The following is a 72,089-nucleotide window of genomic DNA, read 5'->3' on the forward strand; positions in this document are numbered from 1 at the left end:
GCCCGGGCCTCTGATGGCACGAGATCCTCCTTTTCCTCGCAGGCCTTTTCTCCCAGTCGCGAGATGCTGTTATGTTTAACAGGCTCCCACCGCGGACTTGTTGCAGACCTCCAGTGGGTAAAGAAGTTGGACTGGTCTCCTAAAAGTTCGTCCGTCCGGCAGTCGTACTTCACACGAGCGAATGATAATGTCTCGTCCAGGGTGCACTTCTGTTATTCGTCCCACCTTCCACGTTGCTCTTGGTCGTCTCGCATCGTGAATAATTACCACGTCCCCGACAGCAATAGGCGTTGTGTTCTTGGGCGGAGTGTGGTGGGCAGAGCGAAGTTGCAAAAGATACTCCTTCATCCACCTCTTCCGAAACTGCTATGAAATTAGTTCTCGGTAGTTCCATCGCCGTCTTAGTTCACGCGATGTCTGCGGGTTGGAGCTCATTTGCTTCATTGTCGGCCACGACAGAAGTCGTTTTCCTACTAGGAAATGTGCAGGTGTTAAAATTGTTGGTTCCCGTTGATCTGAGTAAAGAAATGTTAAAGGACACGAGTTCACGGCGGCTTCTACTTCCTGTAACATCGTCGATAACTCTTCAAAATTAAGATAGCTTCGTGCTAGAACCTTCCTGAGGGAGGTCTTCACTGTTCGTATCATTCTCTCCCAGAAACCTCCCCACCATGCGGCTCTTTCGGTGCTAAATTTCCAGGTGATGTGATGGTGGGCGACATAGTCTTGTACATCCTGATGTCTGAGCAGTTCCCAGACAGCTGATATATCTCTTGTAATTGTCTTAAACGCCAAAGCGTTGTCTGAATAAAGTATGTTTGGCAGTCCTCTTCTGGAAACGAACCGACGTAAAGCCATCAAGAAGGATTGAGCAGATGTGCTCGTTGTGAGCTCGAGGTGAACTGCTCGTGTGACTGCGCATGTGAAGATGGCGATATACGACTTCTCGTTCTTTTGTTCCTTTGTGTAAAGTGGACCAGCAAAATCAATACCCACGACGTTGAATGGGTGCGTCGCCTCAATGCGTTCTTTTGGCAGTTGTGCCGTAGGAGCTGATGCGGCCCTCAAGTGTGTCCTTGCACACTTGGTGCAGTTTCGCAGAGACTTCTTGTTGTGTGTCCGCCGACAAGGAGAGACTTTGGTACGGAACGTGTCTTTATTCCGCAACCAACATGGGGAGCGACTTGCTCCGTAGCGTCCAGCTCAAGCGGCCAATGAGACAGACTACTCGCCGCCCGGGTGCCCCATCCCAGAGTTCCCCGCGGCGTTGTACCCAGGGTGACCCGACCCGAACCTCACTCTGCCAAACACCACATTCTTCCGCACTTGATTGAGAAAGTCCCCCTTAGGTCAGTCCCCCGGTGAATAACGATCAGGAGGGCAGCGCACTCTTGTTGGATAGCGCTGAGTCGGCGTTCGAGGCCTTGAAATACTGGTCGACCCCGGGTCCGTTGAGGCACTTGTAGGTGGGCTGGCAGGGGGAGGCTGCGCTTGGCTTGCTGTACTTAAAGCTTGCGGTATGAAGCTAGCTCCATCTTCCTCCCGCGACGCCGGCGTTCCAACTTCCTGGTCCCCCTCCTGCCGAATGTGATCCTGATGGCGTCGCCAGATGACTGTGTCATGGTCCCGGTACACACGCAGCTTGTACGAGACAGGACCGCTCCTTGACAGTATAGTTGCCTTTAGCCACTTGTCTCCCCAATGGGGGTTCCACACACGTACCCGGTCCTTTATTTTAAACTCTCGGGTACGGCAGCTTCTTTGCAACATCTGGCGGAACTGATGCCTGGCCACTCTGTTTTCTACAGATGGCTTGAGAACATCCAGTCTAGTGCGAAGGCGTCTTCCCAAAAACAAAACTGCTGGCGCCTCCCCCGTTGTTGCATGTGAAATGTTTCGGTAGGTTTGCAAAAACTTTCCTAAGGTCTGCTGCAGTGGCTCCGAGGCAACTCCCTTGCGCAGCGCCGATTTTAAGGTTTGCACAAATCTCCCCGCCAGGCCGTTGCTACTGGGGTGATACGGTGCGGTTAACACATGACGTGTTCCGATCCGTTTTAGAAAGTCCTTGAACTCGTTTGACGTAAACTGTGTACCGTTGTCAGAAACCAACGTCTCGGGCATTCCAAAACGCGCAAACACCTCCTGTAGCTTTTCAATAGTCTTTGCCGAGGTTGTCGCTTGCATAATAAACACCTCTGGCCATTTTGAGTGGGCATCCACAATTACCAAAAACATAGCTCCTCGAAATGGTCCAGCGTAGTCTACATGTACCCGCTGCCATGGTTTGGTGGGCCACGACCAAGGATGCAAAGGCGCTTGCGTAGGCAGATTACGCTGTTGCTGACACTGCTCACACGCCTTCACATGGTTTTCCACATCCTGGTCCACTGAGGGCCACCAAAAATAACTCCTAGCTAGCTCCTTGGCTCGCACTACTCCTGGATGCCCTTCATGGATTTCGTCCAGCAGCACGCGCCGTAGCTTTTCCGGCACTACCACTCGCAGTCCTAACATAAGGCAGCCCTGTTGTGCCGACAGCTCCGTGTTACGTTGAAACCAAGGTTTCAGCGCTTGGTCTCCCACGTAAGGAGGCCACCCCTTCAAGACGTAGTCGTACACCCGCCTCAGCAACGGGTCTCGTGCGGTTTCTCTTGCGATGTCCCGACTGTCCACCGGCAAGGACAGTAATCTTAAGGAACAAAAAGACTCCACTTTTTCGTCACTCTCTTGCCGCCCTTCCACTGGAAGTCTGGAGAAACAGTCCGCTTCAACATTCTCAGTCGACCGCTTGAACACAAAGGAATACTGTAGGCAGACAGGGTCACTGCCCACCTTTGCAGACGTGCAGCCGCCATTGCCGGGATCCCAGTCTTTGGTCCAAAAATAGTCTGCAAGGGCTTATGGTCCGTCACAAGCTTAAACGTGCGTCCATAAAGGTAAAAGTGAAACTTCTTCACTCCAAACAGCAACGCCAGCGCTTCCTTTTCCAACTGGCTGTACCCTTTTCTGCAGACGTCAGTGTCCGTGACGCGTATGCGACTGGCCGCGCAGTTCCATCTTCCAATATGTGAGACAATACAGCTCCGACACCGTAAGATGATGCGTCACACGCCAGTTGTAAGGGTGCTGTTGGGTCGTAGTGTACAAGCACTTCTGAGGACATCAGCAACTTTTTGACTCGTTGGAAAGCCTCTTGGCATGTACGGTCCCAGTGCCACTTCACATCTTGATGCAGTAGCTTGTAGAGTGGAGCCACTATGGTTGCCAGTTGAGGAACAAACTTGCCGTAGTAGTTCACGGCTCCCAGAAGCGATCTCAGCTGCGACACGTCTGCTGGTGCTGGTGCCTTTACGATAGCAGCCACCTTCTCCTCCGACGTCCTTATTCCTTCAGGACTTATCACATGTCCCAGGTACTGCAACTGATCCTGGAAGAAGGCACACTTTTCTCGCTTGATGCGAACGCCTCGTTCCGCAAAACGCTTGAACACCTCCTCCAGACTTCTTAGATGCTCCTCCAGGGATTTTCCGGTAATTAGCACGTCATCCAAATAACATGCCACCCCTGGGATTCCTTTCAGCATGTTATCCATTACCCTCTGGAAAATTGCCGGGGCCGACGCTATTCCAAAAGGTAGGCGGTTCATGAGGTATAGGCCTTTGTGTGTCGTGATGGTCAGTAATCGTCGGGACTCCTCACTCATGACAACCTGCTGATATGCTCTGTTGAGGTCGATTTTTGAAAAACTCTGACCTCCCGCCAACACTGGGAAGAGCTCATCTACTCTCGGCAAGGGATAACGCTCAACATCCAACATCGGATTCAATGTCATCTTGTAATCGCAGCACAATCGTATGGTGCCATCCTTCTTGGGAACAGGCACTAATGGTGTCGCAAACTCGCTACTGGTTGTCGGTGTGATGACACCAAGGGCTTCTAGGTTCGACAGTTCCTTTTCTACAGCTGGAACCAATGCAAAGGGTACACTCCTGGCCTTCAAAAACTTGTGATGACTTCCTTCTTTAAGGAACAGCCTCGCCTCCTCTCCAGAGATCTTCCCCAGTTCGTCCTTGAAGATGGCCTGATACCTGTCTAGTAATACTTGCAACTTGTCCACTGGCATCGGACTTGCCCCTTGTGTGCTCCTCTGAAGATTGTTGAAGCCCGTCACTTGCTTCCAGTTCAACCGCAGCCTCTGTAGCCACTCCCGGCCAAGAAGTGGTGGCCCTGACTGGTTCAGGACATACAATGGCAGGACTCTTGTTTCCTCTTGATGCGAAACTTTAACTTCCAGAACTCCACAGGGCTTGACAGTTTCCCCGGTGTACGTCTTCAACCGCAGCGCCGTCGGCTTCAAGTTCAGTGCCGCAAACCTCTCACGGTACTGCTGCTTTGAGATGACTGATACCGCCGCTCCGGTATCGATTTCCATTGTCACCGGCGAATTCTCAACCAGCACTTCTACCGTCAATGGCTGGTCTTTTGGAGCTGTAATGCGGTTGACATGGGCGTCCTTAGTCACCGCTAAAGTTTTCAGCGACTTCTTCCTTCCTTGCGGCTTCCTCTCCTGAAATGAGCGGCATGCTCGCTGAATATGCCCCACTTTCTGGCATTTGTAACAGGTCGCTTCGCTGTGTATGCACGTGCGTGCGAGATGCTTGCTTGACCCGCAACGGTAACAATTGCCACCCCTCGCTTCTTAGTATCTTCACCTTTCAACTTGTGGACGCTGGCGCTTTCCACTTGGTCGCTGTTGCCACCAGACCCGTGCACCTCGGATGTGCTTTTTATCGCTGTCTCCAAAGCCACGGCCCGGTCAACCGCTTTCTGGAAGGTCAACGTCTTATCTTCGGCGAAAAGTGCTCGCTGAATATCCACGCGGCGCATTCCGCAAACGAACCGGTCACGCAATGACTCATCCAAAAACGTGCCAAAGTCGCACGTTCGTGCGAGCGTCCTTAGCGCGGCGACGAACTGCGCAATAGTCTCGCCCTCCTCTTGAATTCGGCGATGAAATCTGGCTCGCTCTGCAATAACAGACGGCTTGGGTTCTAGATGGTCTCGTAGTAGCTGCGTTAGCTCGTCGAAGGACTTCGTTACTGGTAGCTGAGGAGCTGTTAGCGACTTGAGTAAGTTGTACGTCGTAGGCCCAATTAGGCTTAAAAAGGCGTCAACCTGGTCGGTTTCCGGCACATGGTTCCCTCTCAAAAACGACGCTTGTCTTTCTTCGTATGACGACCATGAGCACAATGAAGCGTCAAAATGTTCGACTTGCCCGAACTTGGCCATGGCTCTGCACCATTCCGCTGCGTCGCTTGCTCCTCCGTACCCGCCGCAGTTGCTGTCTTCTCAGGCCTACACGGCGTCCACCAGTTGCTGCTCGAGTTCTGTTCGCATGGGTGGTCGGTCGAAAGTCCTCGTCGCCACTTTATGTTGTGTGTCCGCCGACAAGGAGAGACTTTGGTACGGAACGTGTCTTTATTCCGCAACCAACATGGGGAGCGACTTGCTCCGTAGCGTCCAGCTCAAGCGGCCAATGAAACAGACTACTCGCCGCCCGGGTGCCCCATCCCAGAGTTCCCCGCGGCGTTGTACCCAGGGTGACCCGACCCAAACCTCACTCCGCCAAACACCACACTTCTTTACGGCTTGTCTTCCGCGTACAATCCAATACTGTTCGCGCAATTCAGTTAAAGTATCTGCTACTCCTCCGTGAAGCACCCGCTGATGTGCGCTGCATATAAGTAACTCGGTGAAGCGATGTGCGTTGGGGAGTATGATGGGGTGTTTAAGGTCTTCTGATGCATTTAGTTGTTGGAGACGACCGCCTACGCGTAAAACTCCGATGTCATCTATGAAAGGTGTCAAATATTTTAGTATCGATGACTTGCTCAGCGGCCTTCCATTTCGTATGCTCTGAAGTTCTCCCGAGAATTCATTTTTTTGTGTGACCTTTATCCAGTATTGTTCCGCTCTTTTGAGTTCTGCCGTTAAAAGGTAGTTAGACAATTCCTTCAATGCGCCAGTGTTTTCTTGAAAACGGTAAATCCAAGCAGTGACGCGTAGGACCCTTGAGAGCTCGCTGTAGCGTTGCAAGACAAGTACAGGATTGTCTACGGCAGTTGTTACTTGCAGTACATTGGTTTTGATGTCATTGTCTTCCATGTCGTCTAGGTCGTCTCGTTCGGGATGCGCCTGTGGCCATTCTGGTGACGGTTTCTTGAGCCAAGAAGGGCCAGTCCACCACAAGTTGTTTGACTCTAGGTTTGACGCAGAGAGTCATCTTGTTAGGCAATCTGCCGGGTTTTCTTTACCCGGGCAGAATCTCCAGCGAGCTGTAGGCGTGTTGTTTTGGATTTCCCTCACTCTATTAGCAACAAATGTCTCCCACCGGTGACTTTGACCTTGTATCCACTTCCACGTTATGGTAGAGTCTGTCCACAAGTATACTTCGTGGTCTTGAAGCGACAACGTCTTTTCTACATAGCGCAGTAATCTAGAACCGATGAGAGCTCCCATCAGCTCTTAGCGAGGGAGTGTCAGCTTTTTAAGAGGTGCTACTCGCGCCTTTGCAAGTAGTAGATGTATTTCTACTGTGTTCTCGGAGTCAGATGTTCTTAGGTAGACAACTGCGCCGTACGCCTTCGGACTGGCGTCAGTGAAGACATGTAGTTCGTAAAACAGCGTAGTGCCTCGGAGTTCTTCGAACAAGAATCGAGATATGGATATGACTTGTAGCTGTGGAATCTCGTTGCACCACGTGTTCCACTCTTGTTGTATGTTCTCAGGAAGACTATTGTCCCAGCCTATCTTTAATTCCCACAGTGTTTGGAACATAATCTTGACTCGGATGGTGAAAGGTGATAGCAATCCCATGATGTCGTAGATTCTATTGGCAGCTTGAAGGACATATAGCTTTGTACTTAATTTCGTTTTCAAGAAGTTCAACGTCGAGGTCAACGACAACTTCAAAGTGTCCTCCTCTGTATTCCAATGCATTCCAAGCACCTTGGTGTCTGTCGTCATATCAGTTGGTTGGCGGACTTCTTTTTGGAACAATCTTTGCAGTGTCTTGCTGTTGGATGCCCATTTTTGAGGATTCATGCCAGCTTGTTGCATGATGTCTTGTGTTTCCTTAAACAGCTTGACTGCTGCTGCTTCACTCTGGGCGCCAGTCAAGAGATCGTCGACATAGAACGATTTCGCTAGAACCTGAGCTGTCTCCGGGTGGTTTTGAGCTGTTCGGAAATGATGCTGTAGGGTAGCTGTCAGCAAGAACGGACTGGATGTCGTCCCAAACGGAACGCGGGTCATCCAACACTCCTGTATTGGTGGTAACTGACCGGTTGTTGTGGGCCTCTCTCCAAACCACAAGAAGCGTAGCGAATCTCGGTCTCTTGCTTTTACTGATATTTGCAGAAATGCCTTCTGAACATCTGCTGTCATCGCTATTTTATTGACTCGGAACCTCAGGAGAACCTGTAATAGGTCGTCAGATGCCTTTGGTCCCGTTTCAAGAAATCCGTTGAGACTCTCACTTCCTTGTTGGTGAGATGAGGCGTCAAATACGATTCTAATCTTCGTTGTGAGCGCCTCCTCGCGTATTACCGCATGGTGCGGCGTGTAGTACTGCCGTCCTGTATTTTTCTTCGCATCTGGAACCACCTCTGCATGCTCATCCTTAAAATATTGACGGATCACACTGTCGTAAGTGTTCAGCAGGTTTTCATCTCTCCGGAGTTTTCGTATCAACCCGTTTAACCTTGCTGTCGCCAGCTCCTTGTTGTCCTGGAGCTCGGTTCTTTTGTTGGTCTTCCAGGGTAGTGAGACTTCATACCTGCCTTCAGTCCAACAAATCGACTCTTCAAATGTCTGTAACACCGTTTCCTGGGACCTATCTTCCTTGTCTGTGATTCCAAGATGTTCCAGGTCTCAAAACGCTGGCAATTTGTTCGTTTCGTCTTCGGTGGTGACTCCTACATTAAGAATACAGGCCATGACATGGTTTTGTGTTGTCAATGAATAATTTTTGTCCGTTGGTCCTTGCACCGTTCAACCAAGTCGAGTGCTTAGCGCTGTCAGCTGCTGACTCTCACTGCGGATGTTGTCACCCTTCATGATTTTCCATACTTGGTCAGCACCGATTAATAGGCTGATTCTGAGTGCCCCTTTCGTTTCATCGAAAAGGCAAAGGTCAGCCAAATCCTTTCCTTGACTTTGAAGCTCTCCTATGAAAGGGTGGTCCAAAGGAAGCTGCATCATTTGGCTGCAAATCTTCGGGACTTCTACCGCTTCGAAGATGTACTCTCCTTGGTGGTACTGGCTCTTTAGTCTAACCTCCACAAGCTTTCGTCTTTGTTCTTTTGCAGCTTCGGATCCAAAGGTGTTGATGCAAATATTTATGTCGCCGAGAATACGTAGTTGGTACCTTTTGGACACATCTTCTCGGATGAAAGTTCGCTGGCTTCCTCCGTCTATCATTCCTCTTATGTATCTGTACCCACTTTTGCCAGCGATCCAGCCCCGAAACGTTTGAAGTAGGATATGGGGCTCCTTTTGTGTTGTTGATGGAGCGTAAGGATGGAGTGCCTTCGTTTTGCTATTTTGTTCCGTCTCCTTAGTTCGTTGCCAGCGTGGGTCGCACATCGATGTAGCATGTCTGCCTTTGCAAGTATTGCAGACGATTCTCCTTCTGCAATCTCGCGCTCTGTGCCCCTTCATGGTGCATTTAAAACATCTCATGTCGTCGGAGAGTTTCTTCTTTTTCGCATCTATCGTTGCATCCGTGTTGCAATCTTCCGACGAGTGTTTTTTGGAAGAGCAGAAAAGGCAGTCTGCTGACTCTTTCGCCCGACTGTGTTGAACAGCTACGGATCTTCTTGTACCTTCTCTTCTGGAATCGTACTTCCTAGTGTCAGGTCGACTGTCTTGACTTGTCCTCCCTGTTGTCAGTCCACTTCGTTCTCGACATTCCACTTCAATCTGAAGAAATTTTAAGGTCATCTCCAGATCTCCTTCTGACGTCAGTGGCTCTGTAGCTCCGCTGAAGGATTTTCGTCGATGATATTCGATGACGACGTCGGTTGGTAGAACCTTCATTAGTATCTCGTTCAGCATTGCAGAGTAGGACATAGCGTGAACTCCGAGATCTTTTAAGCCACGAATGTGTAGCTGAACGGCGTCGAGAAGTCTTCTTAAGGCACCAACGTCGTTTGATGATGGGACCTTTTGGAGCGTTCGGAGTTTTGAAAGATGGTCTTGCTCGATGAGTTTCTTGTCTCCAAATCGCGCTCGGAGTATAGCCAACGCGTCTGTGTAGCTGGAGTTAGACCCATGAAGGCCAGCGATGGCTCTAAATGTGGGTCCGGTGAGAAGGGACCGGAGGTAGTGAAACTTGTCAGCCTGACACAGTTGAGGATGCTGGTCAATCGTGTTTTGGAACATATCCCAGAACGCTTGCCACTGAGAAGTGCTGCCGTCAAATTTCAACATCTCCAATTTCGGAAGTCTTGCTCTGGCGTTCTCGGTGGTGGTCGGAAGAATCGCCGGTGTTCTGTTTACTTCTACCACACGGGCTTCTTGATTCTTCAGAATCTCAATTCGATGACTCAGCATTGCAAATGCCTGCGTTGAGTTGTCCTGGTAGGTCATTACCGCTTCATACTCTTGCTCAAGGTGTTCGTCGCTTACGAAGGATTCGAACTCTCGATCTAAGATTTTCAGCTCTTCGATATTTGTCGTTAATCTCTGAAGAAGTGTTGTGAGCGAACTAAGATCGTGATCGTCATTTGCAAGAGTTGCCCTGACCTCGTGGATGAGCCGAGTGGTCTGGGCCCGACGAGAGGTTCGCTTGGCCCGTACTCGCTCCATGTGACTGTCTTCAGAAGCTCCTTGAGGTCTTGGTTGGCTTTCTGTAGCGTTGAAGTAGCCTTCCCGGGTTTCGGCACCATCAAGTTCCTGTAAAAACTTCCACCAACAGCCTCTGGTTTCACAAGCGATTTAATCTGAGCAGCTCGTCATAGCGGTTGCACAATCAGTCCAGAGAAAAAAAATTGTGCGTGCCCGGGCCTCTGATGGCACGAGATCCTCCTTTTCCTCGCAGGTCTTTTCTCCCAGTCGCGAGATGCTGTTATGTCTAACACGCCCAACAGCACAAGAAGGAGGTCAAGGAGCTGTTGGCAAGCCAGCACAACACAGTGGTGTACGTCGATGGAACGACAAAGGGGAAGGAGTATGACGCAGGAGCAGTCTTCTACAGAGGCGAGGGGGCAAGTTCCTTTGAAATTGCCTCATGGTCATGAGTTCCTTGCCATGGTTCCACATGTTGCTGACCATGCTGTGGATCAGGACAGGGAGCTAGCCATCAACGATGGTGTGCACCGCCTGAGATGCACAGTGCGTCATCAACCCCCCAAAAAGCCTTATTTCGGGAAGGTGGATTTTGTTTTAAAGGAGAGCGGTCTGACCGTGATTGAGGAGGATAAAGAGGGCGGCTTTGTTGTGATGCCTGAGTGACGTTTACAGGACAAAGCCATTACCGCTGTTGAAAAGAGTTTTAAGCCGGTGGAAGGATTTTGCTCCAAAACAGCACAAATCAGCAGAATTCAGGTTGATGAATGATTTGCAGTTAGAAAGGGTTAAAAAAGCAGCGAAAGAGGCGGAAAAAGTCCTCTTAGAGTTGTTTTTACTGAAAAGACGCACAAGCCTCAATGTCCTCTACGTGTAATTGCTTTAGAGGGTAGCACTTGACAAGTTCAAGTTAGCCGGCATTCATATCGGCCCTTAAAGGGGCACTGAAGACAATTTTTAGATCGTTCTTTTGTGGTGACGACTCAAACTAGACGCTCTAAGCATCCCAACAAACCTGAAACCACAACCGTGTGTAGCTTATTTAATCGTTAAATACGTGTTTAAAGATCGCGACACGCCCTTTTTGGGAAGAATTTTCTTCCGAATGAAGTAGTCGACGAAGAGCGCTTGTCGGCGAGTTGCAAGTGATGGCTTCGTCCGCGGAGAAAAAGAGGAGTCTTATCCGAATGTGTACTTATAAGACTCTCTTCGAAACAAGTTAAAGTAAAATCATTCGGAATCTGCGCTTATTCTAGGGCTTTCATTGGTCCACACAGTGTAGTCTGCGGAAAAAAACAGTCCATATATTTTTCTATTACCCTGATATGAATAGGGGTTTTTGCATTATAGGACTTGGTATATGTGGGAACTAACACATTTAAAAAATATAAGTTCAAAAACGACCTTTCTCAATATTGACTTCAGTGCCCTTTAAGTGGGATGGCTTGCGACAATCCGTGTTTAGTTCGGAGCTCTAGTGAAATCATGGAAGTGCTACAGACGGGACTGCCGAATGCGATTATAGCATTTTCTAAGAATGTGAAAGAACTATTATTTTCGGTTCCACACGAAGGTTTGTTTAATGCCGTTCGGGAGAGGATCAACTAATCAGGAGAATTCTTTTTTATTCTACGGGTGTCAATTCTGATTTATTTTCTACCGCTGCTATAACTCTACTTACGGTCGACTGCAGTCAATTTTAACGGCTAGCTTTATTGTCAAAAAGCGGCTATTTGTATGGCTCGTCGGTTGCCTCGGTTTTGTGCAGTATTTTCCCTGCATCCATGGATAGGCGCATCTCGGAATGCCTGATTGACTTGCGTGTTGTCCGAATTCTTACGTATGTAGACGATTTTCTGGTTTTTGTGAGCAGTCACCCGGAGATTAGCTTTGGCGTCTTGGTTACGAAGATTGTCAATTAGTTTTCCGCCTTTTCTGACGGACTAAAGTTCGCCTGGGAGCATCCCAGGGTGAAGTGCACCCAGTTTTGTGGATCTGTAGATTGCATTTTGTGAGTTACGAGCGTTGGTGGTGTAAACCGCGTTCGAGAAAAAGTATTTTGTCTTTTGAAAGTGAGCAATCGAAGTTGATAAAGAGGAGCATAACTTCTTCCAGCCCTCAGGCTGCCTTGTCAAAAAGTTGGTAACACGATGTAGCGACCAGTTTAAATCATCAGAAAGAACGCTTAAACAGTGCAGGTTACCCTGCCTGCTTAATTTGCAGTGTGTGTGAAAGCATCCTTTAAGGAATCAAGCGTAACGTCAGCACATATGTTGTTAAACCAAACAAAGTTAAGAAATCAAAGATTCAAATGATTCCTTATTTGCATAGGGTGTCATACACTCTGAAGACGATAGCTGTAAAACACGAAGTTAATGTTTTTCAGCGGCGTGCAAGCTGGCAGAAGTTTGTACTATGATGACAAGGGAGGAGCTTGTTGAGTGCTCAAAGAAGAACGTAACACAATTGACAGCCCGCACATCTTATGTTGCTGACGAGATACCGCCGACATGCGGGCGCATTTACATATTTATACACATATTCGGGGGGGGGGGGGGGGGGGGGCATCTTGCAGTTAACTGCATGCGTTGCGAGTAAGAAAACCGTTTAGAACTAAGAAGGTTTATTAAAAGAGCTCGTAACAAGACGGAAAGAGAGATAGTTTAGGCATGTTTTATTAGAGCATCGAGTGACAACTGCGTCAGCACGCCATTTTTTGTCCTTGGGGAGAGAGAGGTTTCTTTTTCTAGAACGTTTTGTGTAGATTGTATGACTCTTAAGATTTCAACACATGCCTATAATTGTGTAATTTGTAGTTTTTAATATTGGGTGAAGGCATGAGTGGCAACTTTGTTCGCGCATGTGCTCTGGTTTGACTGACTGGGATGAAATATCAGTTGCAAATTATCGCCTGTCGGTGTCGTGTGTGTTTCATTTTTCGCCCTTCTTGTTTAGAGCTTTTAATGTTTTAAATCATAATAATTAAGTGTCTCTGAAACCATCGAAAGTCTGGTCACTTGCCAAAGAATTCGTTATCACGCCCGAAGTGCACGAGCGAACCATGAGTTTTAGCTCTCTTAAGAAGTGTTCGAATAACTGACCATCAGTCTGGCGCGTCTTGCGAAAAGGTGTTCGAAGGACTCCTTGGCTTTCAGTGCAAAGTACTCTTGAAGCTTCCGGACTATCACAAGGTAATTTTCGTTTTTGTCTTCTATGAGGGTAAAGGTGGTGAAGACATTCACGATATCACGATCTGCCACATGCAGCAAGTTCATTATTTTCGGCTTGCCCTTGTTTGCCGTGGCAAGCGCTGTCGCTCTGAAGAACGACTTGATATGTTGTTTAAAACGAGACCAGTTATCCGCCAGGTTGCGTGGCAACGATAGTCATCCGGAGGCTTAAGCAGCTTCCTGTTTCACGTTAGACTTCTCCTATTACGAACGTCCGTCCGTTTTCGGCTCTATGAATCAAGCGTGAGTCTCATTGCGTGGAAGCCGGAAGAGTACTGGTCTTGTGCTTTTATTCCGTGAAGGCATGACCGCTGCGTAAGCGTTTCGAGGACACCGATGCAATGCCAAATCTGAATGTTCAGTAAGGTGGCTCGTGAACGCCTCTCTGTTTGAAGTTCCAGTGGTTTTCCTTAAATCTGACTTTCCAGGAATTTGCCATCTTACTCGAAAGGAGACAGGACCATTGTGATTATACAGTTCCTTGTTGATCTGAACTTGCCAAACAGACTATTGTTCCTTCACATCCCAGCAATCTGTCCTTCTGTTCCGAAGTTCGCCAATCTTCAAACTTGAAACTGCATCGGTCTTCGACGTCGACTGTGCTTCTGCAAGGGAAACATTTCATAGAAGACCTCTGCAGATCTTTTACCTGGCTAATTGCAATGAATGCTTCATTGGCGCTTCTCAATTGACGGGACTTTTCTTCCGATTAAAGAAGTTACCGGACAATTTGACTGCAATGTCGATCGTTATCTCTGTCTTGAACTAGACTTGATCTCAAGCGTTGATCACGAAGTCTGAATGAAAGCCGTGAGCGACTAAAATGCGCGAGCATCGGCTTCGTTCTCTCGCTGTTGGCAGTTGCAAAGAGCTGATCATAGTCGTGCTGGGAATTCGATCGGAGTTTCCCGTTCATTTTGGCGTATTGAAAACAACTTTGTTTGTTCAAACATTTTCAAGTGATTCGGAAAATAAATTAGTGCCAAGTGTTTTGCCGATTCGGCATACGGAACTTCACTGACCTGCCTCAGTTAAGCCAGAAAATGCAGTTACTTAAACGCTTCGTACCCCAATGATGCAACAAGAAAGTTCCGTTTCGTTGCATTATCTGTCGTCGCCGTAATGCCCAGAGATGCTTTAAAGCTCATTGTTTCAATCCTTCTTCGCGGGATCAAATTGTCCTGGTCTCCTAAAGCTGAAGACATTCGTTGTTGTCCTCTGCGGTGCCTCATCTGGTGAATTCATCGCCTTTAGCTGGTTTCCAGGAATCTTCCAAGAACCCTCGTAGTCAGTCTATTACGGATTCGGTACAGCCTCACGTGGTAGAAAAGAAGCCCTTTTATTTAGGTCCTTAGAGCTGAGCATTGAACGTCGTTTCTCTTTCGATCACTAGGATCCGAATTCCCCCTTCACATGCGTACCGTCGTCGTCTTCTACTCTACTACATTTACAATTATTTATTTGTATAGGAAAATCCGTTGAAGTTCCAGAAACGTGCAAATTATCAATCATTGTGCCAACCCTGAAGCCCGGAATGCATTATATAAGCTATGCTTTACAGACCCGTGGCCTTGCCGCCATGTCTTTCAAGACTTACGAAGCGCGTGATCCCATGTCGTTTGACATGGTTCCTTGAGAAACATAACTTGCTACCTAACGAGGTGACGGTTTACCGTTATGCTCTTCCTACGCGAAATAGTATTCATGATTAAATTAACAATGTAGAAAACGGAAGAGCCGGCAAAAAAAAAAAACACTCGCGATCTTTTTGGCACGGAGAAAGCTTTCGAAACTAAATATTCCGGGTAATTTTTTTAATACAAAGGTGCAGAAGAACTCTTCAAGAATGACGAAAATAATCCCTGGAGAAAGGGAGCTAGGGGGACAAAGGACAGACACAAATCTCCGAAGACAGCTAGGTGACTGACTGGTGTACGACCGGAAAAGGCCGCCTGGTCCTGGGACCTCCCTGTTTCCAGTGGAGCGCTCTACCGACTGAGCTAACCAGGTAGGCGTCCATAGAGCAAACAGGTTTTATCCGCTGCCACCAGTTTAACACTAACAAGCTAAATGGCCTTCATTAAAAGGTTGTCATGATAATGCAATTTATGCAAAGGTGCAAGCGAGCTCTAAAAGAATGGTAGAGCCCTCCTCTTGAAATGGAAAGGTCCCTAGTTCGATACCAGGTCCAGGCAGATTTTTTCAGTTGCACACCAGTCACCTAGCTGTGTTTGGAGATTTGTGTTTGCTCTTTCTCCCTCTTGTTCCCCCAGGGACTATTTTCGTCATTCTTGTACAGCTCGCTTGTACCTTTGCATTAATTGCATTATCATAATAACTTTAAAATACGGGACGTTTATCCTTGTTGGTGTTAGACGGGTGGCAGCTGATAATTCGTATACGTAGCGCATTCCTACAAGCTGCTCTCCGCTCTGAGCTCGGTCGTGCAGCCTCTCCGGAATGTGCCCGGGCGGGCTCTGCTGGTTCTGCGGCCGGCGGCTCCCTCTACCTGCGGCCGGGCCGCTGCGCCTTGGAAAGGACTTCTCTGTGGGGTGGCTTTCCTTTGAACTACGCTGCGCGCTGGCCAATGGGGTGGCTGCTACAGACTACAGCCTTCGCTCAATAGGACAAAGGAATTTAGTTGCCATTTGGCGCGGTTTCAAAAGCTGATAACGCCGGTTCGCTCTATGGGCAGTTAATGCTTTCGCAATTATACCGGTTTGCTTTACTGACGTCTAACTCCTGGCTATCTCAATTGGTAAAGTGCTTCACGATACCAGGACCAGGCGGATTTTTTCGGTCGCACACCAGTCACCTAGCTGCATTTGGAGATTTGTGTTTGTCCTTTGTCCCCCTTGTTCCCCTTCTCCAATATTTTCGTCATTCTTTAGGGGCTTACTGCCATAGGCATCACGGGCTGAGTTCAAATATTCTTGGCCAATTTATTTGGTTGGTCGACAGTTCCAGATTAGTCTTGGAAATTCGATGAGCAGCCTCATCGAAAATGCGGCGGCCTTCTCCAAGGTTGCATCCGTAGCCCGATAGTATTGCCATGGCTGGCCTACCAAAAGCAATACCACGTGGGTCGCCAGCGATCAACGCTCCTATCTATACTCGTATGCCCCTCAAGAACCATGGTACACGTTAGATATATGCTGAATCGTGTAAAACCGTAGTATACTCAATTAAAAAAAACCTTTATGTGCACCACCACGATTTCTGAGATGTTTTGGCGTACCCTTCAAAAATGTTTTAGGGGATTGAGATGTTCCTCGAAGTTTCCTAAGGGGCCTGCGTACACAATAATAATCCCTAAAGGGCGTTAGTGGCCCGTCATAGTGTCTTTAAGAGGCCTGTCGGGTATGTCTAGACCCTTTCCTTTAGACCACACCACCTACGAAAGCCGCTTTAACGGGTCTGTGAAACAGATCCCTTCACCCTTCAGGATACATGCGTCGGGCAATCCGCTTGGCCATTTTGTATCGGGCGGCCGCAACGAGTGTTGGAAATTAAGTAGACGTTCCTCTGTCTTTATCCTGTCGTGGCCTTGGTTAACGCGGCCCCATTGCTCTGGCTATGTGTGCTGTGTTTGTGTTTCCCTAGCTGGACTAGGAACGGCCAAGAACGTGTCCCCACGCATCCTCTCTCCCTTCCTCAAGAGGGAGAGACGGTGCGTGGGACAGTGGCAGGGCCGGTCTTTGGGGTTGGCGACCTGTGCAGCCGCACAGTTCGCCATTCATAGGGGGGCGCCGAAAGGGCCGCCAGGTCATGCAGGGCTCAAACCTCGAGGTGATAAATCAAAAACCAAAAAAAAACCACCGTATCGTGGAAAGCGCCCCCCTGGGCGAATTTTCATCGATTCGGCCGCTGTTCTTTGCGTTGACTTTGACCTTCAGGGTCTGTATCACGTAATCTGGTGCTACACCTACGGTACTGCGTACACAGGTGCCACGAGCTGCTCAAAAATATTGTGGGATTTACCGAGGTCACATAAGGAGTGTCTTCGGCTTTTTCTAGACGATAATTTTTGTGTTCCTGAGTCTCGGGTTTTTATTACTATGCATCACAACCAGCTAGCTTGTTTTTTTTAAGTACTGTTACAATACGCATTACGGGTCAGGATGGCTGGTGTAAAATTTATATTTAGTCTGTTGGTTACAATTTCAGTGATATGCCACTTCCTCGAAAGAAACCATGAGGAGCGCAGTACAGAAAATGAAAATTTGAACAAAATCCCGAATCCAGGAAAAGTGCAGATGCCCTAAAAAATGTGTGAAAGTACACGAGGGCCCCTCAAATTCACATGAACCAGCAGAGGAAGAAAAATTGCACGAAAAGAGTCCGGCAAGCGAAGATTATTCCCATACAAAGGAAAGCGAGACACCGCAGCAATATCCCGACGACGCCGAGTGCTCCACTGCCAGAGTAGTCTGTTACACTAAACAAGAGGCTGATGACACATCAAACCAGATAAAGGCCGCCAATGGCGAACTGTCTGATCCTGCATTATGGCCTAAGGTGACGCCACAAATCCGGGACGCCATAGTCAGTCAAGGGCCTGCGAATATAGAGAGTAGCGCGGAACTTCCTCTAGACGAGCACAACCGTCACTTCTCAACCAAGTTTCTGGACCGAAATGTTCGAAATAGCAAAGTACTAAAGTGGCGCTGGCTTTGGTACTCCAAGTCTTCAGACAGGGCTTTCTTTTTTTGTTGCAAGCTCTACGACATAAACCCAGAATCGTCTTTGGCGACTGCTGGATCGAGTGAATGGAGGCACATGTGGCAGATTCTCGCAAGCGACGAGAAGTTTCCCAGTCATTTTCTGTCCTATCAAACTTGAACAGAGGCAAGTTTGAGAATGAGGCGAGGTGAATGCATCGACAAGGAACATCAACCCATGATAACGCAAGAGAGGGAGCGCTGAAAGAGTGTCTTGAAGCGACTAATAAAAATAACACTGTTTCTTTCGAAGCAGTGCCTGGCTTTTCGCGGCTCAACTGATCGGCTTTTCAAAAAAAATCAATGGAAAATTTTTGAGTTTAGTCGAGCTACTTGGTGAATTTCACGATGTCATGAAGGAGCACCTGCGACGTGTGGTTCGCCGGGAGGCGGTCGACCACTACTGCGGAAAAAACATCTAAAATTAATTAATTGACATGAAAGCCACGAACGTGCTCAAGCAAATCCTCGAAAGGTTGAAGGCTGCGAAATGCTACTTTCTCAATTGGGCTGTATACCTGACATCAGCTATACCAAGATGTCATTTACTCTTCGCCTCTTGGACACGATCGATGGCAAAGTCATAATTCAAGAGTGTCTCATTTGTTTCAAGACAGTCTGTGAATCCGCAGGGGAGGGCCTCAGCAAGGCTATTATGTCGACACTGGAGGAAAGCGACATTATGATTGAAGACTGTCCCGACCAAGGCTATGACAACGGCGCAAACATGAAAGGGAAAAGAAAAAGGTGTCAGGCAAGAATTCTTGAGAAAAATCCCCGAGAATTTTTCGTTGCATGTGGATGCCACTCTCTCAATCTCGTGATGGGGGATGCAGCAGCATCTTCTACAGCATCTGTCACGCTCTTCGGCATACTCCAGAATATTTATGTTTTATTCTCTGCCTCTGTTCATCGCTGGAAGATCCTGACGTCAAGGGGCTTACCTTGAAGTGGCTTACAAGCTGGGAATGCAGAGTTAACGGCCTAATACCTGTCCGCCACATGACAGCTAAACTTCATGACGACGTTGTTGGTTTGGCCGAATCACAGCAGGCAGACCCTGGCGTCCCACATCAAGCTCGAACTCTTGCAGGGCAGCTCACGGACCTTAAGTTTCTCGTGTCGATTGTTGTGTTGTGCGACATTCTTTTTCAAGTTATGTTCTAAGCAATAACACGAAATGCAAAAGGAAGGACATCGTAGCAGCCACCCAGCTGGTGAAAGCATGCAGCGATTACATTCACAATTGTCGCAATGTCGGGTACGAAACTGCACTGGCAACTGCGAACGGTCTTGCCGAGAACATGGGTGTTGACAATGTGATGATACCGGCCCCTCGACTGCGGCGAAAAAAACTCCAATTTTGTTATGAGTGCCGAGACGAGGTTGAGGATGTCGAGACAAAATTCAAGCGAGAGTTCTTCTACGAAATGATTGACACCGTAAAGATGTCGATTGAAGAAAGCTTCACGCAGATGGAGCAACACGTGAGCCTTTGAGGGTTCATTTACGACCTCACCCGACTTCCCGACAAAGTAGAACTTTTTAAATTGTGCCAAGGCCTTGACCATTCACTAAGACAATTAGAAATTGCAGACATCGACGGTACAGATCTCTACGAAGAGCTGATCTACCTATTCAGCCTGCTGCCCACCGGTTGCAGTGCTCCCCAGGACGTCATCCAGTTCATTCTGGATAACCATCTACGTGACAACTTCCCTTATACGTGGGTTTCATTGAGGATCCTCCTCAATTTGCCAGTGTCAGTGGCAACCGCTGAGAGAAGTTTCTCAAAATTAAAGCTTATAAAGACATACCTAAGGTCAACCATGACAGATGACAGGCTATCGTCATTGGCAATTTTGTCCATTGAAAACAAGATAGCGTCTAACCTGGACATGTCGCAAGCCATAGCCCAATTTGCGATGTTGAAGGCTCGGAAGGTTGCCTTCTAGGGTGTCTGACCTGGTTAACTTGTGCTTTTGGTTTCTCTGTCCATCAGCCGTTAGCTTGTTATGGGAAACCGACAGCTGAATGTTGGTTAATCTGTGAAATAGATGTATTTTGAACCATTTGAACACGGTGCCGACAAAACTCGCAATGCTCGCGAACGTCGTTTGTTTTTAGGATGGTTCTCGACTGATAGCGACAAAATCGCAACCATTCGCGCTGGGTCACTCTGGCATGTTTACAAACAAGGTTATGTTGGATGCGAAAATAGGAGGGGGGGGGGGGGGGCGCCACTGCCGCAGTTTTCCCAGGGCACTTGCGGCTTTAAGGCCGGTTCTGGACAATGGGAGGGAGACTTTTTGTTGTTTATTTGAAGGAAACCTGTTTTTAAGTCAATCGAAATGCAGCCAACATCAGAAGCTGGTCGCCCTGTTTTTATCTGTCAACGAGTGCAAACTAAATGCTCAACGAGCGGGCGCTCAGTGTCGGCTTCATGGGACCTATTTTTTAGAGCAGCTAAGTGTGCGGATCAAGAAAGAGGTTTCTCGGGGCCTCGTTTTCTGCGCCCCTTGGTCCGACCGTGTCAGAAGCATCAAGCGAGCAAAAATATGCCGGAGACGCTGCCGCGATGACATCAGGGACGACACCGTGACTGTAGTCAGGACTTCTCAACGGAGGTGGATGTTCGTTGAGCGTCCGTGGTTTTCGTAAAACGTGCTACTGACCATGTGTATGTGTGCGTGTGGTGCACCTGCTAGGTTTTATTAGATGAACTACCATACATCTCAGGAATTTAGCCAGCGGTATTGCGTGTGCCTCGATACATAATTTTTGCGACTAAGAACTAAGTTATCTCAATTTGGTCTGATCGATTTTCTCTTCAGCTGCTTGCACACGGGTTTGAGTAAACACTGGTTCTTATCGTCTTTTTGAGCTACAACATGCACGCTTATTTATTTTTATTTGTTTTTATTTACAAGATACTGCAGGCCAGAAATCCGGCCCAAGCAGGAGTGGATGCGGTTTCTCTTCACATGATACCCACACCCAGAATTAATATATCAAAAGAAAACGAGGGGCGATTAATAACACATAAAACACAAATTGCACTTGAAAGAGGTGTTCAATTGATAGTAGAACATTGTCCGAAATAAAAATATGGGAGGCAAGGAATTCCAATCTATTGCACTTCTGGGGGAAAATTTGCATCTAAAAATGTTTGTACGAGCAAACACGAGAGTTATTTTTTTTGTATGGTCAAGTCTAGTTTGTCTTGTAGAGGATGGCAGAATGTAGGATGAAGACTCAAGGCGAAGTTTGTGATGCCAAAGCTGAAAGGTGAATTTTAATCTAGCTAGCTTTCTGCGGGATCCTAGAGGAATGATGTTGTTAGTACTAATTAATTCGGTAGCAGAGTCATGCCGGCGATAACGATTATATATAAAACGAACTGCTACTCTCTGGTACTGTTCAAGCCTGTTAATGTATTTCTTCGTAAAAGGATCCCATACAGCGGAATCGCACTCCAACCGAGACCTTATTAGTGTGTTATAAGCTAGAAGTTTGGCCTGAGAGGGTACGTATTTAAGCTTTTGCCTCACTAGGCCTAGTTTACGACATGCAGATACTCAGGCTTGTTTAGTCTGTGAGGACCAAGAGAGGTTTGTAGTAATCGTAACGCCAAGGTGCTTAAAACTGTCTGTTTCAGAAATAATTGTATTGCCAATAGAATAATCAAACACAGGGAGGCACTTTTTATTGGTGACACGCATAAACACAGATTTGTCAAGATTAAGGTTCATTTCCGAGAGATCGCACGAGTTACAAATGGCATTTAGACTCTCAATCAGCGCGACCTGGTCGCTAATGGAATTAATTGCCTTGAACAGTAAGCAGTCATCTGAAAATAAACAAATACTCACGCTCTTGGCGATGCATGAGGTTAAATCATTAATATAATTGAGAAAAGTAGCGGACGAAGAACACTTCCTTGCGAGACATCATAATTTACTGAAAGGGGATCTGATTGTTTGTGCATCTTTAGATATGAGGAAATCCATATTACAACCGTACTGGGAAAGCCAAGTTCGTTAAGTTTGAATGAGATACCGAAATGGGAGACCCTATTAAGTGTTTTACTGAAGTTTTGAAAGATTATGTCGACTTTCCGGGTTTATCGACTATTGAAGCGAAATAATAAATAGTAGAAATAAGTTCTGTGGTAGTGGAAAGGCCTTTATGAACGCCATCTGAAAAGGCGAGATGATGTCATGCTTGTTTAAGAATTCAGTCCTATAAATAGAAATTATGTTTTCTAAGAGCTTACATGGTGTGCTGGTGAGCGATATTGGACGGTAATAGTTAACATTGAAGAATAATTTTTTTAAACAGGTACAACCCGTGCAATACGCCAATCTGAGGAAACAACACCACATGAATTAAGGAACGAAAAATGGCAGGAAGAAACCTAGCAAGCGATTCAGCGCAACGACGAAGGAAAGCTTTGGGAATGTTATCAAGGCCACATGATGATTTTTCTGATATAAATTTTTGATATCTGATATAAATTTTCAATAGTGTCTCAAATTGCATTTTTGAGTCAATGTCTGATATAAAGACACAATGCCAGATATAAATTTCGATTAGTGTCTCAAACTACATTTTTGTTCTATGGTTTAGTAATTTGGGCGTCTAAAATGCTGAAGGGCTGAAGGGGTCTGAAAGGCTAAATTGGTTTTAAGGGCTGAAGGGGTTTGAAAGCCTAAGGAGTTTGATGGACTAAAGGGGTTTGAAGTTCTGAAAGGGTACCATAACACAACAGGGCTGAAGTGTTCTTTTCATAGGGTTGTATATGTAAGGTACATGCAGGTGCATCTTAGATTATCCTTATGATATTTTGTCAAGATGTACACGTTTCAAACAAAAAAAACATCGTTTCTTCATTCGAGAATCAAATTTTGTAAAGGCTACTTTGCGCAGCTCAAGAATAAGACGCAATACTTCCCCTTTTTCTTATGTGTCAACGTGTGTGACCTCTGCTTATGGGCCAGTCTTCTGAAACGCGATTTATTGTTTTTTTCCAGAGCCGGTCACGCCCTATGTTCAACTGCAGGCAACTACAGTTGTACAGATACCACAGTAGATACTGATTTAGTTTAATCTGTAAACTTTATTTAGAAGCTTGTCTCAATAAAACATGCGCGACTTTGATGTTGAATAAAATACTCGCGCATAGACGGCGTAAATAGTTTAGACTGATAATAATCCCTGGAGAAGGGGAACAAGGGGGACAAAGGACATACACAAATCCCCTTGTTCCCTTTCTCCCGGGATTATTATCTTTATTCTTGCTCAGCTTGCTTGCATCTTTGCATTAATTGCAATATCATCAGTTTAAACCACCCGCCTAGCGGTATTAGTTTTGGCCGTTTAGACGCGTATTTTAAAACTAATTCTAAGTGTTGTCTTGACGTCCGTTACGCCACTTCCTAAAGACGTAAATATATTCTTAAAAAATGTTTACGTACCCCGCCAAAATGTTGTTTTTTATTATTTTGACGTCTTTAACTTGGGGCTTTGGAGCTGCGGACTGCTAGATTACTGAAATGCATTAAGTGCAATCGCATTTCCTGTTGCGTTTAGAAATGCAAGACAAGAAAAACTTGAGAGGCCCTTTGAAAGGGAAAAAAATGAAACAAACCGTCTCGTGCTCACTTATCGTACCCCAAGCACACGGATCTGCTTTAGGGTGTTTATCTCCATAGGAAGGCTATACGTTTTTGTACCATGTTGTGCCATACGTGTAAAGTAGCGTCAACCCGACGGTTTGCTTCTGCTTTAATCCAAACAAAGGAATTAACGTTTTTTTTCTCTCGTATTTTTTGCCAGAAACTTAAACGCAGAAAATCGGAGTGTGATAAATGGCACACCTAAAATCACCCTTGTGCAACGTTTGAATGCACTGCGCTCATTGGCTTATTTATATTGCTTTTCTTACGAGCGTATACCACCTGGAAGCATCCTGTAGAAGCCCTTGAAATAAGCCAAGTAAATGGATGACACAGAAGACAGGTAGTAAAGGTGATGCAAAATGTGTTTATTTTCATTCCATTACTCCGAACGTGCCTAATATTCTTATATTGCCCTTAAAGCCTGTCTCGCACACTCGCGTGCGCGGAGCAGGCAGCTCTTCACACTGGCAGAGACATGGTTCCGGAGCGTATATATATTGTACCTCGTAAAAAAGATGTCTAGTATCGTAGCTATGCAGAGTTTTGCTTCGCAATATTCTATACACATCACAGTATCTCCTTTCACGCGGAATACAAAACGGGAAAAATGATTGCACACGACGCATTTAAAAACACACTGCAGGTATACATAAAATTACTAGAAAACAATGACCATTGCGCACAAAAGAATACAGTCAGTGTTCCCTCGTTGTTGCTTTCTCACACCAGTTCTATGTCGCGTCTCTTTGTAATCATATAAACACAAGCGGTCTACGTGAAAATAATATCGTACCAAACATGACCATCATGTGACACGTGGCAGCCAGCGTCCAATGAGCGGGTCATTGCGCAATGCTCACTCACTTCGATTGTAGTGGCTACCGTAAAAGGGCGTTGAGGATGAGCGACAGTGACAAGTCTGGATGAAAGTAGAATACTAACAGGGAAAAAAAATCTCGGTGGGTTTCTGCCAAGAATATCTGCATCATCGAGCCTGCCTCGGTTCGGGTTAGTCTATGAAAGAGCGCGGCTTGTGAAGGATGGTCTATATGCTCAACTCTAGACATGAACGTGGGAAGATAAATAGAACGATATTTGATGAGTGTGTGGGTGTTCGTGTATTTTCTCGGTACCTTTCCGTCCGGTGATAACGAAAAAACTATAATAAATGAAATTTGAAGAGAAATTAAAAACGCGAGGTGATGGCGAAAGTAAAGAATTTAAATGCGAGAGAGACGAAACCTAAGAACTAGACAAGCGTACGCGCAAGCGCGCACGACAAATGCAGTCGTCCGCGATGAATGGCTCCATGAGCACACGGGTATCGCATTGGATGATACTTCGCTTTCCTTCTCGTTCTGAGAGAAAGAGAGAGAGAGAGAGAGGCAAAGTCGAACGGTCATTAATATAACTAAAAAATCCTAGGCTATACAAAGACAGAACTCAGTGAACACATAGATGAACGACAGAGACGCATTTTGTGTTCGCATTTGTTGTATTTCGTCTTTCCTAATGCGAGCGAGATCAAAACTCCTCTCCTGTCGAGGAAGACAAATAAATATTTGATTGGACAGTTGGAAGGGAGCGTTAAAATCACGACTGACGTCACACAGATTCCTAAGCGTAAGCATTCTGAATGCGAGTATTTCTCGGCGGATCGCAGTGAGAGAAACAACAAGACTCGTTATCTGAAATTCGGTGCCAGCCGGTCTTTTTTTCTGCGTCGCGAAGCCTGTTTAACCGGAGTTGTTGTTCTTCACTAACCGGAGGGGGACTTCATCTCACTGAATGGCGTGCATGCTTGCAGTAGTGATCATAAGCGGGGAGCAAGTCGCCTACTTCTTGCGCAAACGTTGCGGTGACGTCAGAACGCTGCAGAGTTCTGATTGGCTCGATTGGAAGGATAGTGGGTAGACGTCAAGGCTGCTAGTATTGATGTCTACCCACTATCCTTCCGATAAAAAACAATCAGAACTCTGTGTTTTGACATCACCGCAAGCCCTGCGCAAGAGGCAGACGACATTGCGCTCCGCATGCATGCTCACGACTCTCTTTTTTTTTTTTCTCTCAGAAGCTACTGTTTTACATAGAATGATTGACCTACCGCATGTGAAGAGAAACAAGCCGAGCGAATGGCAGGTCCAGGTGTCGTTATTACCGGTCTTCTTGAACAACTGTACTACGCCGACACAATTTTCTGCGGCTTTCATCGTTTTTTCTTTTTTTCTTTTTTTATTGTTGCGCGGCGAGGGTTAACTAATCGGAGGCGACGTGAGATGGGTTGGGGGCGCACATCTCGTTAAATGTGTGTGAGAGAACGAAAAACTTGCTGACACTGAGAGAGATCCAAGGCAGATTCTTGTTGCTCCAACGTTATTAGTGAGGTCGTGAAGTGGGACTACACTTCGTCAAGGCGGCCACATCAGCGCGGGGGAGTAAACTATGGAGTTCGGCAGGGGGGAGGGACGCTATCGCAAGGCGCGAGAGGGCGGTAGGAGAGTTTAACTGTTTGGGGGGCATTTTGCATTGATAGGGTCCCATCTAGTACTCAAGAAAAGAATGTAGAGGGGAGACTAGTACTGCCACCTTTAAAGAAAACAAGTCCTAAAAAAGTGGAAAAACAATAATTGTCCGACCTGACGAGACAAACTATACATCGAGGAAAGCGGAACTTTCGAGCTCTCGTCCACAGAGTATAGAGTAAGTACCCAATCGCTCAAGCGACCAACTACTGACTTCATCAAATAATATGTTAACCTTTGTTCGTCTCAAATCGCAGGAAGTTACCGGCTACACACATGAGCGAGCTTGCCCGTGGTTGAGATGAGCACCGGGAACTTATGAGGTATGATGAGCTTTCCATTTTCCGTGGTTCGCCCCGCTTGCTGATTTCCTGAATCATCGAATGGAGCGTATACTCGGGGTCGTTTTTGTCCACGCTGTACCTATTTCATGTACCAATGCATTTCTGCTTGTGTCCTGTAGCCAAGTTCGCAGCGTCAAAGTATTGTAACTCCAGGAGCACCGTCCTACACAAGCTTGCACACTGAAGTAAGCGTGCACCATGTGGAGCGAAGCGGAGGAGTTTGAATGATGACCAGAGCCAAACCAACCGGTACCAAGATGATTAAGTATTCGCTTTCGGGAACGAACAGGCCCGTGTTATCCGGTACTTTCCGAATTAAAGTGTGGTAGTATTTCACTCCTAAGTGCCGTTAACCATGCATACCGCTAAGGTCTTGGACAAAAGCAAGCCAAGCACCAACGTCCAGGTGTAGTAACTCCAGCCCTTTGGAAATACATAACCTAAAAAACCGTCGTTATATTAAATGTACAGGTAAGGTGCAGATCACTTTCTGTTTTCTACAAAGCCTAAATACGGGGAGGAGCTTAATGGTCACCGCAGTCCAACCGGGTCCAAACAGAGACGGTTCCCTGTGGTCATCGAGTAAGCTTGAAGGCAACAGCCAAGTGTGGAGAGTCTTCTCCGCGAAGGGAGGCCTTCTTTCGCAAGTTCCGTCCAGCAGAAGTTGTAGGCTACGGTCTTGTGGGCCTTGGGCTGCACCCGATGCTCGGTCCAGGAGCGATGCGTCCGGTGCCAGAACGGCACGTCCATGCGCCGGCTGATGTTCGTGGGCCAAACGAGTGATGTGCGCTCCGAGGCGGTGCGCTCCGTCCCAAAGGAGTTCCTAGTGTCGTTGACCTCTCGTTCACACTGTGCCTTCCCGCGGGGTCAGCCGCAGGGAGACGGGTTCCTCCGGGGTGGTGATGAGTCTCATTTTTATAGGGATATCTCGGTCGGTGATGGGCGACAGGTGGAACTTCTGCACCGTCTGCAAGGACGACAGAAAATACAACCGTGGGAGGACATTACAAACACGGCAGATTCTTGCTGACAGTTGTAATAATCCAACGTAATCGGAATTGAAATGTTAAGTTATTTTTGTTTCAGAATAAAGATATCTGCAATTTACACCCAACTGCTGCTAGCTGTTGCAACAAACAACTGCGCTATTATAACGTACGGTGTCAACGGTAATTTTCTAGGAGCGTAACTAAACTCTGTATTCACAGCTTTTAGTTAGTAAACTCCAGGTTTAGAGTTTATTTAGTCTGGCGGTCAACCCGCATTCGCAATCAGGTTGTACATCAACCAAGCGGAAGACGCTGTTAATTCCAGGCGCTTTCAGGTACGACATTTTGTCGATCCACTTTACGGTTTTGATTCGACTTCCAGTATGAATGCACATTCATGCAAACAGCTGCAAGGCCGTCTCCCTCACTTTGGCCGACTGTCTCTGTAGTACGACTCCACGACAGTCTCGTTCTCCAGCTGCCATTAGACAGCCAGGGAAAGAACTTCAATGCGCGAGTAGTACGACATCTCGTACACTCACCCTGGCAATGAGGGACTGCATCTGCACCTCGGCGACCCTTCGTCCGATGCAGGACCGGGCGCCCAGCCCGAAAGGTAAGCACGCCCACGAGTTGCTGCTCTGACTCGCCCGGTCTCCGTGTCGGAGCCACCGCTCTGGCCGGAATTCGTTGGGCTCGGTGAACTGACGTTCGTCCCTCCCGGTGGTGTAGAGCGACATCAGGATGAGTTTCTGCAATTAGATGAACAGGGCATTGCTGTTGTGCTTCTCTGTTTTTTGTTTTGGCTTGCTATCTCTTGTTGTTTCTTTTTGTTAGAGGGCTAGATCAGCATTGCACGCTGTAAATGAGCGTACGGGATTCTCTTACACGTACTCGAATGGGCATGTAAGCACACATATGCGTAAAAGAACGCTTCAGCCTTAATTGAATTACGGTGCCCGAAACTGCTTGTGGATGCTGTTTTGAAATTGAACCTTGCCGGCAGTCATAACACGTTGCCTCATTAGGAAAACTATAATATATATATACTCGTGTTCTTTGGCTTAGACCTTCTCTTGCATAAGCTGAGGTCGTCCGCCGTGCAGATAAGGGTCACGTTGCATCTGAGCGTTTCCACCACTGGCGCGAACGCAGCCCTAGAGCCCAATGGTTAATGCACGAGAGAAAAACTAATCGTGAGAGTCAATTGTGACCGAGCAGCAGCTAGAATACAATTGGCGCACAGCTCTCACATTAAAAAAAAAAAAAAAACGAAAAAGCCCCTTGTTGTGGTTAACCGTGCTTTGTAATTGTTACAGTAGATCTGCGTCAGCCTGCTTTTTCTGTCGCGTTTACTTGCGAAATACGTATGCTTGCACCCACGCGCCTACATCGAGTTAGACAAAACTATATTTAGCCTAATTCAAATTATTTGACATGAACCAGAAGGCAAGGATGCACGTTTGGGGAACATTTGCCGTTGGTAACATCTTCCAGGACTTTATTTTGACAAGAAAGATGAGGACTGTCAGCCTATCCACCACTTAAAAATATTTAATAACCTATGCCTAGAGTTTATCCCATGTGTTCACATAACAAGGATAGCTTTTATAAATAGAAAGTAACAATTGAAGGAACCGGTTGCTTGTGCAATACACGATGCACGACGGGAAGCGCCGTTTGTCTGTAGTGCGCAGAAGCCACCTTGGCGATGTCGCACGCGCCGTGATGGAGGCTAGCACAGGGCTATCGAATGCCAGAATCGGTTTCCCCCAAAAGCCTCTGGCCAGTGAGCCACTTGCACCGGGAGTTTTCAAACGACACGTACCCCCGCAGGAACGGTGTAACCGTTGAGAACGATGTCTTCGGAGAGGATTCTCGTTAGGAACGGCGCTACTGGATATAACCTGCAACGGATGCAATTCTGGTGAGACTTTGTAGACAATGCAGGAAGAAAAAAAAACAGCATTCATTTAAGGTGTTCAGGGAATTTGGTTTCATGAAAAATTGCCCAACAAAGTGGGAATATTGCTAATAATCACATCATAGCGCCCGGACCAGCCGGAGCTTCAGAAAAATTAGCGCGCAGCCCATTTAGTTAGTCTCCTTCACAAAATGAAAGCTTCCGATATACTTGGGCTACGGTACAAGACTGTGCGTACCTTTTAATATCCTCCTGCTGAGTGCAATGCGAATCTATTCTTCGCAAACCCACTTCTAAGTGTGAACGCAAAAAAAAAAAAAAAAAAACTTTGCAGTAAAATTACAATGCGAAACACTCATGGCAACTTTATATCCAGCCAATTACACGGTTTCTAGTCGTGTTATTGCTGGGAGGATTATACACAAACGCTCGTAATTAACGCAACCCCTAATCCGTTACATGGTATATTGCTTCCTTCGCCACGATGTTCGAGGCCCACTGATGAAAAGCTTGAAATTGAAAGAAGCGAGCTTGTGAACCGTTTACATTTACCGCAACCAGCTTGGCGGCTGAACAATTTGAACAGTGCAGATTGCACAAGATGTAGGTTGTGCTCCCGGTGGAGTGAACGTACCGTAGAGCTTCCCGGATGACGGCCTTGACGTAGGGTAGCCGCGCGAGGCAGTCTTCGTCAACGTGTTGATTGTGAGGCACGACGCTCTGTACTTCTTCGAGCAGTCTTTCCTGGCGTTCGGGATTCTTGGCCAACAGGTAAAAGGCCCACTGTGTGGCGTGCGATGTCTGCATTGAACAGTGACTTGTTATGACTTAGTTCTATTAGCTTAACAAGCAGCAATGATTAGTAAAGAAATGGCGATGTAAGTTAAACTGCGTATGACGCAGAAAGCCCGACACTTCGTAATATTGCATAATAAAGTTGTCAACTTCTTCTGTTTATCCCCATGTTTGAAAGCGACGTTAAGATCTAATGAAACTGAATTGGCTAGTTATGATAAAAATAATCCTTGGAGAAGGGGAACAAGGGGGACAAAGGTGCAAGCAACCGTTGTCCAGCTCGCTTGCGCCTTCGCATTAATTGTATTATCATCATGGCTAGTTGTACCGAGTCTGTAGCTGTCCACTAAAGCAAAATTCAAAACCCTTTCTCGGATACCGAGTTAGGTTGAAAGCACAAAATGCTTTCATTAAAGACCTCACAGCCATGTGTCGGCATACGTTTTTTTTCCAAAACTGCGAACGACATAGTTAACGGGAGAGACATGGTTGCTAGTGGCAAAGAAGCGTGGCCTTGACAAGACGCCACGACGCAACTGGACTGACGTGCGAACTAAACTGAGCAGCTCTCCAACTTTGAGGCGAATGACGTTTTCAAAACGCTTTTGAAAACCAAAATTGGCGCCCACTGTTGAGGCAATTGCAGCGGTCTCAGCTAGTGACGTGACACCTACAAATCGTTGTTTCTCCTAGTCCAGCTACAGTAGATAATAAAAAAAGGAAATTAGAGCGCTCCGTACCGTGTCTGCCGCAGCCAGGAACAGATCCGTCACTATCCGGACGAGTTCCTCTTCGGAGATTCTCTCGCCGAGCAGGAGCTGACTAAGGATGCCTTGGTGACTTTGCCCCGCCGATGTTCCGCTGGCAATGTTCCTCACGTTCTCTTCTACGTAGTCCCTGGCTGAGAAGACGCAAAGACGTTCGCTGTAACATCCCTGCTTGTCGTCTGTCAGATATTGCCTGTAGCCACAAGTACATATATGTGCATCCGCCGTTCATAAAATAGTTCCTACTGTGAACGACAGTCAGAATCGCTGAAAATATCAGGCAGTTTTACCATGAGCCTATCTATAAAATCGGCCAGCATTTGAGTTACAAGAGACTTGGTAGAATTTCTTTTCTGCATTCGTATTTTTAGTAGAAAAAGACGGGGCTTTCTGTGTGCTAAGAAATTTCTGCCAACCAAATGAAGAAATAGGATGTAAAGCAACCAAAACGTATAACGGCAGCAAATTCGGTTAAGTGTTTCGCTATCTATCCTCATGTTAGTACTGCCATATCTGCCAGCGCCCTCCGATTAGAATATGATTATCTTCCAGATTATCGTCGTAATCTACCTTTCTTCTCCCCAGTGCAAGGTTAGATTTTGTCCCCTTTAGAGAGAGCACAGCCGAAGCAGGAAAGATCGTTCACGAAGTGACTCCAGGAGCAAGGACGTTGCGACGCTCCGTGTCTCACCGAGTTCTAGGGCACGTCCAGCGGCCTTGACGAAACGTTTCCAGACGGGGAGTCCGAGCTTGTAGGCGACTCGAGGGGACATCATGGACATCTTGGCGGACTCGTTGAAGATCTGTTGCACGCAGTGAACGAATTCGTGCACGTTCTCCATGCTCGACGAACTGGCGATGCACCCAAGCCGCCGACCGAAGATCATCGTCCCTAATGCTGAAATGGACGTACAAGGACTTGTTGCGGTCACGGGAAGACGGGCCGTGGGACTTGACTACCTCTCGACAATCCAGCAACGTCTTGTCATGGGGGCTGCCACGCAATGATTCTTTAAAGATGCATGTGTATACGTAGTATAAAATAACATGAACTAGAATACTCAACAGAGGTATGCACCATTAAGAGCTTGTTAAAGGCAGACGTCGAACGAAAGTAGTCAAACTGAATGAGCTATATTGCTATGTAGCACAAGCCAACGTTCTGTTGCCATTGATGTTGACAGTCCGGGAGAACAAACCAAGAAATGCGGAATTTGGGCACAGTTAAGAACGGGGGGAGAGGAGGGGGGGGGGGGGCGAAGTCGACTTACATTCTATGGACCAGTTGTAAAGTTCTCGCTCCAGGTTTTCTAGGACGCCGCTGTGGTCTCGCGTCTCCTGCCACCGGTCCAGGAGGTCAGCAATGACGTCGTTGAAGACGGGCACGTGGTCCGTCACTGTCTTGGGCTTGAGGAAGACGTTGTTTAGACTCCGGCGCCTCTCGATCCACTCCGGCCCATCCCTGTTTGTTTTCAAAGACAAAACATACCTTTTTCTTAGTTTGTTTTCAAACTTCTATAGGAGGGTTCGGCAAGATTTTACGTATATTTATACGCGTATGTAAAACTATATTTATAAGAAAGTGTCTTTGCAGCCGCTCTACGAGCGCACATTTGCTCCACGATGTGCACAAAACATTGATCATAAAATGTTAATGCATTATATTAGCTTTAACATTAACTTGTTTCAGTAGACGTCTTGGGTTCATTAGATACAGGTGACCATTTTATGATGGTTTATGTTTCTGCAGATTTTAATCGATTACCATTCTAGAACAGACTACCGCATGTCGCACATTAATTACCCCAGGGTCGTACTGCACCGTTTCCATCATGGCGGAGACGGGAACACTATTTCAAGGCAGAGAAACTTCCCGCGGACTGAACGTCCGCACAATATATTCTCACAATTTGAACAGGATCAATAAAAACAAAATTATACAGGGCTGATCCTGCTGACAAAGGAGCACAGAATGTGTCCCGCACATACCCTGTGTGCCCTTTGTGCAAGATTTTTTAATCTTTTTATTAGCTATTTGTTTAACTTTTAATTTTAAGGTATTTTTATTTTACCTTTATTTTATTTTTATATGATATTTCTAATTTGTTTGTTTTCTTTTATTGTGGAGTTTTTGTTGATTGTCTATTTATATTTATTTTTGCTTTATCATTATTACAATTTTTTGTTATATATATATATATATATATATATTTGTTTATTTTATTTTATCATATCGTTTTGCTTCTTTTTTTTAATAATTCATTTTATTATAGGCATTGAAAACTTGCTACTAGCACGCTTGCATAAATGAACTTTCTAACTTTAAGGTGGGCTCTCAGCGCGTCACCCGTTCATGACGCTCGCTGTAACGGTCGTTTATGACGCTCGTTCATGAGAATTTTCTCATAAAAAAGCACCCAAACAAAACCATTCTGTGTTTAAAAAAATGTGCTCAAATAACTGACAAAACACCGATGATGTGTGAACAAAATTGTTCTTGTGCGCTGTAAACTATAGGTAAAGAAAAATGATAATAAAGATTCATTCTAGATTGTTTGTTCTCGGGCAAATTTAAAGCTTATGCTAGTACCAAACGTTTCCATTCACGTGCGCAAGCTCCTCCGGCACCATCAAGCACGATTTCTCTATTGCCAACCACAATAAACAAACATTTTGACAGGGTTTTGAATAATGTAGCGTCTAATCCACAACGTATTTCAGTGGGTGCATCGTCTGCCTAGAAGCAATAGGAGTGAAGCCAGCAACCACGGATCCATGGAACGCGCAACCGCATGTAAAATGCGAGGAGCAGCGCCGAACGGTTACCGACATGGTAGAGCAGAGCCACCTCTCGGTTGGTCAGGGAGCCAGTGCCACGCCGCGGCCTGCGGCCTCTCCGCGAAACAGATCGGCGTTTGGATGTTTGCGTTACCTCCGAGATCATGGTCCAACCCCAGGCGCGGTCGGTCAGCCAGGTGCTCTAATCTAGAAACTGTGCGAAAAAGTCACCGAGGAATTCAGCGGCCATGATTGGACGGCGCTGCGCTTGACCTTGGCGCCGGCTATTCACGGCGGTCGAATTCTTTGACGACTTTTTTCGCCATGTGTTCAGATTAGAGCCCCAGGGCAGTACAGTAAGAGATGGAGAAAGAGAAAGGAGGGGATGAAAGCAGATCGCCGGCGCATGGAGAGACGAGAGTGTGGCGAAATAGTGGAGGGCCGACGCAAAATTGACTTCTTTCTTGAAAGAAACGAAGCAAAAAGGAGCACGTCCGTGTTTCCGTGTTTTACCACTGGGGCATTATTTGGCACTGCCTGACAGGCCACCTGCGCGCGCCCTTTCCCCTGACCTCCTTTTCCCTTTACAGCGTTTATGTTCTTCAGCGATTTGGTCAAATTTCTAGAATAAAAGAGGCTATGGAACGACATAGGAATCTTGAAAGCCGGTGTACTTGGGTGTAGCATGCAGCAAATCTACGTTGGCGATTAATAAGGAGTTTTACTATATAATTTTGCGCTACGATAAAGATACACGTGTGCTCCACTCCCGACTACATATTTGTACGCTTTGTAAATTGAGAGCTTCCTGTATAAGTAAAACTTTGAATATGGTTTGCCCTGTTTTAAGGAGCGGGGCGACGAGAAATAGTGCGGTCTCAAATATCAATTTCCTATAATTGTTCTTAGGTGATGAATAGTAGCTAGAACAGGCGTCTAACGGACCGTATCGCTGCATATGTTTAGGCCTTTTATCGTATGCCTAATGTGACCTTAAATTCCCATTCGTTTACCCATATCGTGAATGAAGGCCTCAGGGGAAACGTGGTGTATCCCTCAAAAGACTGACTTCAATGATAGATCATATGTATTTTCACGAATAAAAACAAGCGGATGAAAGTAAAATTTAAAATGAACCTTTAATGGGGCAAACGTGTGCTTACAAACTTTAAAAAAAAAAGAAAAGGTGTTTACACGTCATGCGTCTGTGACGGAAGGGCGGCATGCTATAGTGTTGCCGTCTGTTTCTTTTATAGAGCATTCTGTACAGGAAGAACCGATACGTTACGCGATTCTGCTATACTTCGTTTCAGCTTAAGCCCAGACGCAGCCGACGCTAATGACATAATGGAACCAATGAAGCAGCGTCAAAAGTGCAAGTCACTGGGCATTTTTGATTTTTGGTTTATGATTGGTTCAGCGATGATAGAACACGTAGAGGAACATGACGAACACCATGGTGGCCCGCTTTTGACGCTGTCTGATTCGTCTCATCACCTCATAGCATCGGTTGCATGTAGGCTTAAGGTGAAATAAACATAGAGCGCTCTAGAAGAGTCGCGAAATATAAAATAAAACGACTAGACTGATGGGGTTCGAACCTCGTGCCTTCGCGTGGGAGCCGCGAGCGATGCGAACTTGGCCATGCCAGCTGCAATATGACTATTCTGGAATAGATGAAACCCTCATTTATGCATCAATTTCGAAAAATCATAATATTGTTAGATGGTTTACGTTTTTAGGGGAGCTAGTAGGCATCGCACCTCAATCGAATCGTTCCCAAAGAGATATAGTTTTTTTTTTCGGTGTTTTCAAACTTATTAATGGGGTTTTATAAAGTACTGAAAAGCTTTGTTTTACTATATTTTGTTTACTATCTGAGGAATAGTACTAAAATTAGAATGTTATAATTATTCAGGTAGCTTTTGACGGATGTCCTTCGCGTTGAAACAAGAGTGTGAGATATCAAAATAGCCTTTTTAAGGTAACAATATTTCTTTAACCTGTCATGAATCTTGCAGCATTTGCTTTTTTTTTTTAATTTCTGCCGGGTGATATTCCGATAAAATGGCTTCAACATCTATGATGTTGGTGCTCGTTAAACTCTGGCAAAATGTCTCATCCACTGCGTGAGCCAGTCTCACCAGAACAAGAGCAAACCTACCTCGCTATATCGAGACACGTGTCGTCCAACTTTCTACGATCGTAACATTTTGATGAAAAATGTATGCAGTGGCATAGCAGACGGGCAACAACTTAGGACGGATAAAATTAAAAAAAAAAAAATTATCACGTGATGTGCGCACCTATGAGCGAATTGTCCTGTGCTCGCGAAACAAGCAAGCAAACAGCGTCTCGAAAATGGCGAAGAGGTCAAGTGCCGAAAAAACAAAAAGAAGCGATAAAAGTTCGTCTGCTGCCTGTTGGATCCGCGAAGCGCACCGTTGGCCTAAGTGGGACACCGCGGTGACTTCTGCACTCTTAACGGCTCTTTGCGGGACAGACATCAGATAGGCGAACCTTCGTCTATCGATTGCCACGCAGGCCATAATCGCGTATTCATGTTATTCGGGAAACAGTATCGGAGCTTGGCAGGCGGTCATTATTTCGCGTAATCGGCTTTCAACCTTTCTTCTTTTTTTTTTTTTATTCAATTTTGATCGGTTGTGAGAGCCGTGATTCGAAATGGAACAATGGAATCACCGACACTCCGCATCTCTGCAAACGGAATACAGATATGTCACACTGAATTCGTCACGAAGTTCTGATCATAGGAAACAATGGCTAAAAAAGAGCTAACCGCGGCGTACGTAGCGTGCCAGACTAAGGACAGAAAAAAGGCAAACACACAAAAAACAGCTGTTTTCTTTGTCTCCCACCTTCTGTCTTCCAATCGCGGAATTCTAGTTTTAGGGGCGAAGCTCCTTAGGGTCTGGCCTTGTCCATCCGTCCGGCGTCCGTGCTCACGTCGGTTGCACTGCCTCCGGGATCGGCCCACTTTAAAAAAAAGACCTACGCCAGCACGGGGGTTCGAACTCAGGGCCGCTTGCTTACGAGGCAGACGTCTTAACCACTCCGCTACTTTTTTTGTTTCTTTTTTGCCGGGATATGGACATTTACAGAAAAACATACAACAAACACTCCAACGTTGTATGTAGCCGCTCAACGTCTATACAGGAGAGGGCGCTGCAGTCAAATGCGTATATAATCGCGTTAAACTTTGCATGCATTGGCTCAACGTTTATAGACAAGAGGGTGCTGCGGTAAAATGCTCAACTGCGTATATGACCATGATCCATACCACACATGCTCTTTCTGACATGGACCGTTGACTTAAGCGGTGGAGATGTGTTCCCACGGCTTCTAGCGGATCCAAGCTGATCCGCTAGACGAACCACTGGCTCTGCATTTCCCTGACCATAAAGCAGTAATAATAAAGTCGACACGCAACCCGGAACTCAGCACTACCATTGAGCAATAAAAAAAAAAATCAGCACCATCAGCACTACCTATGAACAATAAAATCAGTATCATCAGCACCACCAGAGCTTCGCCCCAATCAACATCATTCACCACGTGGAGATGCGGCCTCTTTCATTTTTTATTTTTTTTCCAACTGATATTGTTGGTATTTTAGGCATATTCGTTCTATTGGTTATAACACGAGCAAGCACGCGTAATCAAAGCGTTTCAATGTTCTCATGACAGGCCCCTAGCCTTGACCGCGCTCTAAACTAACTCCAAACAATTAAAGTGTAGTTCCGTATTCCGTATCCGTACCACTCAGTTCCGTATCACTCAGTCTATGAACCCGTCAATATAACTGCGCACGTTTCGACGTTAAAAAAGGCTAGGCCCTTGTTAAACCTCTTCGTTGAGTTGCATCAACGAGAACCACGAGGACGGAAAACAGCTGCAATCATTCTGCCTCTACTTTGTTTTGTATTGAATTCCATTTTGCAGGTGGCGTGCAACGCAATCCACAACGCAGCCAAGAAAAAAGAAAAAAAAAAAGACGTAGCTCGTGAAGGCGCTTGCTCGTAACTATACTCCTTTTCACCTTATGTTGTACCGCAGAGAAGGCTAGAAGCGCGAGCTAATAGCGTCGGGAGCTACTCTGAACGCACGAGAGCATGTGCCGCCGAGATGTGCTCTAGAGCAAGGAGCTCGCGCTTGTAGCCTTTCCTGCGGTACATCATAAGTTGAAACAGAGTATACAACTCCGCAGAAAAATCGGGACTGTTAACGCAAGGAAGGAACAAAGAGCGCCTGGATATTGCTTTGATCGGCGCTTCATACGAGCGAGCGTAGGGGCTCCCCCTTGCCCTTAAAACGTTATATTAGGCTTCAACTGTTTTCTATCATAATTTAACACCTGAGACGGTGATTCGAAAAAAATTATGAAAATTTCAAGTCGAAGGAAAAGATAAGAAAAAGAGAACTACTCCTATTGTTATGTTTTCCCTCGACTGGAAAGTTTCTTCATTTTTTTTCCCGCACCACAGTTGTAGGCGTCACATTATGAATAATGATCCCCGGCTCGCCTGCACACTCACTGTTTCATCGTTGACTATTTTCTGCTACGTTATCGAGGGTATAGCACGGTTCCTACTGTAGTTCCGGTGTGCTGCAACGCGCTTTCAAAGCTGCTAGAGCGAGCATGTGGCCTCGTTTGGCACCCTCTTCGGACGACAGCGCGCGCACGAATGGAATGCAAGACAAAGCCAGGTGCCGTCGGAGCAGTGCGGGCCCCTTGAATGATGCCCGTGTTCTCGTCATACAGGCAGCATCCAATGCGCCAACGCACAAAGGCCGTGCTTCGTGCGGGGCACTTGCGAGCAAATGGTGGCGGTGCACACGCTTGTGGCACGCGTCTGGCGCGTTGGCAGAACGGAGAGCTTGAGTGCATAGTTCGGGCAACTCCGATAAAGACACCTGATACTCCGCCAAAGCTTTTGCACGTGCATCGTATCGTCATCGAGCATCGGTATGGGGGGCACCGGAAGGATCTTCGAAAACTCCGCCATGGTCGTCGGTGCTTGTAAAGAAAGGCGGTTCCAGCCCAGCTTCGACGAGACGCGCCCAAAACAAGCGAGGAATGCGGAGAGCGAGTCATCCGCTTCTTGAGCAGGAGTTGCGGTGACGTCAGGCCAACGACCAGCTCTGATTGGCTGCGATCGAAAGGATAGCGGGTAGACCTCGACGCTAGATGTCCCTATGGCTACCCCTATTTCTTACTTTTTCAATCAGTTCATAAGAGCCGGGCGTTCTGTCACTGCCGCAACTCCTGAGCAAGACAGCAGACGAACTGGCGCTCCAAATGGATTCGACGTAAAGGCCCGCGGCGCTGCTTCGGAAGCATTTCGGGCCGAGACGGTGGTCGAAAAAGCCGCCTCGTCGCTCGGGCCGAGCGCAGTTTCTTCTTCAGTCCCAGCCGAAGGCTTCGCCCCTTTTTCCCGGGCGGACCCGTGTGTCGGTGCGGGCGAGGCGCGCGTGCGAGCGGCAGGGGGGCCGGAGGGGGGCCCCGTGCAGGCGGGCCTCGCGGCCGGCGCGCCGTCAGGGTCGCCGTTCGTTGTTGCTGCTGCCGAGAGCCCGCGACGGCGGGCGAGCGCGTGCGGCACGAGGGAGAGAAGCCTCACCTGTCGGAGGCGCGAGGCCTAACCTTGGCCTTGAGACCACTTTCGCCCGCTCTTCTTCTCTGGGCCGGTCATCCTTCTTCTCGGAGGGCACTGTCGCACCAGCCCAGATCCCCCTGCTGCTAACGGTTCGCGCGAAAATGGGATGCCGCCGCCTTCCCTCGCCCCCCTCTTTCGGCCGCTTTGTGTGAAAACCGGCGCTCCTCCGCCACCGATGAGGAGATCCATCGGGAGGAGGAAAGAAGAACTCTTCGCGGCTGACGGCCCAAGTCGGCCGTGCGCTGCGGCGAAGCGCTCGTCCCAGGCTGCACGCTGCCGGCGGTCGCCGGGCGCGCTCGCAGACGGAGATTTTGGGACCGCAGTTACGATGCCGCCACTGTTACTCATTGCACGCGTGCGGGTGTGCAGTTACGATACGGGTATTTTCGAGCCACGCGATGATATCCAGCTCTCACGTGCTTGCCTGCAAAGGCTAATTTTAATTATTTTTTGTCCGCGTTATTTTATTTTGTGAACAAATATCCGCGTTACATTTTTGAAACAGTTGGTTTGGGGAAAAGGGGGGGGGGGGGGGGGGGGGGGTTAGGAGGCAACGGGGGCTTTTGTTTCTGAATACAGACATCATATGCACGCGAAGAAAATGCGAGCAACTCCAAAACATTCTTAGCCTACCCACCCTCGCACGCTCGAATGATGATAATGATCCAGCTTTTCTCCGTAACACATTTTTCATTCGTGCCAAATGGCAGCGAAACAAAAGCCCCCGTTCTGAAACAAAATGACGTCATTCAGTGCAGTCGTCTACTATACTTCGTTTCAGCTTCGGTCCGAGCGCGGCCGATGTTATGAACCGAAGGGCCAATCAAACAGCGAAAGAGGCAAACGTCATGGCGTGCTCTCTGCAAATGATAGGACCAGCCGGTATTCGCCGTCCCTCTGTGCGTGCTCCTCCGCCGGCTAGTCTTATCAAGCGCAGAGAGCACGCCATGACGCTGCGCTTTTTGCGACGTTTCATTGGCCCTTCGGATCATAACATCGGCCGCGCTCGGAACGAAGCTGAAACAAAGTATATGCGCCGCATTTCGCTTCCTCAAACCTTCACCGTCACGCAGTCGTCGCTTCAAAGAATATCGCTACTTGTAGGAATCTTTTATCTCTTAAACGCTCCGTTTTACTCCAACGTCGAGAGTCGCAAACGCGGCGTAGGCAGCAATTGATTGGTCCCAAATATCGAGTCGCTGCTCGCCGGCCAATCAAAGGCCCGCGTTTTGCGCTCCGCTACGTTTGCTGCTCTCAACGTCACAGCATTCGCCCTTTTTAGTTTGGGAACAAACTCAGCGGCGCCATCTATCGAGGAGCCCCGGCGCACTGCCGGTCCTGGGTATGTTTTCTCATTTTTTACGCGTCATTACTTCACCGTAAGAGTTCATTATGTCTGACCGTGGCATAAGCGACCGTGTCGCGAAAATAGCGCGTATATATTATCTGTAAATACTGCGAATCCCCACCGTCTAGCTGAGAACCGGAAGTCTGTGAGAGATATTTCCACACTGGCGCCACCACGTTTCAACTCACACGAGAAAGAGCGAATAGCAGAGCCTTTAGGCACAACAGGGCGACCCGCAGTCCATTCGGTCTCCTGCTGAGCGTGCAGTGTCACTTGGCCACTTCGGCAACGTGGAACAATCCGTTGCCCGAACTTAGCAACGTCACTGCAGCCTCCAGGGGCCCTAAACTCGTCAAACACAAAGTTGGAGCCGAAGTTGACGGTGTGCGCCGATTGGACAATCACGACGATGACTTGGCGTTTTTCTCGTCGACGTCCAATCGGCGCGCTTCGCGAACTTTCGGCTACAACTTTCTGTCTGACGAGTTTAGGGCTCCAGGGCCTCTAAACTCGTCAAACACAAAGTTGGGACCGATGTTCACGGAGCGCACCGATTGGTCTATCACGACGATGACTACGCGCTTTTTTGGCCGACGTCCAGTCCGCGCGCTCTGCAAACTTTCTGCTACAACTTCGTGTTTGACGAGATTAGGGCCCCGGGAGGCGGAACCAATGTCACCCGGAAGGCCTACGCGTGACGTCATCGAGAGTGACCCGCCCCAAGTGGCACTGAAGGTCGTGCGTCTCGGCGTCGCGCTCGTTGGGAGACGCTGCAAGACGCACCGGTGGCGACGCTGACGAAAGCTAGGCGGTGCTGCCTGGATTCACTAATGGCGACGTTTCGGGGGAAAAAAGGCACTGGCGATATCTTCTAGGTAGTGTTGGCTCCTGAAGCAACGCCAGCTGTAGAATAACCAAAGCCCGCGAAAAGCTTCCTCTTCTTCCATGGAAGGTCGTCGGATGACGCCAACGAAGCAATTGAGGTTGAGCCTGACACCGAGCATCCTTCGGCACGCTATTTGGAAGTCCAGCCACACGTTCACTGGGGGTTGCGATCAGTCCGCGTTTACGCTCCTTCTCAGTTATGATGACTAAATTGTTCACACTGTCTCGCATCAAGTCCGACTGCAGCCAACGGTAGGATTAGTGCAGGAAGTGCTTCGTTTGAGCGTAGCATTGGACGCGGTCGGACTTACTGTTCCACGGAGACGCGGGATTTTGTTGTTTTAGGCGCAGCCTAATTATATACTGACAGCGCTTGGCATATCGCCACGAGAAGCGGCCGCCGAAATGAAAAAGGGGGAGCGACAGACAACGAATGAGGGGAGAGCCACGCGACTGGCGCCCCGCTGCGGCGAGGCGCCGAAACGCACCTCTCCCGCGCGAACAAGTGTGCTTCGGGTCCTCGCCGCTGCAAAAGCTGCGCGCTGACGTCCAGGCTCCCCGAGAAGGGGCTCTTTGATGCTCCGTGGTATACAAGATCCTGGTGCTCCAAATCTGCGACCGGATACTCTATGGCTCCGCGGTTGAACTGTCAGGCTTTGTGAGTACAGAGGAGGCTATGTTTTAGGCCTTGTTGGCTGACTCGATCGAGCATGGCGACATAAACTGGAACTCATTTTCCGGGCGTCTGTCCGTCTGCGTGCCTTCGCTCGGGTCCGAACGCAGTTTACGGGGAAAAGGGGAACCTTCTCGTCGACTGTTATCTTTTCCGTTGCCAGCACACTGTTGCCCCGTCGTGTGACGGCTAGAGAGACGTGGACTGAATGGCGATGAGAGCGCGTACGTGCCCATCTCCCCGAGGATCGCGCGTAAACGGCAGCCAAACAGCTACAGGATAACCCGCTTCGTCCCGCCGTTTCCGCCGCTCATTTAAAACCGGCAGTATGTAAGCAACACGGCGTGCTGTTGACACACCGCAGAAGCAGAGATGCCCTATCTTCCCTTCGGCTGCTAATGGAATGTCTTGGCATCACTCCTCAGCTATCTCTTTACCTGTATCTCTTTCTAGTCCGAATGGTTCTAGTGGTTCGAGCACAAGAAGTGCCATGTCATTCGTTGCTTTCGCAGCTCAATACGAACTGTCGCGACATACCGTCTCTCTCGATCGAGTTGAAGCTGTAGGGGCTATTATATACGAGTCCCCGTTCACTCGCCCTTGGGGCTCGAAATCGGACAACCGGCGAGCAAGTTGGTGAGATAGATGGCCGACCGCCGGGTGTCCAAACTGCAGAGCCCTAGGTTAATGGGAAGGCTAATGTCGCGTAGAAGACGCGCCCGTATCTCTAAACGCAACATACATTATCTCACTTTCTTCGCGAAATGTACACTCAGAACAAGGAATGAATGATATAGTTCACACACTCGCGTGAGTTCGAGTGAGTGCAACCGCGACGGCTGGAGTCGTACGGGTTGCTACGGCAACAGCTGCGCCGGCTCCGACAAAACCGGTTTTCACCCCGTTTGGTTGGAGCAGACGCAGCTGTTGCCATAGCAACCCGGACGTTGCGAGCCGTTGGAGGCCGCGCTCTGACGGACTTACGCTAGTGTGAGAACCAACCTTACGAAGTGATTCTTCGTTATGACGATGATCACTCTGACTCTAAAAGCCGCAATCACACTGAGGCTCGTACGAGAGACACGGGGGTTCGCTGCTGAAAGGATGACAGGCTCAATCATGTTTGAAACATGTTTACTTCATAGCTAGGCATGACCTGTCTGCGACAGTTTTGCATGACCAATGAAACCGTCACACGAGACCGAAAGGACGTGTCTCGATCGGCAAGCACGTCCAGGGCAGCATCCCTGGACGGAGCGGGCGTCTGTCTCGACCGCTCACAACAGAGCTTGCCGTCGGTCGGATACGTGACCGGCCTCCAGGAGTCGGGAAGGCGCGAGCATCTGGTTAAGTCGTCTAACCAGATGCACGATTCCCGAGACGCAGACGCTGAGTCAACCCACCGCCATTGCACAACCCGGAAGCGTCGGCGAGGGGGACAGGCAAAGTTTGAAAACAAACGTCGTCCAGTGCGTTGCCAGAAACAGCGCCGCGATACTGTATACGTGCACCGGCTCCAGAGCGACTGCGTTGGACGCGCCAAAACAACCCAGACATTATGCTTTTTTTTTTCTCTTAATGCTTTTTTAACCTAGTCAAACACTTTGCAAGCACTGCGAGGCTAGCCTTTGATTTCAAACAAATATACTATAAACTATGGAAAGCGAAACTGGAAAGACGCAGCGGGAGAATCTTATGAGGGTGATTTCATCTCAAATCGTGCAAGCAAAACTGATGAAGACTCAAAAAAGTATTGAAAAACATATATATGTTGGTGAAAAATACGTGACGAGAACAAAACTGCAAATTAGTACTACGGAAAAGGTTTTGTTCTTAAGTTTTGTGCTTCGAAAAGGCAGAAGGTAGGTCTTGCGATTTTCGCAGTTTTTACGAGTGACACATTTCGAAGTCTCGAAACGTCTAGTTTCTTGTTTTTTTGTGTTTTTTTTTCACAGCAACGTAAACTTTATTTACTGCATGAGAACTTTATATGGATGAGTTAAATTTCTATAGAAGTGTGTTTTTTACTGTTTTATAAAATACAAATGATTAAATCTTGCCCCTTTGACAATAATGGGCCAAGTTCGAATCGAGCTAGCTTTCGATGTAAAATTATTTAGGGCATAAAAAAACATATCAGATGAAAGCTTGTACGTAGGCATATATCAAATTATTGCAAATTTAGGTATAGTTTATACAGTAGGAACAACACTGTAAACTCGAGAGTAAGCGCTAAAGATACAAATTCAACATCATCTAAAAACACAAAAAATGTTTTTTATAGAAAAGCTTTTTATGTCTTCTTCTTAAATTTACAATAAACTGTCTTTGACATGTGGTTTCAACCTCCGTGGCTGACCCGAAAGCGTGTTCGCCGCGTCAATGGTGCGAATACAAAGAAGGCAACCAGTTGCCAAAAAGAGAAAGGAAAAAAAAAGAGACCACGGCGCCTCTGTTACTGACGTGACAGCTTGTTCGCCGCGCGTGTTTTTACGCCTCGCCATGTTTTTACGCCTAGAAAAAAAAAAAGAAGAGAAAATAAATCAAAAGAAAGTAAAGAGAAGAAAAACGCGGAAAAAAAAAAGAAGAAACAACCAGGAGCCGACGGCGTTTCCCTGGCTGACGCGACAGCATGTTCGCACCGTCATTGGTGCACGCCTCGAGGGATGTCCCTTCCGTCACCAGGTTTTCGTGCTGTTGGCTCGCAAGGCTTGCACCAAATTTCTGGTAAGAATCAACGTAAAAAAAAAAAAAAAAAAAAAAAAAAAAAAAAACTTTTGCAAAACAAGTTACCCTAGATCTCAACGAATCGTCCGAAATATCGTCCCTGTTCCGCCTTGAGTTGACGTTGGACCCAATCAGGGCAGTATATACTGAGAGTTTAGAGAATCGGCGGAGCATGTTGCCCGCTAGAACCAGCAGATTTCGCGATGCCACAAAATGGCGTTGCTCCTTTGTCTCGTTTATTATTCAGAAATCGCACAGAGTTCCTACGAGTCAGAGCCACAAAATGGCGAACGGAAGCAGTCATCCGCTGCGGTTGTCAGACTACGATGCTGTGGTTGCCAGGCTGTCAAAAATGTCCTTAAGAGGGCCAAACTCTCTCAGTATGAACGGTTTTGGACTCAATAATTCATCTCAACAGGTTCAGCGCGATCCATAATGGTCGCAGCAACGCCATGCTTTAAAACGCGACTTCGCTTGGCGAACGCTCGTTTCAAAAAAAGAAAAAAGCTCACAGCGCGGTCATCGCTAGCGTTATGGCATGCAGCTCGTTGGTCAGGGTGTTGAGTTGTTGTGTATCCGCGGCGTGTCTCGCCGTGAAGACGTGAACTGGGCGGCTATACCTCGGGCATATAAAATAGGAAGCGGCGTGCGGTGCCAGCAGTGCCGACAATTCTTCCATTAGAATATAGCGACCAGGTTATGCCGTCGCCGAGAACGCGAGGAGGGTGAGAAAGGGACACAGGCCCGTTCTGCAAGACACGAGGAGCTGTAGGGTTACATCGTCTCGTTCCAGTTGATAAATCGACGTATTATTGCACGCAACTTCGCGTACGCGCAAAAAAAAAAAAAGAAAAAAAATGAAAGGAAGAGGGAAATGCGGCAAGTCGAGAGGGAAGCGCGAAGTAGTGCTTTACTGAGACCTACGTGGCAGTAACTGCCAACCATACTTATGCGATGGGTGGTGTAACTACCACCCATCGAGCGTGCACCCTTCACTGCAATCAAATCTGACCTCAGTACCACTTAAATGCGGTCAAGGGTGCCCATGTAACAAGTGATACTTGTTCTATGGGTGAAGTATAGTACAGATCGGAGCGCTAAGTTCTGCAAATTATGGGTTTTCGTCCCACTCCAGCAAAGGTGTCAGGAGCGCAACATCAAACCAAAGACTTTGGGTTAAACGTTAAACAAAGAGCCAGAAAAAAAAGTAATTCATTTGGAATGAGATCGCTGGCACGTGGCACGTGCTCGTTGTGCTCCAGAAATCATCTCACTGCTTGTTTCGTCACATGTACAGGTATTAGTTTTCTTTATGAGCTTCTGAGACACGGTATCATCCTCATCATGCTCGAAAATCGAGAGCCACGCGCTTGGATACATCGCGGGAACGTTTTCATCATCGTAAGTCGTCTCCAAAGAGGAAATAATAAAAAAAAACATATTGGGATGAATGAACCGTACTTGAGCGAATGAATCAGTCTTACAAAACCGCCGAAAGTAAAAATAAACAACATAATAAAAACTTCAACACTTTTTTTTTTTTTTTTTTTTTTTGCGTCGCCAGATGCGTTTATTTATTCGGGCCACTTTTGTTTTCGCCGGTATAACTATCGAGAGATCTACCTACACCTCCTAGATGACAAGGCCGGAGTGATTAATTTTCTACGTCGCATTGCAGACGCGAGCGCTGCTTCGGCGTTCGGTTGGGACAAGTATTCTCGCGTGATCGAAGGCAAGCCCCAGCCGGATGCGGACGAAGCGCTCTTGTCTCCCCAGTCTGCCGCCCCTTTTTTACGTCACACTGAAAGTTTTCAGCCCTCTGGCCTTGATATTAGGAGCCCTTGGTTCTGTCCACGCGAAGTCTGATAGGAATGTCAATTTCAACGTACGCCTGCCAAAATATAATTGTAGATTTCTATGGAAGCTACACCGTCGCTCTCGGCTGTTTGTGAGTCGCTATCCTGCAGTATATACCGTGATCCGTGCGCGCTGCGCCGTGATATCCGTAAATGTTGAAATCATCTCCCGAATGCCACCAGTGCAGAACTGGTTGTATACAACCAGTTCTCGGAGCCGCTATAGCGGCTCCGCAGAACTTCAAGCAGCATTCGATTTCCTGAAGCCGTATCTTTGCCCTTGCGTTCTCAGATCAGCGGAGAGTAGCGATACATACCCGTGCTTTGCGAAAAAACTTTTCAGTGCGCGAGCAAGTTTTTTTTTTTTTTTTTTTTTTTTTTTATTTATTTTCTTGATTTTTGCCGTTGCGCCACGAAACCTTAAACTAGACGGCTTTTTTTTTTTTTTTAGTGCAGTTCGTGACACGCTTTCTCGGAGGTGTATACGAGACCACATCAATTAATCCCCCCCCCCCCCCCCCCCCCCCCGCCCCCCGGTCCCGGTATTAGTACGCGTGGAAGTAATCGAAATTTGCCACGTTCCGCAACCCAGCTAAGGTGTGTCGATCAAAGGTGGGAAAAATGGCATGCCCTCAACAATGACTGGCTCATCTTTATCAAGTTAACTCTGAAATTTCTGGTCTGACGCGTGGAGGGCAGATATAATTGAAGGAAGCCGAGTTGCCATTTGAAATGAAAATATCCGGAGAGATGGAACGTTAACAGACGGTCTTGGGTTCGTTTTGTTTAGGTAAACTCAACGTTACTATATTACCCCAGTTGTGGAACTTTCGTGGCAGGGGGTACCCCCCCCCCCCCCCCCCCTCGCTCACTTCAGTTGGCCTCCCGTCGTTTGAAGCGCCATCTTGATTTTCGTTTCATAACTGTGTGTTTCATAGATAAAGTACGGCAGAACGCTATCTAGAGGCTGTGCTTCGAGATGTACACCCGCCAGCAATATGAAGGTGAACGCCTTACCTGGTTTCTTGCCTGTTTTACGGCTTCCTAAAGCTATATTGACTCTCAACGACTCAAATGGTACGTGGCTTGGGGGTCTAAACTTTGCGTTCTAGCCCTCTTCTGGAACAGAGCTTGTTCCAAAACTTGCAGGAGCGTCAAAAACAAGAAGAGGAGTGTTCACCTCCATATCGCTCACGGGTGTACGTATTGCATAGAATACACTGCAGTTCCCATAGTAGCCGCCCTGCGCATCGAACGACGGGAGGCGAGTCTTGGTGAGGGAGGGGGGTACTGTTCGTGCATGCAGCGTCTATGAACAGTTTCGTAGCTGAGCTAATCTAATAACGTTGGTATACCTCAATTCTTTTAAGTCATTTCATGGCGATGATGCAGTTTCTATGTTTGGCACGCGAAATTGTGGGCATTTAGAACGCGTCTGGTTCAGAATTATAGTTTTGAGCAGAGCCGTGGCAGAAGTTACAACAACACAATTTGCGCTTTGAACGAACCTGACAAGCATGCGCGTTGGTGCAATGCTAGAGGAGTTCGGGGCAGTTTGCGCGCGTTTGTAGGTTCGGCTTCGCTCGCACTTTTGATGAGGGAGTTATTTTTCTGCATATGCTCAGCGCCCACACTTTTCACGTGACAGCATGCTCGGTTATCAACACTGAGTTTGGGTACACTAGAAAAAGTATTTCCCCTGTCGAAACACAAAATAAAGACTTTTACCCGGCCTCCCCCCCCCCCCCCCCCTTAACCAAACAGACAAAAACAAAATAAGGCATTGCATTTTCTTTTTTAGGTTTTGTGCATATCGCGACCATATCGTTTCATCATTCTTCTAAAATTTTATTTTCAGTCTCGCTACGGGTAGGTAACACTGAAAAAAGGCCGAAGTCCAGTGCGCAAACATGTGGCGAAAAAAACCGTCGCACTTCGCCATGCGGCAGCCTTGCTCAAGTTTTTTACTTGTTCGCATGCTGTTTACTCTACAGAGTCCAGCCGTTCTTACCATATAAGTGACCACGGAGGAAATCCAAGCTATCGAAATCAATCCAATGCGTGGAAGTGCGGCCACGTGATACGCCCGCGGCGCTGGAACGACTGTCCGCTTTGGTCCACCGTAAGCTGAAACAGTACACGATGTGTTCGTGTGCCTGCGTCTCTGCGTGCGCGGAGTGGGAGAGGCCAGGCACTTTTGAGAGCCATACGAGGATGAGTAGCGCCGTAGAAGAGCCGCAGTAGAAGCGAAAGGGAACCCACGCGAGGCGGCGAAGGCTTGGGAGGGGGGGGGGGGAGGGGGGGCGCAGGTACACGCCGCCGTCTCCAACAGGTTCTGGGGAGTCCTTCTCATGGCAAGCGCGGCGGGGCTAGCCCGGCTGCCCAGATGGACGCACCAGATTAGGGTTACACATGCCGGTCACACGTCCGTGGGACGTGCAGTTATCTGTGCTCGACCGCTGTCCAATTACTCGGAGCTGTCAAGACGAGCGTGTCGCGTCGCTCTAAATCAACGCCGTCACTCGCTCCGAAGAGCGGCTGAGTCCCTGAGCCGCGTCGTTGGAAGCGCCCGATGCGCGTGGGTCGTGCTTTACAGATGCGTGTGTGTGCTCAATGTGCTGTTGTTTAGATCGTGTGCCGCGGTTGGAAAGAAAGAGAGAAGTATAGTGGAGATACGGCAGGATTACATTCGCCCGCATAGCATAGAGACGGGTTCGACCATGAGTACAGATCGTCGAATTTTGCGACGCAGTCGACAGCTTTATACGACTAAACGCCGCGGATGTTACGCGAATGTACATTGTCTCTCCGACGGCAAATCATGGTACGGGGGAACAGCTCTTGGGTGTTTGATCCAACAGACCAATATCGCCTATACATTAAAATTTTTTTAAAAAAGCCGCAGCGCTTCATTTTATAAGTCACACACTGTGGGCCAGAGCGGGGCACATGCCGGGCATGAGTTTCACGTCAGGATTCGGCTGGAATTTGCCTTCGACGACTTGGAACGTGAGTCCCAGCATTGAGGCAGCCGTCACGCCAAATATGGGACCGGCGCTGTACCTCAGTTGGTGAATTGAGTTTGAATCGGATGGCGCTGAGATAAGTGTTGCCTTCACTGTGCTGAGGAAACCAACGACATACTTTTTGCAGAGTTAAATCTAAGAATGACTCGGGGCGCCATTTTCTTCGAACCGCTACTCGCCCACCCCCTGGTCGACACTGCGGCTTTCTATCCAGGTATGGCTCATCGAGCCTGCACCAAGTGGCGGGAGCATATAGACGCCTGCGTTCGGCGGCCACATCGTCTCGCGTTCGACCTGAACATTTTTTTCGAATTAGTGCTCCGCTGAGGAAGCTTGGATTTACGAGTGTTGGCAGAGAATCAACTCTCTGTCGTCATACCGCTGGGGTGGCGCTGCTGTAGCATACGCGCAGTGCCCCAGCTGGTGTGGGTGGACGGAGCCTTGTTTGGAGGCAACGCGTCGGTATGTAAAGATCTATATGTCACTCTGGTCACAATCTAAGTACGTAAAAGCTGAAGATTATCCCGCGCGGAACATTCCCGCCACTCCACCGGCGGGTCACGCGTTGAATTATTTCATTTGTTGTCGTGTCCGGTGCCGATACCCGAGTGTAAAGGCTCGTTCACACACTTGCAACCGAGTACGACCGAGAGACACAAGACCGGTTTTAATCCTCTTGAGACGTCTTAGGACCGGGCGCGCTGCTGCGGAGCTGGTCCTGAGACGTGGTAAGAGGATTAAAAACCGGTCTGGTCTCTCTCGGACTTACTCGGTCGCATATATGTGAACGGCGCTTAAAGCGTGCGCACGCATCGGAGAAGTATGTACACGAGCTGTGCTAGTATACAAGCCCAGAGCCAGTGCACGGAGCACTCGTGAAATGGGGGCGATCGACTTTCTTCGCGACTGTCCTCAAGTTCAGCGTGTTACGAAGACTAAAATGTGAGTCACTTTCAGGCTACGTCCCAGATACTTATTTCCGCCCTTACCGTCTCTGAGGTGTTGGTGATGTAACTTCGTCCGCTGAGACCTATACAGCTCCGAAGCCCTTCCCGTGGTATGGCGGGCGCCGATAGCACTGCGTGGGAAGGTCCGCCCTTGGAGTGTTCTAAGGCGTGCACAGTACAGGCATGCATGCATTGCACATGCGCCCCAATCTCGACATGCACGTCGTGAGATTTCCTGCAGCCTCGCTACGACGGAGCTGCTGGCGACTTGCGAAACGGACTGGTATGCGCGCGAGAGAAAGAACTTTTTTTTTTTTCCTTGCCGAAGCCGCACGTCGCGGTGCTACGCGTTTCGCCTCGTATGTCAGGTGACGTAGCGAGCGACCATCCTGCCATAGCGAAAATTCGAGGCAACACAATTGGACCACATATCTCCAGAACGCAGGGGACGTGAAAGCACAGAATTATACTGACACCAGTTTCGCAACTGTTTCTAACCTCAATTCATAGCAAGAAATGGCAGCTGCGAAGTCAGAGGAAAATTATGTCTACAAACGCTGAAGGAAAGCTAGAAAGAATCGCGCATTTTCGTTATGATTCTTTTCTTGGTATTCTTCTTTTTTCTTTCACAAGAGTTGCGCAGTATTAAGTAATTTTCCATGCGCTTAAATTAAATTGAGATACCAACGGCAATTATTTCTTTTTCCTCGTCAGGTTAGGAAAATAAGACCTCGCCGTCGCACAACGGAAAACCAGCAAGCCTACCCTTGGTAAAGTGCCGAACAAATTAAGCATACTAATTTTATACTAATATTAAAGAAAAAAAACTCTCGAACTATTTCTTATTGTATTTTAAATTTCTGACTTAGACTTTTAGATAACGTTTAGTGTAGTTCGTATTTTAGCGGTGAGGTCTGCGTGTCAGTGTGTTAAATAAAATGGGCGTCCTGAAAGTCTACGTTTTATGTACCACTACAGCGAACTAAAAATATATTCTAGTCGCATCTCGCGACGTGTTTCATGAATGTAAAAACATTAGCATGCTTTTATTGAATCTTTAACAACGGTATCTTTCAAGTGATGATGTAAAAAAGATCATGATACTTTTGGGGAAGCTACACAGGAAAGAAGGGTCAGACGAGCGGGCAAGCTCCGAAAAACGTGACGATATGAAACAAGAACGCAAAACTCGTTTCCTCAAAACTGCGTCTATCACGCAGCATGAGCGGCGAATGGCCGAGAACTGCTTTCTGAAAAAACAGTTAGGGCGCATTTGGCAGTCGGTTAAGCAAAAACAGTTAGGGCGCATTTCTGATTTGGTCCTAAATAATTTAGTGTAAAGCGGAAAAAGATAAGTCAGTTGGTCAGAAAAGAAAAAGAATAAAGAATATAGGCAGTCGAGAAAGGCATGATTTTTATGTAACTCTTTAGAAAACTCTGCAATAAAAAAAAAATTGCTGAGGTTTAGGTGCTACATCAATATTCCTCTCTCTATATCAGCATTATAACATATAAAGTACAAGTGTCGCCGCGAAAGTCTCGTTATTGGCTTTACTTCCCCGTGAGTCATTATCGCTCTTCGGGAACAGGAATGTTCGTAGCGTACGCCTTGTGGACAGCGCTGTCTGAATAAGACACACTTCGGAGTATAGCAACACTTCAGCAGTCTTACTCCATACAATCATTGTTTCTAGTTGTCCGAAGCTTTATCTGAAATATGAGGAAGCGGTTGTCCGTCCCCCAGAATTGTCAAGGTAGTACGCGATAGAGTAAAACGCAGCCAAGTGGAAATTTGGGCCAGTTGGTTCATAATCAGAATATAAACTTTGTTCTGTCGTTTTTTTTTCTTCTTTTTTTGGCGCTTTATATTTTGAGAGTAAAACGATATCCCTTGAGCTTCCTTACACCAAAGTATATCTAAAGCTCAGGGCTTGTGACGATCGCCAATGGCGCCCACTCTGATCTAAGCAACAATATGGCGCCGTCCAGAAGACACTCTAGAAATGGAGTGTCGTTACTCTCAGTGAAGCCTATTTAGTGGCTCTATAGACAGCGGGAACATGAGGTGTCGCCGCCTGGGGTCCAATTTTGTTCACAGCGAGATCTGATATGAGTTTCACCGAGCAAGACAAGGTATCGTTCGCAGGAAATTTGTCTGCTAACTGGAACAAAGAACGGATTTTTTCTGCTACGGAGCCCCATTCGCAGAATCCACGAGAAAACACACCTTATCGTCTGCAGACGATTCCCCCCCCCCCCCCCCCCCACACACACACACACAAAAAAAAACAAAAAAACATAACGTGATGAATTGCGAAAAGGTATCGCTTCGAAGTGAGATCGAATAAAGGCTGAATTTGTGATTATCTGCTATCCCGCAGATGGAATCAATTCATAACCCGTGCTTCCATTGCACGCATAAAGCAGATGACTCCAGTCGAGAGGTGTGGCGGAACCCATAATCTATAAATAAGCAGTTTCTGATTTGATCATTGCAGACATCGATCGGTTCTGCCTGCCGTAGAGAAGCTGATATCGACAGGAGCACGAAGGTTCACTCAGGACTAGTGAGTCACAGGTCGCGAGACGCTCTCTGGCCATTTGTCAGTTGGTGAGACGTTCTCACCGAAGTATACCCAAATTGTTGATTCCCGCACGAGTAAAATAAAAAAAAAAATTGATTGGTAGATTATGCGCGCTTAGAACTGTGGCACCACATTCAATGAGCAGCTGAGAAATGTCTCGTTTTCATCCACAAGTACCGGGAATGCGTCCTGGACCGGTGTGTTTAGCGTCCTATCCTGCCAATACATAAAAAACAAATTATCCCGAAATGGCAGCAAATGGCGCGTATCACATCCATCACCGCTACTTTACACCGCCAGGATCGCGGCAGGCGACAAAATGTCATCAGGCGGAAATCAGAGATAACTTGTTAGCAGTGATGGGCCCAACTTTTGCCGAATCGAAAATTCAAGTCCGAATCTTGGGATTCGGCAAAACCGAAGTCTTGACGAACTTTTCTAAAGATTCGGAAAAAATACGTTATTGCCAGACTTAAAAGTTTATATTTCGTTTTCCGAAATAGAAAAAAAAAATTTTTTTTATGCATATTGATTTAGTTATGACTAAATAATGAGATAATCTACAATGCAGTTGTATCGGTGTCATTTTTGTGTGTTTACTGGCAATTTTACGTTTACTTTTTGCAGAAACCGGTGTGACAACGAGGTTGGGTAGTAGCGAGCGCAACTACGATGCGCGAGTTTTGGTTTTGAAGCCTCATCAGGGCGCAAGCCTGCAAGGGTGTATATAGTTAAAATAAAGGCGGTAACACTGTGTTCTTACTTTCTCCGCGAGTAACCGTTTCGAGCGCGAAAACGAATGCAACGGCTGCTGGGCCTTCACCAGAATTGATAACAGTATTATTATAAATATCTGTGTTTTTTTATTTGAGTCACTTGACACCAGCTTCGCGTGAAAGTGTGCGTTTCAAATTCGCAACGTCTCATTTTTAACTTCTAAAATGCCGGTTTTTTTAGTTATTAGGACGCACGCGGACGTTTAGGAAGATGGGAAGAGTTAGGAATGTCGGATGGTGCAACGTCGAGCATCATAATTATGTGTTTAGTTTAATGGGGGCAGATGAAAACCGCGAAATAACGCTAACTAAAAGCAATATTATTTTGTTTTAGCGCGAACTACTTGTGAGCCAAAAGCAGTTTTGCTATAATCGCGACGAGTGCTTTAAAGTACTTGTCAGTCAACGTTGCAACTACCTCGTTGCATCACCGGAATTATTAAATGGGAATCACGTTATCTAGAATGTACCGCATCATCTTTCAGTCGCACAGTGAATTGTTTCTATTCCTGGTCGATCTTTTGTTCTTGAGGCAGAAAATGTACGAGAGAAGCGCACTCAGAAAGGTTGACAAACACACAGTTACCATATTGGCTACTCTGCACCTCGCCGTAACCGCTGGTAATCCTACAGTGTACGATGATAACCGCACGACCACACGGCGTCCATTTGTAATTCATTGCCCCGTCGCGTTCTCGCGCGTGCGCAGACGTTTGCCAAATTTTTGCCAAATTTGTGCCTAATCTTTGCCAAATCTGAAGTGACTTCGCGAATGGGGGGTGCTGCACTGTTGGTAACTACAAGATCAGTACCGAACGCATGGCGAGCGCACGAGTGCTCGAAAGCTATCACATAACAATGAACGGATATCGCTCGAGGGGATATCGCTGAAGCACAGCATACGAGCACAGCGTGAAAACCCCGTGCACGTCCCGTGCTTGCGTGTCCGGCACAGGTGTACGCAGCGAATTGCCGAACTTGCATTGCAGAGTTCGAAGCAAAAGAACTCAGCCGTAGCCAGCTCAGCGAAAATTAGACCTCCTCTCAGGTGGCGAGATTATTATATTTCTTCCGATATTTCGTCTGTAAGACCGGAAACACGCACGTTATGCCCGAGTCCCACTATGCTGAGACTGCAGTCAAGGCCACAAGCATGAGAGATCGAGGTCGCTGCCTTAAATCAAACTTCCGGAAAACGAGCGCTCGTGCTAAAAATGCACGTCTCAAAGCCAGCAGCGCGGGCTAGCAGCTTTACCTGCCGTCTCAGCTTAAGGATGAACGTTGTAAAGACCTTTCCACAAGGGGCTCCTGGCCGGTTACATTTTCAGTGTTTGTGCGTATGGAGCGTGATGTGCTCGTTTTCCGAAACGACGAATATGCGTGTGCTGGGTTGAGGAGATCGCACGCTGGGCTGAGGACCAACAGAAACAACCGACACCAACAAGCCTAGCGCATGTGAATGCAGGGTGCACGCGAAGTTAATTTTGGCAATCTTATAATCACTAATGTTTACTTCCCGTAACCTCACAAACTTCTCTTTGAACAATTTCACAAAAAAAATATATAAAAACCGTTCACGCTGGACGAGGACGGCTGTGACGTCTTCTAATCCCTGATCAAAGTTATTTGGATAACTATAACGCAAAAAATCATCGAAGTACGTATAATATGAGACTGGGATACGTTTCTTTCATGTAGAATACGCTAATAATCAAAACATAAAACGCAAAGCATCGATCCTGTCCTAAATACAGTTATATGCAACTGCGATGTCAATTGTAAACAGAGGTACGAAAGTCCCTGAATGCAAATATTGCGTAGGAGTCACTATGTCAACAGAGCTCAGACTACGTGCCACCTGTATGCCGAATTGTTGGTGCTCAATTCTAGACACTTGGCGAAAAAGTCGGGGAGGAATCCGGCAGTCGTGATTGGCCGGAGCCTCGTTTGACCTTGGCGCCGGCCAATCACGGGGGTCGAATTCCTCGCCGACTTTTTCGCCAAGTGTCCATATTAGAGCCCCTGAGAGGTCGCTGCGTTTTGGTCTTTTCATAAAACAACATCCATATACAGTTTGTTGGGGCCCGCATACAATAGAGGCTTTTAGAATAGGGGGGCCCCGACGCTTCGGTTCCCGAAACCTACTTGGGACGTCGGAGCGTCGAAGCGTAGAAGTTCTCCGTATGCGGAGCGCGATGCCCCAAGCTGTTTGGGGGCTTAAAGCGTTGATACCCAAGATGCTAAAAATTCCCAATAGCTTGCGAGTCGAACGGGATCTACATTCGTCGGCAAAGGTTTTGATCACACAGAGTATAAACCGCTATCCACGGGCGAAGAAAAAACCAGCTCCGTTCACGCATTCGGATCTAATCTCCGATACCCGTCTATTGTCTTCGATATCGGCGTTACCCTGAAGTCCGTCCGTCGATACACAATGCACTCGACGCCTCGCTCGTCCTCTCACCTTGATACGCGTGTCACCAAGGCCGTACCCTTGTTGAGGGTGCGTTATCTAACTTGACGTCATCTTGACCTCATTTCCGTAACTCTTGGCCAAAACTCCAGGAGCGGGGAATACCTCTTCCTGCCCGTGCCGTGCGACTTCTTGCATATACAACAAAGATATCTAGATCGTGAGGGATAGTGGCGCTTCGTCGTGCCTCCGGCAATCAGGGCCGTCGCAACGAAGATGGGTTCCGGTGTTTTATATCCCCATCGCGCGTATCAAAGTGCTCACCCGCTCGAATCACTCAATTAAGATCGCCGAGCTTATTGAGAGTAGATAGGGAACCTGCTGAGGGGTGGCTCTACAGTCAACAAGTAGCAACGGACGTGACTGGACTACGCTAGTCCTGGGCTGCACCTAGCAGAAGAACCAGAAACCGGAATAACAAACGAGATGATGCGAGTACTTTTGCGTTCGAAGTCGTACGAGTAAAGGCGGTTCAGAAGGCACGCACAAACAAGTTGACCGTTGCAAGCTTCGCTAAATGTTTGAGAAAGTAGCGTGGAATGCATACAAGGTGACCATGAAACATTGGATGCGCCAATCATGGAAAATTTGTCAGTCCAAAGTCTAGGGCACATCAAGCACACAACGATATACAGTCGCTGCTAATATTTGTCTTAGTGTCAGCCGTATCACACCGAAGTGAGCTGACGTCCCCAAGACCGTGTGAACTCGACAAGCCACAAGACAGCGACAACGATCTTATTGGGAAACGTCACGGCTTTCAAAGTCATCACTTCATGAGGGCGGACAGATAAAACAAAATGAAGCTATTCGACAAGTGAAAACGAAACAACCCGTAGACGAGTAAGGCTACCAGGAAATATACACTTGAAGGGAGGATCGGTAACGAAAATAAGAAATAACGGCTGCTGATAGCAGGTGTCCGAGTTGGCAAGGCACATACAGATTGCGAAAGTCTATTAACTTTGCCGACGGGAAACACAGTAACTGTCAAGGGCATGAGATCAGAAAGCGTCAGAGCAACATCTGGAACTCCAGAGCCGCTGGGATTGCAGCAACGATGTACGCGATGTTCACCAACAAAACATACGGGAGTGAGGGGGGAAAGGATAGTGCGCTCACGTATGCGTCGAATGGCGGACAATGGTAACTGTTAAAGATTAATCTTCGCGTTCAATCTCGTTCAAAGATTTCTCACTAGAGCATAACTGTCAAGATGATATTTGGGAGAAGAGAGAGATAGGCATTCAGGTCGCGTAAGTATTCCCTCAAAAACGTCGAGAGATTTTAAAGGCACAAGAGCTACGAATGAGAAATACTAAGCTTGATTCGTGAAGGGTGAGGCTACAAAAAGAACAATCGGTGAACCATCTGCGTCAAAATCCTGAGACGAGTCAAATGAAAAGAAAAAGAAGAGAAAAAGTAATATTGCATTTCGTTTTTGCTCCCCTCCCTTCTTGTATAGTTTTCTTTTTTGCTTGTTTTTTTCCTTCAGGGTTTAAACTATGACATTTTTGAACAAGCTGGCGTGCGTACTTTTTTATCTTGCGCTAAACGGGGATCAGAAGGGACCGAAGGCGAGGAAATTATATCAGAAACACAATTACATATCCGAGAACGCAGTGACTTCCGCAGCACTACACCATAGATGAGAGCGGCTCTAAGACCCGAGTCGGTGTACGGCACCGGCCCCCGAGCAAGAGGTCGCGTCGTCCACATCCCTCCCATGGCAGCTCCCCGATACCTGAGTGATTTCCCCGTTACGGCGTCATTATCTAGCGTATCCGGAGATAAGAGATTGGGCAGCCAGGGCATCCGCAGGCTCTACGGGGCACGTCAGTCTCTCCTCGCACAGTCCGCGCGTGGCCATCGGTGTCCGACGCGAGCCGAGGTAGCGCACAGAGCCGAGTCGGCGCCCACGCGCCCGTGACCCCCGAGGCAGCAGGAGACACGCGGCCTGGTACTCACATGAAGAAGAGTCCCCGCTGAATTCCTTTGACCTCGTTGTAGATGAGCCAGGCCTCGGGTACCATGTGCATGGGAAACTTGCCCTCGCTCGCGTACACCTGCTGGATGAGCGCACTATCGGCCACGAAGACGGCTTCCACGGAACCCAGGGTTTCCTTGTAAATGGGCCCAAGCTCGCGGTGCCGCCGGTCGCAGTACTCGTGGATCTTGGGTGCCCCTCCGGCTAGGGCCACATCCAGAGCGGTTCCCAGCAGCGGAAGACCTCGCGGCGCCGGTATGGACGAGTAGGGCTTTCCTCCGGCAGCCTTCGGGACGGGTCTGCCGCCGGTCTTGTCCGCGTCGGCAGCCCAGCGGGCGTGGAAGGGACACGCGGAGGCGGCTTCTGTAGACCGCATGCGGCGCCGGGTGCCGCCGCTGGCGGACGTCACCCCGGCCGCGAGCTGCCGCGCGAGGCGTTTAGCGAGAGCGGCTGTCGACATGGGGACGGTGTCGGCGGCGCCTTCTGTGTGGGGGCCGGCTCCGAATGCGGTCCGACAACTGGGGCCCCGCCGCTTTTATACAGGGGAGAGGGGACGCATGGGCGGCGCTCGGAGCCTTCCCTTCTCCCTCGAAGCGCGCAGACGCTGCGGCAGTCGCCCGACACGCCGGCCGAGGTGGCGGCCACGTGTGGCACGCGTCCGGCCTTTTCGGGGGTCCGGACCATCTTTCCGGTCGGGGCCCCGCGCGCCGATGGCCTTGCCGGCCCCGGGGAGCGTCCGAGGCGTGCGCCGCCCGGCTGCGCGACGTTCCGCGGGGTTCGGGAAGGGCTCGGCGACGTCTGACCGCGGGAGCTCCGGCCGGGGCGACCCCTGGCTGGGCCATTCTTCAACCGTTACTGAGGGAAGGCGTGCCGCCGATGCAGAGCGTGTATGGCGGTGTGGGTGGGGCAGTGCGTATCCCTTTCACCGATTGTGGGGGAGTCACCGGAAACTTCGGGATGTTCTCATATGCGTTCTTCCGACGAGCGGGTGTCATTTATTTAATTTTCGGAGAAGCGGTGAAGAGATGAGGATGCAGCGTCGCGAGCTTCAACTTGAGGCAGAATGCTGTCTCATTTGTGCGTTCGTTTCTATAGCTTTTCTTCCTCTTCGTTGTGGTATTCATGTCAACCCCTTCATTCATAAGTTTTTTTTTTTATTTTTTTTTGTGTGTGTGTGGGGGGGGGGGGGGGGGGGGATTACTTTCTTCAGAGAGGTGAGCGGGAAATGTCTCCCACTTCCTAATTTTCCTTTCTTTTTGATCAAACTCTGTCAGACTCGATGCTCACTGAGTTTGATGCTATCGACTACTATTTAACTGAAAGAAATCAACAAGGAAGGGACGGGGAAAAAGCCAAAAAGAGAAAAGTAATTAGTCGTTAGTGGTTTTTTTACACAGAGGGAGGTTAGTCTACCAGAACATAGCGACATTGTTACCCACTGTTGGTGAGAAATATAGCCAGTGCAGTACAGTGCAGCCCGGTGTATTTAACGTGCATCACGCAGCATAGCGATACACGACTAGACGCCCCTACGATGCTCATCCATATTGAAATGAGCAGGGGTGAGCATTGAACACCCGATGAAAGTCAGGACGGCGTTCAAGAAAGAGGACAACGAGAGATATGAGAAGGTAAGAAGAAAAAAAAGGAGCGTTCCTGCGTTAATCGACAGTAGAGTCACAGCGATAGCCGTGGCACGTCACGGCAAAGTCGTTGTTCTCACGAGCATGCACCTTACAGTTCTCCCTGCGGCAAAGGGCGAGACGCGCGAGGTTCGACGCCAGTGGGTCTTTGAGCGTCTCACAAGAAGCGCGACGCTAAAGCGCGGCGACACCAAGACACCCGCGTGTGCCGCTGGCTTTGGGCCGTACTTTAGTCGAGTTTCAGCGCGTTTGACGCTTGTGGCTGCTCAGGGATTTACTAACGATGGGGTAACGCTCAGGCCCTTCTTCTGGGTGCTGTTGGAAAAACGGATACGGCTGAACCCTTCTATTCGGGCGGCAGCTCGCCCGCACCTAGTCGAAGCTTTTCATTTCGACAATTTACTCTGAATAAATTAAAAGTAATTAGGAATGACGTAAAATTTTATATTGAACGTCAAGGCAACTGTGGCCCTCAGCGGGCACTGCTCGAGACTTATACCCACGTTTACCCCCCGAACACCATATAACAAAGCGGATTGCCGACGCTATGCCCTCTCAAGAAAAAATGGTGTAAAAGGGTGCATTCTTACACCCTTTATCCCATATAATACACCCCAAAACTTCATTTCGACGTACTGAGCCCTATAGTCGAACAGACGGCCCCAGATTTTACGAGGGGCCACATTTGAAAGAAAAGAGAGTGAGAGACTGACAGTAGACGACGATAACAGTCTCTGCATGCGACCCTGTGACATGTGTGAATATAAATTTCTTTCATTTCTTACAATAAATTTTCACGAGTTTTTTTTTTCCGCATTAATACTTATTATATTGCTTTCCTCCTTATGCTTGCGAATACAATCAGGTGTTCATAAAATAAGAAAAACTCGAGCCGAAGAAACCCTTCTCATAAGTACGCATCATCGCCTGTCGGCCATTGCTAGATCACGTTCCCTAAGCATCTATTGGAGTCGAGAGTGACGTCAGCATTCGACGAGGACTCGGATCCAATCACGAGCTTTGTGTCTATGCATTGGAAACCGCCAATGTTGCTAGATGGACTTCTGAAGAGGGTTGTCCGATTTGTTTAGAACTGTGAAGAACCTGACAATGAGCATGGGGTGCTGCTTGAAGTTACAAACATGCACATTAACAACGCCTGTATAAAAAAGAAATGTCCGAGCAGTAATGAAGTTTGTTTGGTGCAGCAATACATAAAATGTTCTTGTCGCCGATTTTTGTTTTATATAGGGCACAATTAGCTGCTCGCTTTCAAAGGAAAGCGATGCTTGAATTAACGTGTGTTTTAGGGGAGGTAAAAATAATAAGTCTGTAGGCTCTTCCTACAAGTTGCAAGCTGTTCCTATAGACTTTTCCAACGCTTCTTACCAAGGTAAAAATATGGATGATCTTTACAACTTCGTGTAACGCCGAATTAGAGCGCAGCTCTTGAGGAGGAGGAGGGGGGGTTACTGAGGGGAGGGTATGGCCCTCCTCCTCATCCGGACCTTCTCCTCTTCCTCTCCTCCTCTAATGCTCCTCCCCTCGTTATCTGCTCCATCTCCTCTCCTCCTGGTCCTCTCTTAAGGTATTTCGTTCTTGCGATATACCGGGCTAAACAATCTGAGAAAGATATACATATATATATACATATATATCCTGGTATACTTCTCACATGTGGAAGCTCCCCTCTGTCTAGTTCTGCCGCTGCCAGGAAACAGGACAGCAGGACAGCGTTGAAGTTAACACTTTGACGTCATCGTACTTGCTGTCGGCTCTGTCGAAGACTCCTCGGCGTTTTTTATTTCCTCAGCATTACTCTTGAGCGTGCTTCCCCGAGATGGCACAGCAGAACAGCGATTGCACGTCTCTCGGGTCCATTGGGATGTTTTTCTGCATGACTGGTAAGAGGTTCTTTTTGTCTTTCACGAAATATTCGGTGAGTGCCGTAGGCGAGAGATACAGAGCTATCAAGAGCAAGCCGTTGTCGACCTTGACGGCGCACAATTTACCAACTTCGTCTGACGTGCCACAGAGACAGAAGGGTGCAGCACAGACCCGTACCCATGTAGATGGACACTTGGATAACAAGTACCTTATATACGCGTGTAACGGCCGCGCTCGTGTAATAGCCTCACCCCTAACCTTAAACCAAAAAAGCCGAAAAAAAATCTTTAAATTTACCCGTGTATAGGCCGCACCTACGATTTTAGACTCGTAGGTGCGGCCATTGTTTTTTTCAAGTACTGCCGGCAGATGGCGCCATCCCGGCTGCGGCAGCCAACAAGATTGAAGCACTCTATCCTGTCTGTTTGCGCCTCCGGCTTTACCTCGAACAACGTCGAACCAGAAGCAGTGTGTCTCTTTGTGTTGGCGAGTATCCCCGGTTTCCCGCTGTCACCCACTTCAGGCTTCTGGATGAGGAAATACACGAGTTCCTCGGCCGGCTTTAAATTCAAACTTATTGCCTTTGCTCAAGACAACAGCAAAAGAGTAGCCAGGCCAAAGTTCGGTGTCGACGACGCCGAGGCGCCGGACGCCGAGACAAGTTCCGAAGATGTGTGATCTACTACGGACGAGTGAAAAGGACTTTGCACGCCTGTCTATGCAATACACATAAACGTTTTCTTATTCTACCAAGGCGTGTGAGTACTTTCATTTAATGAAGGCAAATAGTGAAATTTTTGGCGAAAAAAAAAATGATTTCCAAAAAACTTTTTTATTTTCCTCCGTGTAATGGGGCCGCACCCCTAGTTCTCGCCCGAAATCATAAAACATACCTGCGGCCGTTACACGCGTATACACAGGTACACCACGTTTTCATACGTGCCTCTCTGTTATTTAAGAGTGGTGATATCACTTGCCTGCACAAAGGGTAGCTGGCATCTTCCCTCCTCGCTCCTCATCTCCTCCTCTTCCCGCCCCTTCTCCTCCTCATCCCTCCTCTTCCCTTCTCCTCCTCCCCCTTGTCCTCCTCCTCCTCCACCTCTCCTCCTCACTCCCCTCCGAATTCCCCCCTCACCCTCCTCACCCTCCCCTCCTCCTCCCAACTCCCGCGCGTTGCATCGTGGGACGTTACCCATGATGCAACGCCCGGGACTCTCGTAACGTCACTCGTGACCCTCGTGGCGTCACTCGTAAACGTCACCTGTGACGTCGCGAGTCCCACGCGTTGCATTATGGGACGTTTACCATAATGTACTGCGCGGTTACGCCGACGGCGACGGCGACGCCGCTCTAGCCGGAAACGGGCGCCTAAGAGCTGCGCATTAAAAGTGCCGAGTCATTGGGCTGTGACCACAAGGGTGGCCTCTGATATTCCCCGAAATAGAGCTTCTACGGATGCTCACAACGCGTTCCACAGCCCTTTAGGCCAAGGTGGCTGCGCCTAGAAGGCGATAATTAGGATTCTCATAAAGTGCAATAAAATTCCCGTCCCTATAGTTGTAATTCCTTCTCTTGCTGGTACGGTCGGCCATTGGGCTGTCATGTCTCGTTATTATAAGTGCACTATTCCACAGTCAGATCGTCAATAATGTAAATTGTCTGTAATAACAGATAAAAAAAAAGAAGTACTAAACACTGGAGAACTCGACAAGTTCTCCAGTGTTTTCACCCGTGAACAAGGAAACTATCATTAGTAAGAAAAAGTGAGTGACTCATTTGGTTTGAAAGCGTGAAAAAATCACACAATGATTGGTGTGCAGGATTTTTTTTTTTCAAGAATCGAAAGGAACATTTAAAAGTATACAAGGTCATGGTACATCATATTACCCAAGCTTAAAATACCTCTATTTTTTAGGGGGCGGGGGAGGGGGGGGGGGGGGGGTTTCTAGACATGTTTCCCTCTTTACAATGATAGCACTTTTGCACATAAGAACGATACATAAATGTGTACGTTGTCTATTTCGTTCCCGAACTACCTGTCAATTGTTGAAGCTCCCTTTGTTTATTTTTATTGACGGTGCAATATTGTGTGGGAAAAGGGTCGGCTTCCGAAAGGTTCGTTGACGTAACCCTTACCAGCGTGCATATTGACTACTGGGTGATGCGTGTTAAAGGGCCGGGTCAGCAGCCACACACTTCTCTGGTCAACCAGCTTCTTTACATTGCAAACACCAATCGCTATTAGAGAGTATTAGTAGATCGTTTCGACACATCCGATAATGGTGCCCGATAACGTTGCGATGCATGCCCATAGGCGTCGGTGAAGTATTGGATGTCGTTATCGAACTCATCGGAACGATCTACTTTACTCCCTAGTATAGCGCACTTAAGTCGAGAGAATCGTGTTCTGTTTGGACAGCCCATTAGGCCCATCTTTGTCAACATTTATTCAATAAATTGTAATAAATTGTAATTACACCACGGCTAATCGAAACTCAGAGGAGGTGGCGGCTCCCAGTGCTAAATACACGACGGACAGAAGCAGGAAGCTGCCGCCTATCCGTGGTCTACAACGAAACCTGGCGAGGCCTAGCGGCCGAACTGCAAAACAGAGGAAAGGGAAGGAAAACTGGCACGTTGTTGAAATTGGGAGTTGTCATAGTGTTAAGATCCAGGTCGTGGGCGCCCATGAGAGCGACAGGCGTATTTACGTAACAGGCGCATCTTGTACTCCAACTTCCACCAACTCTGTCAGTTACCATAATCATAACTACCACCATCATCGTCATCATCATCAACACCCAAACCACCACCATCATCATGATCGTCATCTCTTTATTTCTGTGCGTATGAAAAACGGTTACCCGCATTGTGGCACACCATAAAGTAATATAAAACGTCCCGATATAAATGAAAAGTGCAAACACATATATTCACAAGCTTAAAAAAAAATCCACGAAAGCTACATTAATGCGGTTTGCGCGGGCGAGATATACGGTCAGGGAGACAAAGCACAGGGGGATAATCATAACGATCAGTCTGCTAATTCACTCAAATATGTTCATTAGCAATTTAATTATTGAGGATAAACATATGGTTCTAATGAGGAAGTTGCGGTGCCTCATCAAACACCACTAAACCACTCGATATTAAAAGTACACTGAGCGCGCGAGAAGCGCAGTATAATGCGCTAATGTTACCACTTGTGCAGCAGGTGCAAAGCTACCGGTGCGATAACGAGCTCGCGAGTTGTTTCCGTCCCTTATCATCCGCGCTTTCTCACCCAGCCATGTGCCTGTTGTACGAGTGGGTAACTTTAGAGCACTGCTGCGCTTCCCACACGCTTAAAGGCTTTCCAAAAAATGACTGACTTAGTGAATTTAGATGACGCTCAGCAAGTTTCGAATTGGAGCCCCACTCAAACGGAGAGAAACAAATTGATTGGTTGATTCATTGATTATCAGTAATTACGAAGTCCTTAACGAATTTGAGGTGATTATTTGGCCTATTGTGACGATTAGCCCCCGATATTGTGTCACTCTGGCCGTAACTCACGGCCCTTTTTACGCAAATCTGTAAAGCTTAAGAAAGAACACTCTCTCTTTCTCTCTCTCTCTCTTTATCTCTCTCTCTCTCTCTCTCTCTCTATATATATATATATATAAAACTGTGGCATCTGGTTCATACCTCTAACGCTAAATTTGTACGAAGAATGAGTTTTGCGATGAGTAGTTAATTTTCGCGGTAAAAACAACGAACAAACAAAAAAACAGGTAACGTTTTTTTTTTCTTTTTTATGGGAGGGGCGGGCGCTTTGTATATATATACATATATATATATATATATATATATATATATATATATACAAACCGCCCGCCCCTCCCATAAAAAGGAAAAAAAAAACGTTACCTGTTTTTTGTTTGTTGTTTTTACCGCGAAAATTAACTACTCATCGCAAAACTCATTCTTCATACAAATTTAGCGTTAGAGGTATGAACCAGATGCCACAGTTTTAACAGTAACCGTTAACTTATTCTAAAGTTATAAGTGATTTTCTGAAATTTTCAGTGGGAACATGGCAGCCGACAGAGCTCTCGTATACTTGGAGAATTTATAATTTATGACTTGCGAAGAATATATCGGTTCGTGCAGAACCTTTGGCCTCTACAGTGGTTCGGACCTCTAGAGCCGCATTTGCGCGGAGAGTGAGCGTTCGGCGGTGCATATTTAATTTTTGCGGTTTAAAGAACACTGTGAAATTATTTAAGGGAAAACCCTGCATATCAAACAATATTTCTCTTGACGATTTAGGTCTTCTGTAGCTATCGTAGGTTCGAAAGATAAACATTTCGGGACCTGTTAGGTCCTTCTTCAGTCCAGTGAAGAGCCTGGATAACTTCGTTTTCGTTCACCTGTAGAAAAACGTCACGCGAAGAAGTCTAAAACAAACACGAAAGAAATGTCTTCTAAAGAAATATCTAGCTTAATTGTTTGATACGAATAACTAAAAAGGCAATACACCTTGTTATATAATTAAAACAAAAAAGTAGTTCTTTCAGGCAAAACTAGTTTGGGGGCATCTGGTTTGCATGAAGGCAACAATACCTCGTGTCATAGTATGTTGATCAATTCTCAAAGTACTCGCTTGGGTCGTATTAAACGATCGAGCGAGGGACAAAAACAAAACACTGAGCACCGATTAGAAGATCTATATTATATATTAAAAAAAAGAAAAAGAAAACGATGGTAATGTTTTCATAGAAATGTTAAGGTCCTTCGGTTCTAGAGTACTACATTTATAAAGTAATTAATATTTTTAATTTTTTCTGTCTCTGGTGGTTCTAAATCCGGATTGAAGTATAATAAAACTAAAACCAGATAATAAAACCATAGATAATAAAATCACATAGAAAATAAAACTATTATTATCTCTAGAATTAAGCTGGCGAAAAACTGACCTTGGAACAAGTGCACGAATAGGACTTTTATGTAAATTCAAGGGCTGTCCAAGCAGGTCACTTCAAGTGCGCATGAAAGGATACTTCTCCGACACATGAACTGCGGCGATCCCGTTCACTCCGTCTTTTTTGCCGGGGAAAAGCTTCTCCCCGCCAAAGTAGCTTGTAACCTTCACGCATGTTCATCCAGTGGGTCCGCACAGCCACTCAGACACTCTGTTAACTGTCAGTCAATGGCTCAAGGCTTCGGCTGCTCTTCAAGTCCCGAAAGCGAGAAAGGAAATGATGCGAGGGAGCGGCAGAACAGATGGACAGGCACCAGGCACACCATTGGCGGGTGGCGGGTGACGACGTCGAGTGGGACGACCACCGACCTTACAGAAAACCAGATGTGGCCAAGGAGGAAAGCCGTGACGTTTTTACCGGTGTATGTCCAAACAGAACACGGACAACCGGGCTTTAACTTTCACTTCATAGGGCGGGAAATGTGTCGCCTCACGCGTTCTGAGGTATATGTTTGGACACCTCCTCACACCTTTTCGTACACTTGTTCCACTTCCGTCTATATATTGAATTAGACACTTCGTAGATAAAACCAAATAAACACATTTTTTAATGCTTTAAAATGTGCCGTTTATTTTTTAATTGAAGTAGATTGCAGTACCTTGAATGGAGTCAGTAACCGATAACTCACATGAAAAATTAAAGCAATCATTATTACGTTTTACACAACATGGGACCGTGCTACGTCCAATGGAGATTGCAGTCTGCCTAAACAAATCCATAAATTGCGTGGTCTTTTAAAGGGACGCCGAAAGGGCATTTAGGTGCGCCTAGATTTTTATTTGTACGTAACATATGAGAGCACAACTATCCAGTACGCAATTTTCGGCTTGAAATTCGTTCTCTTTCCGCCCAAAAAACGCCGAGCGAGAACCGGTCAGATTGAGTCGCGCTCACTCTCTCCTCCCTGGTAACGTGCCGTTTTCTATGGTTTGGACACAACCACCAAAGATAATCAAAGTCGTGGCCCGTGGGTCATCGGAGGCACACAGTCAATCGTAAAAATACACAGAACATATGATACCCATTTTTTTTTGTGGCTTCTAAAATGCTGCCAATAAGTTGATTGAAAAAAAAAAGTTGCACAGCCACGTCATTTTTGGCCACTCTCTCCTCCTCTATATTTCTTCTTCCTCCCTAGTACAGTTCCGATTTCGGTTTCGAGCAGTTGCGTTTTTTTACTTTATTAAAGATATACATGACGCTTTAGGAAAATAGTGATTGGGTAGTCGTTTCATCATAATAGATCGTCTGGCAAATATTAAAAAAAATTAGGGTGTCAGTGTTTCTTTAAAGTCGATACCCGGCGCCTGTAGATCTATGGTTTATAATGGTTTGTCCACCTATGCAGAATGTTCATATGGCGTCGATGGATATAACTAATCCTTGGTAACTGTGACTGACATGGTAAAATAAGTTGTAACTTCTAATTAGATATTTTTGGTATTTGTCTTAAACTATGAGTCCGAGGACTAGGACGGATATTTTATATTGATTTCTTGACTAACTGTATGGGATATTCAAGATTGACAAAAAAAAACTCTCCTAGTATGTTGGCTGTTTCTTTGAAATCCTCTTGCTCTCGAGATGAAAGCCTAAATCTTAACATTTAGATGTAAAGTATATCTTTCTTGTTCTGCGTAGGATATCAACTTTTATAGTAGCACTGGCGTCCATCTGCAGGCCTTCTGTATGTAGTTTTGTTTTTAATTCTTTTTTCTAATTCACAAATTAACATCAAGAATGTCAAACTCTGTGTCAGATTACTTGTATGTAAATTTAATAGATGAGTTAAAACGGTGTGCGAAATTATTAAGTTCGAGAGGTTTGTCCTCTTCATTATTCCAAATTATAAATTTATCGTCGAGAAAGCATTTTTAAAAGTGGTTTGTGTGGAAATTAATTTAGGGGACGTTTTTGTGTATGATGGAGAAAAACGGGACCCCATTGCTGTGCCATGAATATGTAGGTTGTGGTTATTCATTAATGCGAAATTAGGAAGTCCCAAAATAAATCCATGAAAATATTTAACAGATTCTCACTAACGGCAAGTTTAGCGTCATCAGCTTTGGGTAGAAAAGTTTGTATTTTTTAATCATGTGGTATATTAGTGCATAATGATACTAGGTCCATTGCCACTAGTAATGATTTGTTTCAAATAAATTGTATTGGCATGTCATTAATTCAATTAGGAAAATGGGAAGAACCCTTTACATATAGCGTGGCGTTATCTGTAGTAACTTTAAGCTGTTCATCAATAAACTATGTGTCCTCTTTTAGTGCTTACTTTAGAGAGAATGGGTCTGCCTGGGTGATTTTGCTTGTGTACTTTCATTAGCAAATAAAAATTTTCGGGGTATAGGATTTTCTGGTGGAAGATATTTAAAATATCCTTGTCGATTTGTTTATTTTCTGATATTTGTTTTAATTATTTCTTAATCGTTGCCTAAAAATTACGAATGGAATCTTTATCAAGCTTCCTGTAATATTTAGTTTAATTCATTTGTCTATTTATTGCCGTTATGTAATCAACTGCATGAACTATACATATTCCGCCCCATTTATTCGCCTGAGCAATTATAATGGGTCTGCTATCTGTGAGTTGTTTTAGGCATTGTCCGTTTTTGTTTTATAGACTGTTTTTTGGAAGTCTGGTTTTTATACGCGGACATAACATCTTCCTGGACCAATTGCATGTATCTTACGACAGTATCGTTTTGTATATTTAAGGGATGTGCTCAATAATATTTCCGTTTAAATACAGGTCTTTCGTAAGGGGCTCTATTGAAAAAGCACATACATTATTACTGTCGTGAGAATTCGTTTATACCTTTGTGTAAATCAAAATAAGCATTATTATTAGGAGGACTAGTGCAAAACTTCAAGCCGTTACAAATAACTCAAGTCTCATTTCGAGAAGGGTGTAAGAAGTATTGAAAACACCGAGGCTTTCTCTAACTATATCTTGTGAATGTTCTTGGTTGTTAGGATATTCTCTCTCGTTATTCGAACATGCAAACAAAGTTTTTAATTTCTCTAACAGGGGCGAGAGACAATATAAGTGCTTTTTGTCTGTATCTTCCTCATGCCATTTACCTGTAGTCATTTTTTATTTAAATTTTACTAATGTAAAATAGCAGTTCATTGAAAGAAATCAAAGGTAACTAAGAGGCGTTTAATGTATGAACTTCCGTTTCTAGTGAAATAATATTTATCATCGATAGCTGTATCGTTATGCCAAATAATGCTATTCTGAAATTAAAAATGCTATGATTCTATATTTGCATATTCGAATCTGAGAAAGTTATTGTTGGATCTGTATATCCATTGAAAATAGCAGCGCCGGATGCCGAAAAATATAAACGAAAGATAACGTACTTGAAACTGTTGTGTACAGTTTTGAAACATATAATTCATAGAGTCAGTCAACGTTTCGGTCTGAAACTAAGACATGCCTTCTTCAAGAATCCTGAAGAAATTCTCTCTCAGACTGGAACGGCGACTGACTCCGGGCTTCCGATAACCAGTGGGGCATGCTACCTACTATATCACTCCACCTTGTCGTTCTGGCTTTTCCTATATGTATTTTCAATGACTGAAACTGAACGTAGCCAATCAGAGGTGTCTTGGACGCACTCGCCGCCGCGTAGAACCAACGCTACCTAGACAGAAGGCCTCGGCATGCGTCATCCCAGTTAGATCAATCAAGGCGTGAGATTCAGCACGAGTGCTTTGTCAATTCTCGGCTGGGGCTCGCGTCCAATCTGAGCGTCGAAGGTCGGGCTGAGACCCAATAGCCGAGTTAGCGCGATCCGACTCTGATGACATTCACAGAGGGAGAGGAGACCTTGCGGAGGCCTTCTGTCTAGGTGGTGTTGGTAGTACGCTGTACGACGCTTGCTGGAACGTGGTACGTGTTCGTTGAGCTACAGAATTCCTCTCACTGTTTGTCTCGTCCCGTTGGCACATATTGTTTCTTATTTATGAGCTCTAGAGACACGGTATCATAATCATCTGTGAGAATCAAGAGCCAGATGTTAATGAACACTGGCACTTTCAGTATCGTACGTGGTTTCTAAAGGGAAAATAACCGAAAATACGCAGATCAATGCAGCGTACTTGATCGAATGAAACAAAAGTGGTTAGCATACCCGACCAAATATTCTGAAACCCAGAGTTCAAATCTTAGCTCCGCCAAAGATTTTGTCTTTCGGTGGCTTCGGAGACTTTGATTCATTCGATAAAGTACGGTTCCTTAATCTGCACATTTTTTATTATTGTTTTATATCTATACACACCCCTCAACTTGCCTGAAATGCCACTGAACACTTGTGAAAAAAAATCGTTCTCAATCTTTGCCTTAACGTGCCACTGGAACCTCAGGCTCAATATTTTTTATTGTACTGAAGGCAACAAAAATGATGATGATTTGTTTTCTTCTCAGGCAAGCAAAGCGAATTCGGAATGCAGAAAAACACATGTTGTATCGCACCAAACCGTGCTTATTTTTATGTGACCTTTGCAATGGATTAAAGGATTATGACATTTGGAGGATTCGTAAGCCACATTTGTGTAACACTTGTTTACGACGTCGATTAAACTTTTGCTTTTCTCCAGATATTGCGAATGCACAACTTCGCCTCTGTCTGAATATAGTCGTAAATGACGATTGATGAGGCAGTAAATAACGAAAGAAAATAAACTTTTAATGTGGTAAACTTGTGCCAATACAAAAGCAAAGGAGACTATCGGAAGGTGAGAGGAAAGCGTCGTGGGTGTCTAGTGTCGGTGTAAACCAGTGATCTTAATAAACATGTAGATTTTCCATTAATCTCCCTAAAACTTTAACATTATGGTCACGACAGGTTGTGCTAAAGCATCAGAAATTTATCAAAGGTATTCCAAAGGTGAGGTGCTTGACTATTGCTGTTTCCTGAAAGTTTTGCGCAAAAACCATTTTCTTATTGTTTAGAATTGTGT

General features: G+C 46.8%; 1 protein-coding gene and 1 pseudogene across 1 annotated transcript; both read right to left on the bottom strand.

The window, feature by feature from the left end:
• The window catches only part of LOC115323569, a 21,004-nt pseudogene extending 16,117 nt beyond the window's left edge, over positions 1-4,887 (bottom strand).
• Positions 4,888-23,825: 18,938 nt separating this feature from the next.
• LOC8036387 (cytochrome P450 315a1, mitochondrial) lies at positions 23,826-59,079 on the bottom strand. The gene is made up of 8 exons (XM_002411796.4): positions 58,540-59,079; positions 32,094-32,284; positions 31,514-31,720; positions 30,796-30,956; positions 29,895-30,061; positions 29,165-29,243; positions 27,879-28,088; positions 23,826-27,314 (listed from the first exon to the last, which is right to left on the bottom strand). The coding sequence occupies exons 1-8, from the start codon at positions 59,016-59,018 to the stop codon at positions 27,192-27,194; spliced, it is 1,617 nt and encodes a 538-aa protein (XP_002411841.2). The 5' UTR covers positions 59,019-59,079; the 3' UTR covers positions 23,826-27,191.
• Between the last annotated feature and the right edge of the window lie 13,010 nt (positions 59,080-72,089).

The sequence above is a fragment of the Ixodes scapularis genome, unplaced genomic scaffold (assembly GCF_016920785.2).
Source record: "Ixodes scapularis isolate PalLabHiFi unplaced genomic scaffold, ASM1692078v2 PGA_scaffold1__304_contigs__length_218370807, whole genome shotgun sequence".
NCBI classification, from domain to species: domain Eukaryota; kingdom Metazoa; phylum Arthropoda; class Arachnida; order Ixodida; family Ixodidae; genus Ixodes; species Ixodes scapularis.

Bases quoted from the DNA above. Each gene is read 5' to 3' on its own strand.
- LOC8036387 (XM_002411796.4), bottom strand. From the start codon at position 59,018: ATGTCGACAGCCGCTCTCGCTAAACGCCTCGCGCGGCAGCTCGCGGCC. The intron at 29,244-29,894 runs GTACGTTCACTC...CATCCGTTGCAG, and splicing joins GTCATCCGGGAAGCTCTACG to GTTATATCCAGTAGCGCCGT. The intron at 27,315-27,878 runs GTGAGTGTACGA...TCGTCCTTGCAG, and splicing joins TGCAGTCCCTCATTGCCAGG to ACGGTGCAGAAGTTCCACCT.